At 39.4% G+C, this 71,080-nt stretch overlaps 1 protein-coding gene across 1 annotated transcript; it reads right to left on the reverse strand.

The window, feature by feature from the left end:
• Nucleotides 1-21,140: 21,140 nt before the first annotated feature.
• On the reverse strand, nucleotides 21,141-52,754 carry RAD21 (RAD21 cohesin complex component). Its single transcript, XM_004372964.2, has 14 exons — nucleotides 52,721-52,754; nucleotides 43,214-43,388; nucleotides 37,427-37,556; nucleotides 36,088-36,187; nucleotides 33,905-34,011; nucleotides 32,976-33,182; nucleotides 32,354-32,479; nucleotides 31,880-32,002; nucleotides 29,527-29,750; nucleotides 28,081-28,240; nucleotides 27,275-27,423; nucleotides 25,443-25,592; nucleotides 23,707-23,790; nucleotides 21,141-22,482 (listed from the first exon to the last, which is right to left on the reverse strand). The coding sequence occupies exons 2-14, from the start codon at nucleotides 43,355-43,357 to the stop codon at nucleotides 22,291-22,293; spliced, it is 1,896 nt and encodes a 631-aa protein (XP_004373021.1). The 5' UTR covers nucleotides 43,358-43,388; nucleotides 52,721-52,754; the 3' UTR covers nucleotides 21,141-22,290.
• Between the last annotated feature and the right edge of the window lie 18,326 nt (nucleotides 52,755-71,080).

Below are 71,080 nucleotides of genomic sequence, written 5' to 3' on the forward strand. Positions count from 1 at the left end.
ATCCCTAAGAGGTCTACAAACTTGAATGGCAAAAAGATTACATCTTTACCAACTTCTAATTGAAATTTAGCATTTCCTGCTATTATGAATGTAGGCAACAAACCACAGGAGTATTAGTAATACCTGTGACTTTTGTCACCAATAGAAACCACAGATGTTTTCATATCACATTATGGTTACTCCAGATATTTCAGAATGCTATTTATGTTCATAACTACTCATCACTACCTCAAAATTATGGTAGTTTTTAGACTTCTTGCTTGTTGTTGTTAAGTGCTGTCGAGTAGGTTCCAACTTATAGCAACCCTGTGTGCAACAGAATGAAACACTGCCCGGTCCTGAACCATCCTCATAATCATTGCTACTCTTGAGCCCATTGTAGTGGCCACTATGTCAGTCCATCTCATTGAGGGTCTTCCTCTTTTTCACTGACCATCTACTTTACTGAGCATGATGTCTTTCTCCAGGGACTGGTCCTTCCTGATAACATGTCCAAAGTATATCAGATGAAGTCTCGCCATCCTTACTTTTAAGCAGCATTCTGGCTGTACTTCTTCCAAGAAAATTTGTTCATTCTTCTGGCAGTCCATAGTATATTCATTATCTTTTGCCAACACCATAATTCAAAGGCATCAGTTCTTCAGTCTTCCTTATTCATTGTCCAACTTTTGTATTCATATGAGGCAATTGAAAACACCTCATTATTTAATGTTTTAATAAAGAGGCACTATAATTACTTTATCAAAATATGTTTTTAACATTTTGATAGTTACATTGCAATATAATTTGTTTTCTTTATATCTTACGTATTTTATTTTGGACATTTATAAACGTTATTCTGAGAAAGGTACATAGGCTTCACCAGATAGTTAACAACGTTGATGGCACAAAGTAAGTTAGGAGCCCCTGTTGTAGTTACGCTTTGTAGAATTCCTGGCTAGACTTACCTCAGGAAGAGAAGATATAGCTATAAGGCAGTGTCTTAGTCAGCTGGGGCTACTCTAACCTGTACATAGACCAAGAGGCAGTCATTCGAACAGAACAAGGGGATACTGCGTGGTTTAAAATCAGGAAAGGTGTGCATCAGGGTTGTATACTTTCACCATACCTATTCAATCTGTGGAAACCCTGGTGGCATAGTGGTTAAGAGTTACGGCTGCTAACCGAAAGGTCGTGGATTTGAATCCACCAGGCACTCCTTGGAAACTCTATGGGGCAGTTCTGCTCTGTCCTGTAGGATTGCTATGAGTCGGAATTGATTTGACAGCAACGGATTATTCAATCTGTATGCTGAGCAAATAATCTGGGAAGCGGGACTATATGAAGAAGAATGCTGCATTAGGATTGGAGGAAGACTCATTAACAACCTGCGATATGCAGATAACACAGCCTTGCTTGCTGAAAGTGAAGAGGACTTGAAGCACTTACTAATGAAGACCAAAGACTACAGCCTTCAGTATGGATTATACCTCAACATAAAGAAAACAAAAATCCTCACAACTGGACCAATAAGCAACATCATGATAAATGGAGAAAAGATTGAAGTTCTCAATGATTTCATTTTACTTGGATCCATAGTCATCTCCCAGGAAGTGGCAGTCAAGAAATCAAGCAATGTATTGCATTGGCAAATCTGCTGCAAAAGACCTTTTTAAAGTGTTAAAAAGCAAAGATGTCACTTTGAGGACTAAGGTGCACCTGACTCAAGCTATGGTATTTTCAATTGCCTCATATGCGTGCGAAAGGTGGACAATGAATAAAGAAGACCAAAGAAGAATTGATGCCTTTGAGTTATGGTGTTGATGAAGAATATTGAATATATTATGGACTGCCAGAGGAATGAACAAATGTCTTGGAAGAAATACAGGCAGAATGCTCATTAGAAGCAAGGATGGCAAGACTACGTCTCACCTGCTTTGGATATGTTATTAGGTGGAACCAGTTCCTGGAGTAGGACATGATGCTTGCTAAAGTAGAGGATCAGGGAAAAAGAGGAAGACCCTCAATGAAATGGATTGACACAGTGGCTGCAACAATGGGCTCAAACATACAACGATAGTGAGGATGGCGGAGGACTGGGCAGTGTTTCTTTCTGTTGTACATAGGGTTGCTATGAGTTGGAACTGACTTGATGGCACCTAACAACAACAATATTCCAACAGAAATACCTCAAGTATGTGCCTTAAAAGACAGAAATTTATTTTCTCACAGTTCATGAGGCTAGAAGTCCAAATTCAGGACCCCAGCTCTAGGGGAAGGCTCTCTCTCTGTCGGCTCTGGGGGAAAATCGTTGTCTCAGCTTCTCTAGCTGTGACATTCCTTGTTTCCTTGGTGATCTTCATATAGCATCTATCTTCCCCTATTTGTGCTTACTTCTGTGTCTAATCTACTCTTTTATCACACAGAAGTAAGTGATTAGGTTTAAGACTTGCTCTATACTGATAAGGCTGCATGAACATAACATAGAAAAACCTATTTCTAGATGGGATTACATCCACAGGTATGTTGTTGTTGTGTGCCATGGGGTTGAGTCCAACTCACAGTGACCCTACAGTACAGAGTAGAAGTGCCCCATAGGGTTTCCAAGGCTGTAAACTTTATGGGGGGCACTGGCGGCGTAGTGGTAAAGAATTCAGCTGCTAACGAAAAGGTCACCGGTTTGAATCCAGCAGTGCTCCTTGGAAGCCTTATGGGACAGTTCCACTCTGTCCTGTAGGGTTGCTATGAGTCAGAATTGTAGGGTTGCTATGAGTCAGAATTGACTTGACAGCAATGGTTTGGGTTTTTTTTTTTTTTTTGGTAATCTTTATGGGAGCAGATTGCCACATCATTCTCTTGAAGAGTGGCTGGTGGGTTCAAACCACCAACCTTTCAGTTAGCAGCCAAGTGCTTAACAACTGAGCCACCAGGGCTCCTTATCCACAGGGTATAGGGGTTAGGATTCCAATTCATATTTTGGAGGGGATACAATTCAATCCATAAGAGGCAGCTCTTAGCATTTCGCCTCCTGCTCCTCCCCAGTGTAAGTCGTGAGCATGTAACAACTCTGGGAGCACCTGACCTTCTGCACTCATTTCAGACGCAACTGCTGGAAGCCCAGCAGTTTATCCATCTGACTTGATTGCTTCCACCAGGAGCAGGCCTCACTAGAAGTTGGGGTCTGAGGCTTCTCTGCAAGGCTTAGCTGATGACAGATTTCCCTCTCTTCTTACCTTGTGAGCTAGCGCCAAGATGACTTTCCACATCAGTGAAATAGCTTTAAACCCGACATTCTGGGCTTGGGACCTCTTCTCATTTAATCAGCACCAATTCTGTTCTCTGTCTTTGAATCTCTTACGTCCAGGGCACAGGGCCGGTATCAATTCACTCTCCTGTAACTGTGCCTCTTGCCTTCCCAATATTCCTTCTTCTCTGTTTGCACTCTTCCCAGCTGTGGCAGGTGAGGATGCCAGGAGACTGGAGACTTCCAGCATCCAACCCTGGCAGGCCCCTGCCGAGACAAGCTATCAGCTTTCACCCTTTGACAGAAGGAGAATGGAAATCAAACCAAGCCAACAGCAAAGGCATGCTGAGTGGAAGTCTCTGATCTTGTCGTTCTTTGACCGCAAAACTGTCTGGCCCAGAACTCTCTTTTCCTAAGAATACCCTGAAGACAAAACTTTTCAGTCTCTGAGAACATTTTACGGTGTGAACCTGCACTTTCTGGCTTGACTGAAATAAGAATAAGAACTAACGTTTTACAGTTTATGAAGTGCTTTCTTTGTTATGATTTCATTTAGTCTTCAGAGCAATCCTGTACATCAAGCTTTGTTGCTTCTATTTGATGAAGGAGATATCTGAGCTCAGAAAGGTTCAAGACTAGCCTTATGAAAGTGCCAGAACAGGGAGCTAATCTAATATTTGTGACTCCAGAGACAATGCCATTTCCACTGCCCAGCACTTCCTGTAGGAGCCCTAGTGGCACAGTGGTTAAGGGCTCCGCTGTTAACTGAAAGGTTGGCAGTTTGAACTCTCCAGCCGTTCCACAGGAGAAAGATGTGGCAGTCTGCTTCCATAAAGATTATAGCCTTGGAAACATTATGGGGCAGTTCTACCCTGTCCAATAGGGTCACTGTGAGTTAGAATTGACTCAAAGGTAGTGGGTTTGGTTTTTTTGGTTTTTGCACTTTCTGCCATGAGGAGAGGTAAGTGTGTCAATACAGATGACACATCTCAAACTGGTGGCTGTGAGCTCTTTTGGTCTGCACATGGGTTTTGTTTCTCTCAAACAATGTTTTGAAACATTTTACTATGAGTTCCCAACATTTAAATACTGGAAAATTTCACATCAAAATCTAGATTTCATGGCTTTTTCTTTTTTCCTTTGGATGAATTATAAGGCGTGGGTAGTGCAAACAGTTAATGCGCTCCGTGCAAACCAAAGGGTTAGAGGTTTGAGTGCACCCAGAGGTGCCTCTGAAGAAAGTCCTGGTGATTTACTTCTGAAAAATCAGCTTGAAAATCCTATGGAGCACAGTTCTACTCTGACACGCATAGGGTCACTATGAGTTGGAATCAACTTGATGACCACTGTTTTTGTTTTTAAATATATAGGACATATATTACCATAAGGCAACAATAAGATTAGGGCTGAGTGGTGATGCACCTTTATATGGGGCATAAATTTTCCAGATTGCTGCAGTCCCCACTACTCCCTGTTGCTTTCCGACATTAAGCCTGAGCATCAGTTATCATTTATTATTATGTTTGTGCTGTTGTTTTTCTTATAGCAGAGTCCAAAGAGGAAAGAAAAAGCAATTCTTGAACTCACTTCTCTCTCAAAAGTTGGAAAAATGAAATATGGACCTAGAAAACCTTATGTTTATTATTAGTTTGACTTCCCTGGGTCCTGTAGGAATTTGAATTTGTGATCCCTGAAAGACAGTTGTCCCCAGATCTGGCTGCCCATTGGAATCATTTTGGAAGCTTTTTAAAAAACATGGGTTTCTGGACTGCACCAGACCAACTGAGTCAGAATGCTCAGGAGTAGGCTCCAGCAATATGTATTTTTAAAAATATCCATATTATTCTGATCACTATTATTCACTCAGTATTTTTTTCTGCTTTTATATATATATATAGTGCTTTAAGTAAAATTTACAACACAAGTTAGTTGCTCACTCAAAAATTTATACACAAATTTTGTGACATTAGTTGCAGTCCCTGCATTATGTCAGCACTCTTCCCCATTCCCTTTCCACCCCAAGATTCCCTGTGTCCATTTGCCCAGTTTTCCTGTCCCTTCCTGCTGTCTCATCTTTGCTTTGGGCAGGTGTTGCCCATTTGGTCTCGTTTACTTGACTGAACTAAGAAACATGTTCCTTACATGTGTTATTGTTTGTTTTATAAGCCTGTCTACTCCCATAGGGTCTCTATGAGTCAAAATCAACTCGACGGCAATGGGGGTTGTATCTTTGGCTGAAAGGTGGCTTCAGGAGTGGCTTCAGTTCTGAGTTAGCAGTGTCTGGAGGCCATAGTCTCAGGGGTTCCTCCAGTCTCTGTCAGACCAGTAAGTCTGGTCTTTTTTTTTGTGTGTGTGTGGTAAATTTGAATTTTGTTCTGCATTTTTCCTCCCATACTGTCTGGGACCCTCTACTGTGATCCCTGTCAGAGTCATCAGTCATGGTGGTGTGGCCCCATCTAGTTTTTCTGGACTCAGGCTGGTGGAAGTTGTGGTTCATGTGGTCCATTAGACCTCTGGACTGATATTTTCCTTGTGTCTTTGGTTTTCTTCATTCTCCTTTGCTCTGGATGGGATGGGTCCAATAGATGTATCTTAGATGACTGCTCGCAAGATGGCCCTAGACGCTACTCACCAAAGTTGAATGTAGAACATTTTCTTCATGAACTATGTTTTGCCAATTGACCTAGATGCCCTCCGAGACCATGGTCCCCAGCCCTCAGCCCCAGTAACTTGGTCCCTCAAGGTGTTTGGATGTGTCTAGGAAGCTTTTATGACTTTGCCTTGGTAAATTGTGCTGACTTCCCCTATATTTTGTATTGTCTTACCCTTCACCAAAGTTAACACTTGTCTACTATCTAGTTAGTGATTTCCCCTCTCCATCCCTCCCCTCCACTGTAACCATCAAAGATTTTTTTTTTTTTCTGTGTGTAAACCTTTTCTTGGGTTTTACAATAGTGGTCTCATAAATTATTTGTACTTTCGTGATTGACTTATTTCACTCAGCATAGTGCCTTCCAAATTCATCCATGTTGTGAAATGTTTCATGGATTCATCATTGTTCTTTATCCTTGCATAGTATTCCATTGTGTGTATGTACCATAATTTGTTTATCCATCCAAGTGATAGGCACTTAGGTTGTTTACATCTTTTTGCTGTTGTGAACATGGGTGTGCATATGTCCATTTATGTGACGACTCTTATTTCTTTAGGATATATTCCTAGTGGTAGGATTGCTGGATTCTATGGTATTTCTATTTCTGCCTTTTTAAGGAGTGCCATATGGTTTCCTGCATTTTTGAGAAATCCCTTTTGTTCCCTGCCTCAATCTTCTTCATCTGAAAAATAAAAGTAATTTATAGGAAGAGGTAACCTGTTGCCATTGAGTCAATTCCAACTCAAGGTGATTGTCATGGATTTAGTTGTGTCCCTCAAAAATATGTGTCAACTTGGTGAGGGCCGTGATTCCCAGTACTGTGTGGTTGTCCTCCATTTTGTGATTGATGTAATTTTCGTATGTGTTGTAAATCCTAATCTCTGCCTGTGGTTAATGAGGCAAGATTAGATTTTGTTAAAGAGGATTAGGGTGGGTTGTAGCACCCTTACTCAGGTCACATCCCTGATCCAAATGCAAAGGGAGTCTCCCTGGGATGTGGCCTGCATCACCTTTTACCTTACAAGAGATAAAATGAAAGGGAAACGAGCAGAGAGTTGGGGACCTCATACCACCAAGAAAGCAGCACCCACTGGGAGCAGAGTGCATCCTTTGGACCCGAGGTTCCTGTACAGAGAAGCTCCTAGTCCAGGGGAAGATTGATGGCAAGGACCTTCCCCCAGAGCTGACAGAGAGAGAAAGCTTGCCTTGGAGCTGGCACCCTGAATTCGGACTTCTAGCCTCCTAGACTATGAGAGAATAAACTTCTCTTTGTTAAAGCCATCCACTTCTGGTATTTCTGTTATAGCAGCACTAGATGACTAAGACAGTGACCTCGTGTTAAAGAGTAGAACTGCTCCATACGGTTTTCTTAGCTGTAATCTTTATGGAAGCAGATTGCCAGAACTTTCTTCTGTGGTGCCTCTGGGTGGGTTTGAACCACCAACCTTTAGATTAGTACTCAAACAAAAACTATTTGCACCACTCAGGCAAAATTGGGGCTTGAACACAAATTTCCTGAGTTCTAGACATTGTTCTTTTACTATGGACTCAATTTCATAGAAATGGCTTTTTTTTTTTCCTGAGAAATTTTTCTTTTTAAAATGAGATCATGATGGCCTAGGTTGGGTTAATTTTTTTTTTTGGTCCCAAGGCAAAAATAAAAAATTGGGACTTTCTTATGCTTTACTTGCTACCAAAGATGAATTGGTTATAGTATCAAATATCCTGTTCTCTGAGCCAGCTGTTGAAGGGAATCAGGAATATACTTTCTTTCAGGATTTACAGGTTAGTAATACTAGTAATGGTAGTATTGAACATTGATCCTGTGTCAGGCATGCTCTCATTCACTTTCTATATATTATCTCATTTAATCTTTACAGCAACCCTCTGTAGTAGGTATTTACTTCTATATTTTACATATGATGAATTGAAGCTCCTAAAGGTTGAGAAACATTGTGTATTCATCCAACTACTATTTATTGGGCAGCTATCATGTGCCAGTTCATAGAGTACATAAGTGATAGAGCTGGGATTCGAATCTGATTTTCTGATTCTCAAACCCATGCTTTTCACCAACTCTGTGGGACCTTTCTGTTTTCCAGAGCTTCCTCTCATCACCCCTTTGGGTCCCAAGTTGGCCCTCATTTCAGCTTTGGTTCACATAACATTTCTTAATACGAATCTCTTTATTTTATTCAATAAATATCTTGTCCAGTGCAGGCTTCCTGAGGCTTGAGCCAGTGCAGGGGTGGGGCAGAAGGGGAGAGTAGGGCTCCAGGGCACCTATTGCTCTGAATGCTGAGAGCACCTGCCAGAAACAGCCACATGGAGGCTGATGGGCTAGGACAGGTGTGCTGGACATATTTCTATGATGTCAAGGTTTACTTTCTGAGAACAGGTAAGTGGGACCATCATGCAATAAATATAGTAGTCATAAATCATGAAATACTTCCACATAACTTGGAAACAAACTCTACTGAGTGAACAAATAAAGGGAGAAAGTACTAAATATAATGAATAATTATGACTCATTCCATTTTTGGAGTTACTTTTCCAAGCATTTTCACATGAATGATTTTATTTCGTGCCCAAATGAATCCAGTGGCATAAGCAGAGATTCTGTACTTATAGAGGGTCAGGGATTGTAGATGACTACCACAAGTCATGCTCCCCTTAGGCTCTCAGGAGCCCCTTCTTCCCCAATTAAAACATTGTAAACAAACCACACAGATAATAGGAATAGTACAACTACTGGAAACAATTTGAGTACTTACATTATATGCAAGTCATAGAGGAAATGGCTTCTGGGTAGGAAAAAGGTGTTGTGTTTGAAAATAAAAATTTGGTCTGGCTCTGGTTGCTGGATGCATATGAGGATATTTCAATTATGGGAAACATGGTCAAACAAATGTAAAAGTTGGAGTGAAAAATGCAAGGCAGTGTGAGAAAACAAGACAGGCAGCTTGAGAAGGAATTTAGTTATATGCCAAAGGGAACAGAACGTTGGAACATAATTGCCCTAGATTATACTTTACAATATGTTCTTTTGGGAAAGCTGCATATAATATAGCTTCTGTGTGTGAGGATAAACCAGTATCATTTTAATGGATTTTTGATAGAAGACCAAAATTTAAAAGTAACAGGGCTGTGCTTCTAGCAAGAAGTAATTCTCCTCACAACCCATTTTTCATTTCATTGTGCCTTCTGGTACCTTGCTTATCACTCTTTCTCTTCTTTTTCTTTCCCAAGATCATTCTAAGTATATTTTTCCAAATAACAACCACTGACAACCCCAAAGCCATTGTCCTGCATTCTTACTCCTGTGAGTGTTGCAGGCAGTACCGTTCTCAGAATTCTGTGTTGTCTTTCTTATCCTTTCATTTACTTTCTTGCCTGCTGAATATTTCTCATTTTTTTTTTTGTCTCCTTTCTCTTCTGTCAGACCTTTCTGAGTGGTAATTTTTCCTCCTGTCTGTTTTCTTATCCCAGTGGCCCGTCCATTCTCTTCAGGCTCCTTTTCCTTCGTCCTCCAGGATCCCTTCATGACAGCCCTTTCCCTAGTGAACTTTTGAAGCATTCAGAAATCAACAGTTGAAGATGGTGATTGGGCTAGGGTGAGAAGATGAGTTGATTTAATAGATATTAAAAAAATCAAAACCCGTCACCATCGAGTTGATTTTGACTCATAGCAACCCTATACAGTCAAGCTCTTGGTTGCAAATGATGGAAACTCAACTCGAATTAGCTTAAGGAAAAGAGAATGTATTTGGTCACTTATCAGAGAATGATATTGGGTAAAGCAGAATGAGAGAAATCACTATAGAAACCAGGACACCACAAACTAAAAACAGAATTCAATGCCACTGGGATACTCTGCCACCCCTTTCTCTACTTTTCTTTCTAATGAGTTTCATTTTGCAGACAGATTTTTATCTATGTTCTTGGAAATACAGTTACTAACATTCAGTTCCAGATTCATGTTCCCCCAGCAGAGAGAAGGCTCCCGCTGGTGAACATAGCACTCCCAAGGAAGGCTTCTGATTGGTTCTTCTTGATCATTTGTCCCCTTCTTGGACCAGCCTCTGAGTGTTAGCCAGACCTGAGTCATGAGGGTGGGGTGGAAGGGATTAGGATGTGGCACTATGATTGACAGCTCCACCAAAACCATGGAACAGGAGAAGAGTATTTTGCCAAAAAAAAAAAAGAAAAGAAAGGATGCTAGGGAGACAAAAACAATGTATCAACCTTGCGGAAGAAAAAATACATATATTTTACATAATTTTTCCTGCAAAAGTTCACAGGTAAGAAGTTCCTTCCTCTGATGTTGCCTTGAATTATAATTTAAAAAATGATTTTGAAGAGAATTATATAGAGGGTTCCCAATTATTTTTTCTTAACCACACTGTTATATTATTTTTAAATGCCCACAATAATCCCCATCCCAGAATCCACACTGCTTAAGCAGTCCCCTTCTACACTGACTCTGGGCATGGTGATTTGTCTTGCTTAGGCCAATGAGATAATAACAAACATAATGCAAAGCAGAGTCTTGAAACATGCTTGTGTTACATTGGGGCTTGCACTCACTTGCTCATGAGAACTCTGTTAAGTTTGGGTTAGCCTACTAGATTATGAGTGACACATGGCCTAGTTACATCCATTGTCCCCGCCAACAGCCAACCAAATACCAGACATATGAGTGAGGCCATTGACCAACTGACCACATACATGAGTGAGCACAGATGATACCACACGGAGCAGAGACGAGCCATTCCAGCTGGGTCAAGTCCACATTTCTGGTTGCTGTTTTATACCACTAGGTTTTGTGATGATTTGTTATATGGCAAAAGCTAGCTAATGCAAGTACTATGTGCTCTGTTCCTAGATCTAACCTGATTTGAGAGTTTCTTTTAGATCTTCAATAGTGGCCATTCCAGATTCTTCTTTGGGTGTCTTCTTATTAGTTTCCCTTCTACCTGAGCAAGGGAGTTGCCACATTATTCCTGACATCCCCATTAGCTCTGTGGGAGAAAGACTTGGCAATCTGCTCCCACAAAGATTTACATTTACTGTAATGTAAAGATTGTTTACATTATACTGTATTCCATCAATTTCTGGAGCCTTGTTTTTCACTAATTTCTTCAGGGCAGCTTAGCCTTCCTTCACCACCATCGGTTCTTGATCGTATGCTACCTCCTGAAATGGTTGAACATCGACCAACTCTTTTTGATAGAGGGATAGGAGGGAAGAATCAGACTGTTGGATGACCTGCTGATTGAAATTTGTACAAACATGTATTTGACCTGAAGGATGACATGATGCTATGCAAGGTGCCAGCTTACCTCCGTAAACACTCATTACCATCTTTGCCAGACAGCATGATAAGGAAGAGCTTAGTTGAGCTTAATAGAACCTAGGTAAAAGGCTTGAGCATGACCTTGTCTTGCTTCACTGTTGTTAGTCGTGTCAAATCGATTCCAACTCATGACAACCCCATGTATTCAGAGTAGAACTGTTCCATAGGGTTTTCAAGGTTATGACCTTTTGGAAGCAGATTGCCAGGCCTTACTTCTGAGGCACCCTTGATTGGGTTTGAACCACCAACCTTTCAGGTAGTAGTCCAGCACTTAACCGTCTACACCACCCAGGGACTCCAAAGGGCATCAAAAGCAGTGCTGTCAAGAACTTGGAAACAGGGAATTTCAAAAGGAGTTGTTCTTTGAGAATAAAATTATGCAATTATGACCTAATCATTGGAGGTCAGGGGAGGGGAGTGGAGGGGAGAAGAAGTGCATGTGGTCTTCTCATGCCTCGATTCATAACTCACATTTGTCTGCAAATAACGCGTACCTTCTACATTTGTTTTCCAACCACTCCCTTCTCCCACGAGGTATTTTCTTAAGTGTACTATGCTAATTGTTTTTTTTTAACAGCAACATGTTAAAAAAAATTGGCATAGCAACACTTATGAAAATACCTCGCATGGGGAGGGAGCTGTTGGTAAACAAACATAGATGGCATGTGTTATTTGCGTAAAAATAGGGTATGCTTCACTTCCGCTCAGAGTCCATTGGCCAGAACTAGTCATATGGCCTCACTTAACTACAGCTGTGAAATGTAGAAGAACAAATGGGATCTTTAATGACTATTATTGTCTAAGTCATACTCAGTTTCCACATTTGTTGATGAAGATAATAATTATAATAGAATTCGCCTCACAGAGATATTGGGAGGATTAAATGAGATAATGCATATGACATGCTTAGCACAGTGTCTGGCCCACAGAAAGTGCTCCAAAAATTTTAGCCATAATAAATATATTATTATTATTCTTAAGTGAGCAATAAATTATAGTGTTCTTATTACCATTTTGTGATTCTTCTAAGAGCAGAAGTGACCATGCCTAAGCTCTTAACCATTTGTCACTTTTGGGACATCCCATTATTCTGCTGCAGGATCAAGGAAAGGGTCATTGACAAAAGATGCCAGGAAAACTAATTGCGGCTGGGGGTGTGGGGGCAGGGGTTGCTTTTTATTCTCTTCCGTTGCCCATACCTTTTGCCAATACTCCTGGCCAGGAATGCTTCTGTCAGCAACCCAGGGAAAAGTCTGAGGGCATAAGATGCTCTAGCTCTTTCTTCTCCTAAATGATTTTCCAGGGACCAGCATGTTCCTACACTCCTAGGCTGCCAGACAGTGAGACATGGCTGTGGCCATGGGAGGCATGATGGGGCAGCCCAGGATGCCTGGCAGTAAGGCACATATGCAAAGAGAACTGGAGCCAGAAGGACTTATAAAAATGATCCTATTTAACAGGCAGACTCTGGTCTGGAAACGCTTTTCAGCTTTCTAGTCTCTCTTTGGTTTGCTAGGGTTGAAGATTCCACATGACCTGATTAAAAACAGAAAACAAAAAAGACTGTTGAAGGAGAGGCAGTATTTGTTGGTCAGTATCAGAACGTAGAGAAGACTATTCTGAAGGAAGGAGAAACGATACCTGGTCTTTGAGTCTGGTATCTGGTAGATAGTGCAGCAAGCTTGCAGATAGCCTGAGAGTTAAGGCTGTCTTCTGACTTGACCTTGACTTTGCTTCCTTATATCTGGGCTTCCAAGTAACCCTGCTCCTTTTTACCTCCATGCCTTTGTTAATGCTAGTCTTTCTTCCTGGAACACCCTTCTCTCCTACCCTCTGTAATCCATCTGTTGAATAAAATCATACCCATTCTTCAAGGTCTAGCTCAAATGTCACTCACTGCTGCATTGAAACCTCTGAAGCTGTAATTTCAAAGATTATGTCCTTATATACTCTTACCAAAACCAAAACAACCAAATCCATTGCTGTCGAGTTGAGTCTGACTCATAGTGACCCTTTGGGACAGAGTAGAACCACCCCATAAGGTTTCCAAGGAACAGCTAGTGGACTTGAACTGCCAACCTTCTGGTTAGCAGCCATAGCTCTTAACTACTGTGCCACCAGAGCTCCTATATGCTGTTAGCACCTAGCATAGTGTCAGATGTTCAATAAATGTTTGTCATGTTGGAAATCCCCTTCGTCATTAATTTTATCCTTTAGGATATGTTTATGGAAGTCATCAGCTGTGACATAATTCCAAGAAGTGTGTGAAAGTCCCTTCTGTCTCAGAATCTCATCAAGAAAATCCTTAAGTGCTGAAATTCTCTGGAACTTTTAAGTTAGTAAAAATGGCAATGGTTCCCTCAAGAAATCAACCTTGACTGCGTGTATTCTTTTACCTTGCTGAGAATGGCTTTCAAATTAAGCCCGAATGTTATCTTCTTTTAATACAGTGACTCTTCTCCCCAGGAAAGCCAGGTTATTATTATTATTTTAACTATATTTGTGGAGCTTTCCAGATTGCAAAATATGTGCACATACATTACCTCATTTAGTGCTCATCATGATCATGGGGTTTAGTAATGCAAGGGATAATATTTTGTATGTAACTTACATAGACAAGCAAATCTAGTAGTCTCTTATTTCAGCAGAGTCAATAGCAGAGTCGGTCTAAACAAATTCAGGGTGGCGTGGGAAAAAAACTCAGGTTTTACCAACTGCTATGCCCTCCAAACAGCATTAAGAAAATGACACTGTCGTTTCCTAGAAAGCAAGGTTTCTTATCAAACATTATTACGGGGCTTTGGAATCCCAAATCAAATATTCTTCTGTGTTTTCCACCTATTTAAACACTGAGGGGCTCTATTCCAAACTGGTCAATGTATCACCTGAATCTGGGGCTCTTGTCCGTTTGTTCTGCCCCATCAACCTCTGGGGCAATCGATGCTAGGTGAGCTCTGAACAAACTTGTGTTAGTCATCTAGTGCTGCTATAACAGAAATACCACAAGTGGGTGGCTTTAACAAACAGAAGTTTATTTTCTCACAGTTAAGAGGCTAAAAATCCAAAATCAGGGTGCTAGCTCTCGGGGAAGGCTTTCTCTCTGTTGACTCTGGGGGAAGGAAGGTCCTTGTCTCTTCAGCTTCCGTTCCTTGGCTCCTTGGTGATCTTCATGTGGCATGGCATCTTCCCCCAACTCTGCTTACTTGCTTAATTTCTTTTATATCTCAAAAGAAATTGATTTAAGACATACCCTACATTAATACGGTCTTATTAACATAACAAAGCAAAGCAGTTCCCAAATGGGATTGTAACCACTGTGGGGGTTAGGATTTACAACACATATTTTTGGGGGACACAATTCAATCCATAACAGAACTTTTCAAGGAAAACACCTACAGGAAACTCTTGTGTCCCACCTTGGGTTTCCTTGTGGGTAGTAACACAGAGGTCTGTCTACTTGGTGGCCCAGGAATGACTGGGTAGTTAATGTCTCGTGTGGCAAACCTTTGACCACTGGGAGATAGAAGCTGGCAGATAAAGTATTTTCCCATCCTTGTTAGTTTTTCTCCTTTCCTTGTTTTTTAAGGCAGGATAATGAGCCTTTAAAAACCACAGGAATTTGTGCTCCACTCTTAAGACCACTATCCACAGACGTTGGCTCCGTAGAAGTTATTTTATTTGCATCTTCCACCATTAGTGATGTTGAATCTAATAAAATGTATGAAGCCCCAACTCAGAGTCATGCACTGGTCTATGGTTCTGGGATTACAGATGAGTCCTCAAGTAGGGGAGAAGAATCAATAATAAGTTATAGTATGTTGTGATCAGTTTCATAAAAGAGGTATGAATAAAATATTGTGGACACAGAAGATGGGGGAAATAATTATTCCCTGGGGGAAATGAAAGAGAGTATACTTCTTTGGAGAAGCTGTCTCAATTCTCTTGAATTTAGAGTTTACTGGAGTCTCTGGATAGTGCAAACGGTTGGCACTCTCAGCTGCTAACCAAAATGTTGGAGGTTCTAGTTCACCCAGAGGCACCTCAGAAGAAAGACCTGGTGATCTACTTCCGAAGAAGCAATGGTTGAAAATGCTACGGAGCACAGTTCTACTCTGACATTCCTGTAGTTGCCATGAGTTGGAATCATAAGCTCTATGAGGACAAGGACCATGTCTGTTTTGTTCATTTCAGTATACCTGGGAGCTAGAATCATGCCTTGGTCAGAGTAAAGCACTCAATAAATAAAACTAATGGAGATGGAGCAGCTAGAATGCGTCAGGCACTATTGCTAAGAGCTTTTCTTGAGTTATTGCATTATGTTATAGGCATAATAGGCTTTATAGGCTCTGCAGGAGAGAACCAAGAGTTAGAGAAGTTAAGAAATTAGCCATGATTCCTCGGCAGAGGCAAAGCTGATGCTGAACCCAGCTCTCTATGATTCCAATTCCATGCTCTCAACCAGTAGGCCAAACTCACTCAGTGAAGAGAAGCTGTGTTGCTGCATTGATGACTGCTGTTGATACGATCATTATCCATCTGTGGGCTCCCTTACTCGTTTTCATAAGCACATTGGAGACTGTCAACAGCTGGGATAATTAGAACGGGATATGAGAGCATCTTTGGCCAGATGCCCTTTGGAAATAACACTGTACCAGTCTGTACAATGTGGAGAGCTTCATTCCATCCTTGAATTGTGTAAGAATTTCCCTGATGAACTGCTGTTGACCAATTGAGAACTGATTAGTCCTGGGGCATATAATGGCTGATCACACAGGGACTTTCTTTCCACCAGTTGGGGCTCCAGGTGCTGGCCCACTATTTGAAATGGCAACTTATTAGGAGAAGGCTAAATTCTGGTACTTGAAATGGTCATCTGGGAATTGCCTGCTTCAGAATCGTAGATGTACCTACTGAAAAATGCACATTCCTGGGCCAAACTTCAGGCCTACAGATTCATAATCTCCCAGATGATTCTTGTGCTCACTGACCTCTGAAAATAACTGCATTGTTCAGCTTTGGGAGATTAGAGGGGATGAGACTTCTGTTTCTAGGTTTAAATTTTTCTATTCCTACTTCTCAGAAGAGGTTTCTGATAGGTTGTTGCTGTTGGGTGCCGATGAGTCAATTTCGACTATAGCAACCCAGTGTGACAGAGTACAACTGCCCCATAGGAGTTTCTTGAGTGTAATCTTTATGGAAGCAGATCTCCAGTTCTTTCTCCCGTGGAGCCACTGGGTGGGTTTGAACCCTCAACCTTTTGGTTAGCTTTTTGGTTAGCTAAGCGCTTAACTGTTTGCACCAGCAGCATAAAAATTGACAGCATAAAAATCCCATGGCACCTTTCCAATAGGTGGTTGTTGCTGTGTGCCGTCGAGTTGATTCCAACTCATGGTGACCCTATATGACAGAGAAGAACTTCCCCATAGGGTTTCCTAGGCTGAAATGTTTACAGAAGCAGATCGCCAATTCTTTTCTCCCATAGAGCAGCTGGTGGGTTTGAACAGCCAACCTTTGAGTTAGCAGTGAGCGCTTAACCATTAAACCACTGGGGCTCCTTTCCAATAGATTAGCAATGCTTAATGAATAGTTGTCACACAAGGTTACACACAGGGCTTAACCTGAAGCATAAAGTCAGGTAAGAATTCTCCCTATGGGTTTGGAGAATCAAATAAAAGCCTTGAAAAAATTAAGACAATGTACTTTAAAGAGGGTAAGCTAGCCTGTGACTTTCGAAGAGGTGACTGAGGAAAAGCCCAGGAAGTCTTGCTTCAGCGGCACAGAGTTGCTTTCCTTGTAGTCTCCACACTTGGCTCAATAGAAGCCACACACCGAGGCTTATGGACTGGAACTGTCTGCAGATGTATCGCCTGCATGATGTTGAAAACAATTCTGAATCATATCTCATTTAAAAATTGGAAGTGTTCACGTAAGACTGGATTTCTGGCCTCTCTTGATAAACCCCCAAATGTAGCAGCGGGTACGTCTTCTTTTCTGAATCAGCAGTTGGTGAGATTTTAGTAGATGCTGTCTGTTGTGTCCCCTACGCCCGTCAAATTCATATTCCGATAACTCCATTTTTCTGACATTAATCCCTTGCTTTAAAATTTTTTACAACAGTCACCATTTACTGAGTATCCACTGTTTTAGGCACTTTTACATCATTCTTTATTTCATGCAATCTTCACAAGATTCTACAAGTTAGGCACCAATGGCCCAGCTTCGTATTTGAGTAAGCTGAGACCCAAGGCCACACTGATGGTGAGAGACAGAGTGAAGCTTCAAATCCTCATCCATTTAACTTCAAATACCAGTGTTTTCCCACTTGACCTGCCTTTCTCAAAATCAGGTACTGGTGGTCCTTGGGTTTACTCCAAACCACGGACGGAGTAAATAAGACACATCCTTCAGGAGTATCAGCGTTTCTCAGTTTGTGGCAGGAGATGCATTCTTTTTAGAAATTCCTTCCATCCATGCATCCATTCAGCTACTGTGTGCTCAGTGGATAATGAGTAGCTAGAGAGGGATGTTCTGCACAGAGTGGGGCCCGACATCAGCAGCGGTTGAAACTCCCAGGGTGATTCCAATGGGCAGCAAGGTTGAGAACCCCTGCTGTACATGAGCAGCCCATTATGCATCTGACCTTATTTCCTATTACTCCCCCTGCCCCACACTCACTTTGTTCTAGGTATACTGGCCTTGCTTCATCATGTCAGGCATACTTATGCTGCCGAGTCTTTACTCTAACCAGTCCCTTTCTGAAACTCTTCCTCTATACAGCCCCTTGTCTAACTCCTACTCTTTCCACTTTACTTTTCAATGAGGTCTATCCTGACCACCCTACTAGTACTGCATACAAGATTTTTGATCTAAGTTTATTTGTTCATTATTTGTCTCCATGCTAGAATGTAACCTCTATGAAGGCAGAAAACTTTGTGTATTCATGGACTCTAAGCACCTTGCATATGTTTAGAATTATCCAAAACTTAAGACTGTGTGACATTTTATTGTCATGCTGGAAATGTTGCTGAGGTGGTAGCCACTAGTTATATGTACTACTGAACACTTGAAATATAGCTGGACTGAACTGAGATAAGCTATAAAATACCTGCTAGATTTTCAGGGTTTAGTACAAAAAAAAAGTCTAAAATACCTCAAAATTTAAAAATACTAACATTTTGAAATATTTTGGATATATGGGATTAAATAAATTTATTTTTTTTGTGGGTACTAGAAAATTTAAAGCTACATATGTACTTGTATATTTCTATTGGACAGCACTAAAGGTATAAATTTAACATGGTATTCACTATTAATTAGGGCCCAGATGTCTTACAATCTATTAGTTTTCTTACCATGCCAACATCAACCGGTTTTGTATTAAACCAGTGATCTTCAGTATCCCTCTTTTAATTGAAAGCACAAAAATCCCATTTCTTGTATTATTGAATTTTGTCATCTTGTTGGTTCCCTTATTAATGAGTTAAATAGAACTTTTTGATGTGTGCTGTTTGGTGTGAGCATTACGTTATTAACATTTTGAGAATTATGTTAGCACTCAAATATCTGTTTAATGAATGGGGGCTGTTGCAGTAATCTTTGGGAGAGTCTTAGTTGAGGTACATACGGTCCCTCCAAGTGGAGACAGCCCTAACATGAGGTGCCCTACGATCAGAAAGGTTAAGAACCTTGCTCAAGGTGCATGCCACCAAGTGGCTTGAGTCAAGGCCAATGTTAACCCCATTAAAATTTAGCTGTTACTTTTAAAGTGCTTTTAATTAGCTCATAAGGATTTTCATAACTCTTGTAAACAGGTAGGACTTGATTTTCATTTTATCATACAAGTGGGCCCAGATAGATTGAAGCTTCTTTGAGTTTTAGGCTCCATAATAAAATTAAGATCAGAGCTTGAGTTTCCAGACCCCAGGTGATTTGGGGATATGCAGATGACACAAACTTGTTTGCTGAAAGTGAAGAGGACTTGAAGCACTTACTGACGAAGATCAAAGACCACAGCCTTCAGTATGGATTACACTTCAACGTAAAGAAAACAAAAATCCTCACAACTGGACCAATAAACAACATCATGATAAACGGAGAAAAGATTGAAGTTGTCAAGGATTTCGTTTTACTTGGATCCACAATCAATGCCCATAGAAGCAGCAGTCAAGAAATCAAACGTATTACATTGAGCAAATCTGCTTCAAAAGATCTCTTTAAAGTCTTAAAAAGCAAAAATGTCACTTTAAGGACTAAGGTGTGCCAGATCCAAGCCATGGTGTTTTCAATCGCCTCATATACATGTGAAAGCTGGGCAATGAATAAGGAAGACCAAAGAATTGATGCCTTTGAATTATGGTGTTGGTGTGCAGAATATTGAATAGACCATGGAATATCAGAACAAATCTGTCTTGGAATGAGTACAGTTACTATGCTCCTAGAAACAAGGCTGGCGAGACTTCATCTCACATACTTTGGACATGTTATCAGGAGGGACCAGTTCATTCTGTGGAGAAGGACATCATGCTTGGTAGAGGGTCCTTAAGTGAGATGGATACAGTGGCTGCAACAATGGGCTCAAGCATAGCAATGATTGTGAGGATAGCACAGGACTGGGCAGTGTTTCGTTCTGTTGTACATAGGGTTGCCGTGAGTAGGAACCAACTTGACACCACCTAACAGCAACATTCTAGGCTCCAATTTCACAGAGGCAGTCAGCCCCATACCTTTGGGTCTGAGGATGTTGTGCGCTGTCAATTCTGACTCATAGCAACCCCACCGGACAGAGTATAACTGCCCCGCAGGGTCTTCTAGGCTGTAATCTTTAGGGGAACAGATTGCCAGGTCTTTCCTCCCAAAGAACACCTTGTGGGTTTGGATTGCCGACCTTTTGATTAGCAACCGAGTAACCACTGTGCTACCAGAGCTCCTCTGAGGATATCCTCTGAGGATAGCTGGTGCTTAACAAACATTAGTATTCCTACTACAATCAGCATCAAACTATGCTTAAGATTTGGCAAGGCTTAAACCATAAAATCTTCGTGCCTCAAAGCCCACACAGCTGGGGGGCAGGACAAGTCAGAGGCTTGGATGCAAAAGTGGTATATTCCAAGTTCCTGAATGTCTTAGCTTTCAGTAGGCTCCTCAGACAGACCTAGGCATCTCCAGCAGCTGCCCTCGCCTAGCTTTAGACACAAGGACATAAGCCAACAGGCATGTCACAGTCTGTGTATACGTAACAGTCCAGGGATATATCTATGCCCCAAAGCTTTCTTAATAGCATTAGCCATTTGTTGGTTTCATTTTTTATCTTAAAATATTCTGACACACATTACAGAGATTAGGTATTTATCACAATTTGAGATCACATGCTTTTCGGTTAACGAAGAAAATGTTAGGAAGATACACTATTCTGGTCTTCCATTTTTTAGTCAAAGATCTCTTGAAAAATTCACTATTTGTACAAAAAATTACTCTAGGTAAGAAAAGCAAAAAGGTGAAGGTTTGGCTACGTTAACTTCTTCACCACCAACTGAATAACCATCACTCCAAAATTTACAGCTTGTAATACAACTTTTATTAGAAAAGTTATACATAACACAGCCATCAACTATTTCCAAGAACAATATTAAACCCGATAAAACAATAAAAACAAGACTAACAAAATGTGTAACGAGAAACTAATGACTTTTCTATAATCATTCAATTATCTACAATGTCTTTTTACAAACGGGGAAAATCCATGGTTTACAGGTACATCATACTGAAAATAAAGTTGCAATAGCAATTTTATACAATTATCATTCTCAAGAAACTGAATCATTAAAACAGTAATTACGAGTTTATAAATTTAAAACATTTCACATAATTTTACATTATTGGGTATACACTTAGGTCTGAGTTTCAAGTGATTTTTTTTTCCCACAAAAGTGCCAACACTTAAGCTAGAACTTTCAGTGTGATTTTGCTCTAAAAAGTTACGACGTTTTGATAACCATAATAGTCGCATAATTTCTGATGCTATCTGGTCTTTTAATAAAAAAATCTTTATTTGGATGTGTGTTTCTTCACTTAAATTACAGGAAACCGGGTATAGGATTTCTGTTGCAAAGCTATTAAAATAAAGTTCCAAACACAGGAGTGTGCAGCATTGGAAAAAGAGATCAGTACTAAAACTTATAACAATAAATATCAGAGAAGCCATTAGTTTTTACAGCATCATCTGCTTAAAGCCTAAGTCAACCAAGTGTATGATTTCCCATCAATCTGTATTTTTAGAAGAGGCACGGCAATTTCTATTTTCATGATCTGAATATTGAGACAAATATATCAAAACATCTTTTAAAAACTTTGATTTATAGCTCCTGGAAAGTTACAAAAATTTTTTTTAATCATTCTACTTAAAAAAAAAAAAGTGTTTCTGTTCATTTTGGAGCCTCATTAAACAAGATTTCAGGATAGTAAGATTCATGAGGGCTCAAATGGAATGATGTACAAAATCTAACATTTTAAACCCCGTAATTCCTATCCTTTTGTAGCTGAAAGGAATCAGTTACAACACAATTTCACATCCATCCTTGCTCATTTACAGAATTATATTTAGCACAGTGGTTAACAGAAAGACTGCCCGTGTACTGATGGAAAAAATTTGTTTTGTCAGAGACTTGCACCATAGTTTTTAATTAAATTGTCCAGCATTTTCCCAGACAATTTTATCTTTTCAATGCACTAATGGAGAACAAAGATAAAAATCATGACTTTCGACTGCTACTCAACATGCACCAATATTGCACACATCTGTTACGAACTGTTAAAATAATCTTCTGGGTCCTTGGGCTGCTCGTTTTCACCATCAGAACACAGAACAACCCATTTAAGTAGTTTCCTTTAAAGATGAAATTAAGAAATTTAAAATACTGGGGAAAAAAACGAAGAAAGAAAAAGGTAGAGACTTTGTACAGACAAAAATCTAAATTTTTCAAAGGGTTTTGTGTGCCCTGCACATGGGGGCAATTTGTACACACTAGTGAAATGAACACTAGCTATAATGCTTCTAGCTGCTCAAATGATGTGGAATCTTGGTCCAGGTGTGGCAATGATGTCACTGTATGGTTCTTCCTGTGTCAGCTCAATAGCTTGCTGCTTTTTAAGAACCAAGAAGCTGTAGAACTTTGCTGCAGCTTGCTTTCTGTTCGTGTTTCGACATAACTCAAGCAAACTGATAGATTCAGCTCCAGTTTTAGCGAGAGCTCGCTGAAATAAAACAAAAAGGGTGAATGAAATGAAAGTAACTTACACAGTAACATACTTTTAAAAGGATGCCCATTTTGGTTACTGGAAAATGTGTATCGTATATTCTGTTAAGAGGCTGGAATTGGACTTTTAAAACTGGAAGAGTCTTTTACATCAGTTCTTGATTAAACATTAGAATAAATGGTAGAGTAAGGTTGGTATGTGTCAGAATCGACTTGACAACAACGGGTGTAAGATTTATAAAATAGAAACATACTAAATTTTACACTTTCACAGAATCATTCAAAGTCTACATTCTCTTATACCATCTTACTGTTAGAAAATAAAACAATTGTTTTTATTCTGAAGCTCAGGCAGTTTGCTTTGCTAGTGGACTGAATAGTAAGTGATTTTCACATTAATCAGGAAAGTAAAGGGCTAAACCATATTATGATATGTCTAAGATCAAAGGAGAGTTTCTGGGTGGTACAAATGGTTAACGTGCTTGGCTGCTAACTGAAAGGTTGGAGATCAAGTCTATACAGAGGTGCCTCAAAAGAAAGGCCTGGAGATTCAAAATCAGCCACTGAAAACCCTATAGAGCACAGTTCTACTTGGACACACAAGGGATTGTCAAGAGTTGAAACTGACTTGACAGCAACTGGTTCTTGGTTTAAGATCAAAGGAAGAAAGCCCGAGAAATAAAGCTGTTCCAACACACACTGTTAAAATGAGCCATTTCTCTGTGCATCAAATGTCTTACAATAGTAAAATCTGGGACTTAATTCTTAAAATTTCCATTAAAAAAAAAAAAGAACTGTCCTTTGAATCCATTTTAGGAAGCCTTGAGCAACTTGCCTGGTATTTCACAGATGCTCAAGACAGCTCCTCTGTACCTGATGTATTAAGGCCTAGGGATAAGTGACATGAGGCTACACAATGATTCAACAAATGTAATGATTCAGCACATTAAAACTGCTCATCCTAAAGTAAGAAGATACGGACATACAAAGGAATTCCATAAAACATCACCACAGTTTTGCTTTTTAGGATAATTATGGGAAAGAAAGTATTTACTTGTGGCCTAACAGTTTGTTTAAAATATTTTAAAAATAATGTAGTTTTAGAAAAAGACAGCTTTCACAAAGGTATGCATTCTGATTGTAGTACATAACTTTGTTTTCATTTGAGGAAGCAATGCAAGTCTTTCATTAAGTATTTTTCTCTAAGACTACACTGGCATACCTGAAGACCATGAAGCATCTGCTGAGTTCTTTTGTTCCATCTTCTTTCTTCTTGATCCTGATCACCCCCTGAAGCATCTTCATCCTGAGTGAAAAAGACAAAAAAAAAAAAAAAAAAACCCAAAAAAATAGCTGATAAAAGACTACTCTGCTGCAAAATGAAACACTTCTATATGTCCTGAATGTTCTTAAATTTTATATTTTTGCTTATAGAAAATTATATCTAATAATCAGCCATCTAGTATGAACTTTGAAGTCTGTTTTTCTTAAACTGTGAAAGAAAGTCCTCTGTACCTTCAAGCAAACATTTGGCTGACTATATGATTCTATATTGCTCTGTAAGGATGTGGCCCACAGCCTGTTACTGGTTGGTGACCTATGGGTTACTGGCCTCTATTAAGATAAGGAATTTGTGTCAGAATATAAATAAACTATGACACTAAGCACACTATTTACTTCAACTGACTTGATTTTTTCTGGTAGCATGATTTTCTGAATGATTTATATTCCAGCAAAAGCTCCCAATCTCATTGTAGACCAAAGAACCCACAGAGAAGCAATGTTAAGTGAGTAGTACTGGTCAACATGTCTTTTTAAAAAATGGGCTTTAGCCCATAACTATTATTTTACTTGAGCCATCCAGCCATAGACCTGCCACCTACAGACATGATTGCTAAATGACATTCTGAATGCTGGAGCTAGCGAAGAGCAGCAGTTAAAATGTTCCCAGGTAATGGGGGAACAATAACTAGATTCCAAAGATCCAGGATTCAGCAGCATCACATGTAACAGGAGGCACATCAACTCTTAAATAATGTTTCAACACTATGTCTGATACAATGGTATACCCTAATACATCTAGTGGCTTTGGGGCTAAATTTTGATTTTAAAACAATCTAGTATTCATACTGAAGACAAGCACTAGGTAGTTATAAAATCTATATGGTTTACATAATGATAAATTTGAAGTAAGAATAGATGTTAGTGAAAATGTATCCTATCTATAACGTTTAGTTTTGGAAGAAATTTTAAAAGTTCAACGCTACCTGGAAGATACTTTATTTTAAATTTAAAAGCTTAAATAAAACATATGATACAGTCTCAAATTGAAAAGTCAGTAAGTTTTACTCTAAGTCTTATATAATAACCTCAATGATCCAGAAATAAGGCGAAAAACACCTTCAAGAGCCAAAACATGGCCTAGGAAAAAGAAATCAATTCCTAAAGCACCTTTTAACTTTTTAAAAAATCAAAGTCATTGAAGCCTTCACTCGGTCTATTTTCACTGAGTCATGCCCCACCCCGATCTAATTAAAACAAAAACAAAATCCACACAAACAGAAAATGTTTGGTTATCTGATTTCCAGGTCACAGACAGAGAAGAGGTTACACAGAGGCAGAGGCTAATAGCAATAAAGAACTGACCACAAGACAATAAAAAATAGCTATAAGCAATTTTAAAAGTGAACCAGGAAATCAGCAAAGGGGCAGTCCCATGTCCTCCAAAAGCCCACATGGGAGCCAATGAGTTATAGCACAGCATAAAATCTGATGTTCTTAATGACCTATGCCACTAGGAGTTTAAATCTGTTTGCATTCACACATTCTTCTCCTCTAATGATTAACATCAATTAATTTAGCTTCGATATGAAAAAGTAAACGAGCTGGTTGAAGACTTTTGCTAAATCTGGAATGGGAATTTATTCCTCAGGTATCTCTTTTATCAAGTTTCCCTACCTCCTCCTCTTCATCATCTTCTTTCTCCTTCTCCTTCTCTTTCTCCTTCTCTGGCAGAAGTTCTAGCTCTGGGATTAGCTGGCAGATATTTGGAGGCTCTTCTGGGGGCAGCTCAACAGGAGGTATTTCCATCTGCTCTACCTGCTGCGGCTTAAAGCAACACAAATAGAGCAAATTCAGACATTTTAAGGTTAGCTTCTTTTAAATATAGTTACTGTTTTCAAGATGGAAAGAAGTACTGGGATTATATTTCCATACTTTTCCTCACAATCAAAAATTCATTATAGTATGCACTTAACTGTTTTTCTTTTATTGTAAAGTTACATTAGTTTACAAAATTATCTATCATTATCCTGAAATAAAAGTATTCATTTTAATACTTATTTTGTAGAAGGCCAATATTTAAAGCCCATGTGAGATGTTTGCAAGAAAAACTATAAACAGTAACAACAAACAAAACCTCAACTTTCTGAAGCAGCATTTTAGAAAAAAACAAAACCCATAGACTCTATGGTAATAAGGTCGTTGGTGGTTTAGTGGTAGAATTCTTGCCTCGCACGTGGGAGACATGGGTTCAATTCCTGGCCAATGTACCTCATGTGCAGCCACCACCCCTCTGTCATCTGAACAGGTTTCAGTGGAGCTTTCAGATTAAGACAGACGAGGAAGAAAGGTCTGGTAATCTACTTGCAAAAATCAGCCAATTAATAGTTTGACCTGCAACTGATCGTGGAGATGGCGAAGTACCTGGCAGCGTTTTCTCCCTTTGTAGATGGGATCGCCATGAGTCAGAGGCCTACTCGATGACAACAACTATGACAATACCAAATATCTGAAAATAATTAGCCCAGTGTTGTCAGCCATTACTGCAAAAAATTGTCTTAAAGCTATTATAGAGTAACTTAAAATCATAAGCTGGCTTCTCAATAAAAGCGTTGGAACTCTTATGGCAGCAAATAATAGAAATAAGGAGACTCCATTTTTCTGGATCCACCTCATATATATCCTTCATCTCAGGTTTTTAAGATAAAAAGTTGAGAATACGTAAAAATAAAAAAAGTCTTTAACAAACTAGAAAAGTGATGGGGAACAACTCCCAGAAGGAAGGTAGTATTAGTCATCCACACACTACCTGTTCTCATTTCCATTCCTGAGATCACACAGAAAAATACTATTACTGACAACTCTTTACCACCAGAGGGCACAGAACACTAGTTCTTAAAACTGGGAAACAGCATTCTCCTGCCAGTAGCCTCTTAATGAAGGCTGAACCAGGAGCCTGAGGTTACCAAAATACCTCCCTTTGCTCAAATTTATTCTATAAACTTAAGGTTGGGAAGCCCTAAACAAGATCTCACTTCCTTTATACTTAAATTGAGTTTTCTTATCCTAAGTAAACTTAATGATGGCCAAAGACTGAACGAAGTAGCCAGATGTTGCTTTACTTTTTTTTCTATCTGACAAGCATATTCTCAATACTTAATATGACAGCCTAAAACCGCTTAGTAGTGGAAAAACTCAGAAATGTTTACTCAAGAATAAACCAGAGATAAGTTCAGAATCAGGTACCCTACATTAGCCAAGGACGCTTACTTTGGGACACACTGAAGCAAGAGTCTATTCAAAATACAGCGGTCTCCCAGAACATCTCCCGTTTAGAGCAGACTGTGTTCATATCCTCAACTGCCATTCTTCTTCTCTGAACCCATTCCCTGATGTGCCATTTTCTGCCTAAGACCAAGGTACTTCAAAAGGACTCCCTTGCTACTACCAGAAATGTAAAATGATTCTCTGAATACTCCCAAATACACAGATAAGACAGATTTGCTTACAGGCATCACAGGCTCTGGGTCAACTTGTCCGGCCTTTCGCTTAATTCCCTGAGGTGGTGGTGGGGGCATGGCTGACTCATCCAAGTTCGTTCTGCTAGTTTCCACTATTGACTCCTGGAGGCGGCTTGGCTCTTCCAAAATGGGCTCATCTGCAGTTGGTCATACGGAGAGGACATTAAGGTCGTAAATCTTAAATAACATTTTAGAACCATTTACTTTTGATGTACTAGCATAGTAAGACACAGGTATTTTTTCTAATGAGGAAGGTCAGATAAAATTTCACCTAAACAAAGATTACTCAATTTAAACAATATACTTAAAAGCGGGACCAAAAAACAAAAAAACCAAGCCCGCTGGAGTTGAGCCAATTCTGACTCATAGTGACCCTGCAGGACTGAGCTCATAGAGTTTCCAAGATTGTAAATCTTTACAGAATCAGACTGCCACATCTTTCTCCTATGGAGCGACTGGTGGGTTTGAACAGCCAACCTCTTGGTTAGCAGCCAGGTGCTGATCCACTGTGCCACCCGGGCTCTTTAAAGATGGAAAGGGGCCTTAAAAGGACAAATCCCATTTCTAGTCCAATGCAGGACAATCCTTTAGCAGACCGTGACCCAGCCAGTCCTGAACCTTCTGGAAACAGAAAGCTTTATATCTAGCAAGCCAATCAGATGCACTGCGTTTCCCTGTCCAAAAATCTGAGTACACTCCCTTATTCCTGATTTCTTTTAATTTGGCAATATACAAGGTAAATTTTAAGACAGATACTCATTTAAGCTGCAGGCAACTATTCCAACAGAACAGACCAATAATATCACGCTGCTGATGTTGCTGTTGCTGGTCTTCTCTGGGAACCTCTGGATTTTCAAATTCTTTGAGGAATTCATCCAAATTATCAGCCTCCCCTCCTTTCCTCCTTTTTCTAAGGTCTTCTGGTACAAGTGGTGTAAGACAGCGTGTAAAGAGCTATAGAAAAAATAAAATTAAAAAAAAAAAAAAAAAAAATCACACTAACTGGAAACATACCTTTTATTTTCCCTAAGTATATTTTTATAAACAAAGCTATAACCAGTGCAAACACCATTTACCATGCTTCTTTACTTAATGGTATAGTCACACCTCATTCCATCTTAAAGTAATTTTAAATATGGTTTAATATTAACTACAGCAATTTTAGAAAGTTGAAAAGAAATGAAAATTTTCTTATTCAATGTCTCATAACTCAGAAATAACACTAAGATTTTTAATTTATTTACCGGCAGTTTATTTTCATATCCACACAATTAAAACTCGACCCAACTAGAATCATATAAAACAGCTTTACATCATGCTTTTTTCACTTATAATTGTATGATAACCTTAATTATCATTTTATACTGGTTGTATAACATTCCAGAGTGGGTATATAACACACTGAACAATTCCTCTATTTTTCATTTTACTTCGCGTTTTTTCCCCCCACTGTAAACAATTTTGTAATGAACACCTTCAAAGAAATGGCTTTTTCCCTATTTTAAATTACTTTCTTAGGAAAAATTCCTTCAAAATGAGACTATTCCGTAAAAGAATACAAATATTTTAAGGACCTTCCAAATGATTACAAAACACGGCACTTCCAATAAAGAGCAGTTTCACCAAGAGGTGCTGCTTTGGAATATATTACATTTGGAATACAGTGAAATATTGCTTCTGTGTACACTTCCAGTTTAGACAAAGTAACAGCCTAACAGCACTGCTTCACTCATCAGACTCTCCTAAACCTTATTTTGGAACAGCCTGGAATCCAGAGATCAGAAAAGTGCCTGGAAGTGAAAAATTACTCTCATAAAGTCAGTGTTCTTTACTGTGGGAATAAACAGAATCCCTATTTTACTCAGAAAACAACACATATAGGACTGCAGATCTGATGCACGGTACACAGTACCAAAGCAACAGAACTAACCGTTTATTGTAAGAGGTTGAGGAGAACTATTATTAAGAATTTACGTGGTTTTTTAGTATAAGGAAAATGAATTCTGTTTTTTAGAATGTAGGTATCAAATATCACTATATTTCTACACAGTATGACAATGGATATTTCTGACGAGAATACAGTAGCCATTAAAAGATGTAACGCTCAATATACCGTGATTTAAGGAAGGAAGAAAAAAGTATTTGCCATAGAGTTGAAAAATATTTAACAAGGAACGATTCAAGCAAAGGTTTTAGAACTTTATTTCATGAAATGGTAAAAATTCTGCAAACTGTATTACCTTCAGTAGTCTATTATTCCATAAAGGCTGAGCAGGTAAAGAGAAAAGTTTTTCCACTCCTCCTGTCTCTTTCCACATCATCAATTTCTTGGTGGGCGGTGCCAGATCCAAAGTAGTAACAATATCAGAATAATCACTAAGCTGGGCTCTAATGGTCTTGCTATCCAACTCTTTCACACTGTCAACAATTAGCTTCCTCTTCCTCTTGGCTTTTGTTTCTTTGACTGGAAAGACAAAAGAAAAAATAAGGTCACTTTCTGAGAGGCCAGATGAAATATACACCTACTGTACTTGGTTCTGAGGAGCCCTGGTGGCACAGTAGTTAAGCACTCAGCTGCTAACTGAAAGGTCAGTGGTTTGAACCCACCAGCTGCTCCACATGAGAAAGATGTTGTAGTTTGCTTCCGCAAAGATTACAGCCGTGGAAACCCTACAGGGAAGTTCAACTATGTCCTATAGGGTCACTATGAGTTGGAATCAACTCAAAAGCAATGGGTTTGGGTTTTTTTTAAATACCTGGTTCTGACTGTATCTCCTGCTTTTCTATATGCAGACCTAACAGAACACTTAGGAATCATAAGGGTAGGGATCTGTTTTATAAACTGATGTTTCCCAAGGACCTACAATAGGGGTTGGTACACAGTAAGTATGCAATAACAAGGTGCTGAATGAATATTTATAGACTCTTCACATAAAATTAAGTAAAATAATGCCAATACATTTTGCCCATGTAGCTTTATACTGCAAACGCTATATATATCATACTTGATTCAGATGTGGGCTCAAGTCCTAGGTTCTGCCATTTACTAGCTATGTGAACATGAAGCAAAGTTAACTTCACCTTGCTTAAGTCTCCATTTTCTCGTTTGAATTAGGGCCAACCACCCATAGGAGCTGTAAAATACGTAGTATAGTGTCTAGTATCAGTTAAGTACTATAAATAACTGCAATCATTATTTCTACTGGAGAAGTTACAATTCATATATGGCAGTTGTACAAGCAGCCTGACGAAGTGAAACAAGTCCACGCCCAGTGAGATGGACCCAGAAGTCCCTCCTAGACACCTGTATATTCATTTCTAATTCTTACTATAACCTTGCAAAATAGGTAGCCTTATCTCCATTTCTTAAAATGAAGAAAAACACATGGGACTAAATAAAACCCTCAAGATTTCACTTTATCAGACATATTATACTCTATAGATTTTTATATATAAAACTTTCATGTGATTCAAAATTTGAAAGATACAAAAAGATGTTGCATAGTGATGCCCCTCTTTCCAACTCCTGTCCTCCAGCTACTGAGTTCCAATCCCTGAAAGTGAAAGGCCAAGTTCTTACACTGGCCGACAAGGTCTATCTTATCCCATTCAGGGATGCTGGGAGATACATGCCCCTGTTACATTTTCCGCCCCTGGAGGTTTACTGGCATGCATTTGAGCCACTTTAGTTATGTTCTAGTGTCGTGGCGGATACCGGTGCAACTGCCTAAAGAACAAGGAAGCTTGTCTGCACTATATGTGGAGTGTTATTTTTTGGGTGAAAATAACGTGGGGTGCACTTCCTGGGCCACAGTACCACGATGTACTGCATTTGTGATATACTTCATGGAACATGGTACTGATATGGCCTGCCTGCAATTGGTACCTCATTTTTTCAAATAATATAAAACTACCAACAAACAACAATTCAGCATCCATTCCATTAGTGAAAAAACAGGGCATCACACACACATACACAAACAAAAATAATTTATCCATGAAAGGATTATTTTAAACACTGCACTACACCTTATCCTCTTATTTTTATAGTTCTCTATAGTATTTGTTACTATCTAATATAACATATATTTTAATTACTTCTCACATTCCTCTAATTAGTAGTTAACTTCCACAAAGTTAGGAATTCGTTCATTATTAACACTGACTTTAGAATCTTTGATAGTGCCAGTTTAAAAAACAAAAAAAGCATTTTTAGGTTTTCCCAGATCGGAGCCCAACTGTACAGATCCTAGAGCTTTGGAAGACAACTGATTAGTCGATCTTATTCTTTATTGTACAACACCCCACAATATTTGCTAACTGTTACACACAAGGGAGCTAACATTCTGAGGACCACAAAAGACTAGCTATAAAATAGCAAAAAAACTGTTCTATACTTTTATATTTCACATCAACTTGTATAGATATTCCACAGGCTACTCAAATTATAACAGAATAAGGACTTTATGACACATGACTGTGACAAAGCAGAAAGAAGCTTAGTTTTCTAAAATGATAGCAGCAGATTAGTAGACAGCCAGAACTAGGATCTTATGTTCTAAGCTCTATAAATCAAAAGGTTTGTTTGCTCACCAGTGATATCAATAGGTTCCAAAGCAAATGCTTCTTCCTCATTCGGAACAAGTGTTGTCTGATCAGTCATAGTTGGCAATGGTTCAATAGGATCCACTGAATCAGGACTATCAGGCCCACCCACTATAAAAACAGAAATATGGTCACAAAATGCTTGGTAAAGTATGTCCTATAACGGCGGGGGAGGGGGAGGGAGATCTGTGAAATTGAAAGAAACCTCACTGGTACCAAGAAAGAACACTTTCTAGTTATGAAGAAGTCCCTCCAATGTCAAAACCAATTGGCTAAAAAAAAAGGGGGGGGGGACGACAACCACAGGGTTCAACACATAAGAGAATAAAAACTAGTAATCATAAGCACAGTTTTTAAGAGTATTACAGTTCATTAAAAATTAGAGCTTCTAGTCTTCTATATTAAATATCTTTTTGAATGCCATACAGTCATCCCACGTCTCACTGAACATTAAATGCTTACTTGATACGTTATCATCCTCATCCACATCATCATGTGCAGGCTGCTCTGGCAACATCACCCCCGTCTCAGAGAGAGTAGGGGGATCGTCAAAGATACCGCCATCATTATTACTAATAAGTTTGTCGTCTGAAATAGGGAAAGTAATTTAGTTGTAATTTGAAAAACAAATGCTAAAAAGAATAATAGCCCATCACTGGAAAAATAAAATTATGTTAAATGGATTCAATTTAAATCTTTATTCAGTTTGCATCAATTTCTCTGCAAGGTAGTTTATAAAAGTACAAAACACATATGAAAATAACTTCTCATTCATCATTTATATTTTCTAGTTAATAATCAATTTCAAAAATGTATTTACTTGGCATAGATAGCAAACACAAGTAGAGCTACTTTAAGAACTAATAATAGTTAAAACTCTGAGACAAGCACCTTTAAACAAAATGAGGTACTGTTACAACGTTTTAGGCTATAGTTTTACAGAAAACTTTTGACTGAACCAATTAGTCATGATCCAGGTATATGTACTAAGATATCAGCTCAAGACCCAGAATTAGCAACTACTTCAGAACATTAGAACTGAATAAAGAAATTATGTTAGAATGACCACCCTGTTGTTACCTACCTAATATGCCACCATCATTTCCTTCTCCAAAATTGTCATCCTTATATTGGTCTTCATATTCTAAATGGTTGATTTTCTCATTCAGGTTGCTGGTGCTTTGCTCGGGCTCGAGAAAGAGGTTAGAAGTACTAGTGCTTACTAACATGTCGTCATCCTCAAAAGCACTGCCTTCTCTCATTATCTCACGATCATCCATTCCAAAGTCGCCTGAACAAATTTTAGTAATTAGTTGAAAAAGGTTAGAGACATCATGGTTACAAAAGAAAACAGCTTATTTTGTATTACAATTATGATGTCACATTTCTTTACTGAAGTCTTACTTATCTCCTTGACTGTAAAAACAGTTAAATTTCATAAACTTAATTGATTCTTAATTACAAACAGCTGTAACTCTGGGGCAGGACTAACAAATTCAAACTTACATCCAAATTTTGGTTTTCCTAAATATGTTAGGTAAACCTAAATATTTATGTATGATAGATTCTATTAATATTCACAGAGTTAAACTCCCTTGTTATAAAGTGTTTTCATCAAGAAAAGAATTTGGCTTGCTGCCAGTTTTGAAAACCTAAGTTTTTGAAGAGTAAGAACAGAATGCAACCGTTCCAAAATGATTAGTTTAAAAGTAAGCATTATGTCAATGTTGGGACTTAAAACACCCATCAATATATATGCTCTATAACTATGTACAGAAAGCAGGAGTAGGCAAAGAATGAACTACAAATTTGGTGTGTAAATGGAAATGATGTTTAATATACCGGCAGCACAGCAAATCTTTTCCTTGATGGAAATGCATTAGATGAAATGTTAAATCTTTCTGCCAACATGAATGGAATATATCTGGTTTTCTTTTTGAATTTGCTAGTTGGCAGTGCCACAACGTAATTGTAACATTACAGCCAATGGCTAGTAATTGATTTCTCTATTACCAAAATCATTTTCTTGTAGAATACTGATGTTCCCAACTTCTTCTCTCATGGTTATCTCTTCCACTCTACTCTGGTTCAGGCTGAATTGCTGGGCCACATCAATGTCACTTTAAAAAAAGTTTAAAATACATTTTAAATGTAAGTCTCAAGTCGCACTGTAACGTATGTGTAAGGAAAAAAACACTCCGATTCTTTTTATAAGAAAACAAAACAAATACACACAACCCACCAAGGTTTAGGAGCTTTCAGATATTTAATACTAAATAAATTTCAATACACTCCAAGAATGTAAATAGCAACTTGAAAGTTAATTTAATTTGTACTTTAGTATACCTAATACGAGCCCCAGTGGCACAGTGGTTAAAGTGCTCAGCTGCTAACCAAAAAGGTCATCAGTTTGAATGCACCAGCTGCTCCGTGGGAGAAAGAAGTGGCAGTCTACTTCTGTAAAGATTCACAGCCTTGGAAACCCCATGGGGCAGTTCTACTCTGTCCTATAGTCGCTATGAGTCAGAACTGACTGGCTGGCAGTGAGCTTTTTTTTTAATACACAATATACCACCAATGACCACCAATTAAAATATGCTGAAATTACCACATAAAGCAACATGGTGCATAGAAGAAAAACTCAGAAATGCATGTACTAGGTAATAATAATACATGGGTTTTCATCAGAACCCTGCAACTTACAGGCTGTGTGAATTCTACAAAGTTACCTAGCTTTTCTGAGACTCTATTTCGTCCTCTGACAAATAAAACCAACTTTTCATCAAAAAACAAAACCAAACTCGTTGCCATTGAATAAATTCTGATATTGTTTAAAAATACTGAATAAAAAACAAAAATCACATAATGTTAAACATCAACTTGGAATGTCACTGGCCAAATCTAGAACTTAATACTTCAAAACAATCGATCAGCTTTGTTCAGCAAATAAATGGCAATGAAAATAAAAGAGGGAGGGAGGGCTATTATTATGAATTCTTAAGAGAGACTTACTAGACATATCAACCAAATGCAGCCTATGGACTTCGTGTAGACCCTGATTCAAACAAACTATGTGTCAACTGGGTACTTTTAAACACTTACTGGATATTGTATCAAGGGACTACTGTTCTTTTAAGATACGATATTATGGCTACATTTAAAAAACTTCTTCTATTTATAGGTGAAATAAAATATGTTATTTGCTTTAAAATAATCCAGTGGGAGTGGGGTGAACTGGGTGAACACAGATGAAATAACAGGGCCTCATATTGATAATTACAGAAGCCAGATGATGGTTTTACGGGGTTTATTAGCCCTTCTACTTTTTAGGTATGTTTAAAAATTTCCATGATAAAAGCTCATTAAAACAAAACAAAACAAAAGTGTGTAGATAGTGCCTAGCATTAACACACAGAAAATCAAAACAGGTCATAAATTTACTCTGCTAATTAGGAGTTAAGAGATTATTTCAAAAAGCAGAGAAATATGACATAAAATGGAGCATGGCATGAATGAGATAATAGGCTGATGTAGAGTGTTTCTTGATTATTAATTGTGATACCCAGTTACTTAGAAAGCTACAGTCACGTTCCCCATCACGGTGTTTAATAGCTGGGTTTTAAGGAATTACAAGGGAAACAACACACCATAGCACTACTCTCACTATAATGGCTATCTCTGTTCAACTTTCTTGTCTTTAATGTGTTACAGCAATGACCCTTTCTTGCTCCTCACACAAAGTTATCTCGTGCTTATTTACAAAAAGAACAAAAATTGTGGCTCTGATTATATCTTGGCCAAGATCACCAGACTTTAACATACCAAGTATATAGCATAGTACTGCATATGTACACTTGTAAAAAAAAAATCATGAAACAGTTCAAGCTTACTGATATCATTATGTAAAGGACATACCTGGACAACTATTCAGTTTACACAAGCTTTGGTCTAAATAACTCAGAATTCTCATATCTTAGTTGTGTTAAAGCTGACTTCTTCTACATGATTTTCTTAGACAAGAAACACTTTCTAGGTTATGCATTTCATATTTATAAACTAACCTAAATAAAAGCTTATACATTTAAGATACATGTTAACTCAATGTCAAAACATTCTAGGAAAACTATACATTTGGAAGCCAATAATATGTTCTCTGTAGACCAAGCCAACAATTAAAAAGAAAGAGAGAGACATACTCTAAGTCAGGCAGTGGCTGATCAAAGTCATGAAATTCTTCAGGTAAGGTTATGGCATTATAAGCTGCTTCCCGGTTTTCCTCAGGCAGGTCAACAACACCTGGAAAAGAAATGCTAAGCTTGAAGGTCAAGCTATACCACAGATTATTTAGGGCAAAGTCAGTAAAGTTTCCTAAGACTGTATTCTGAAAGAGTTGATAACATGTGTAAAGTACCTTGAAGCACAAGCACTTCTGTGTTCTATAATAAGCTGTACTACTTGCTTTACCAGAAAAAGTCAAAGCACTAATAATTATGTGTTAAGCTGATAAATCTTTAAAAGGTCCATGCCAACAAATATATAGTAAGTTTTCTAAATAAGCATGACATTTATAAGGGGAGAAGGAATGACAGCAAAGGAGTAACTTCAAACGTTCAAGCATTGACTTTAGAGGCTGGAATTATTTTAATTTTTCTTTATATTTTTCAAACTGTCTATAATACATATTGCTTTTAAAAGATAAAAGCAAACAAAAAACAAGTTTCTTACAATGTACCTAGTGGCCACAGATGTTAGAAATCCTTCAAGTCCCTTAGCATAACTGCAGCCTTTGCCGCAACATTTTGCTTTTAGATCTCCAAAATTTGGCTGTTCGTATGTTAAAATAAATTGAAGTACTAGACTGTAACCTAAGTAGAAACCATTGTACAGGACATCTCTTCTATACATTCAGATTATCTGAATTAGAATAAAATTTCACCACTGCTTTAAAAAAATTATAGAATGATATAAGAATTCAGGTAAACACCCTAGTAATTATCTACTCAAATGGAAGTGTGGCTGTCAGAATCCAATTCTGGAATCAATCATCACCTAAAACAAAGCAACAAAAACCTCAGAGAACAATTAATGAAAAGTCTCTAATTCAGGTTAAAAGTAAATCTGATTATAAGAGTACACTAAAATTATCCAGGAAAAAATCTAAAACCTTAAGATTTTCTTTTCTCAGCTATAAAAAAAAAAAAACATGTAACAATTAGTTTTCAACATTTCAACTTCCAGTAACTCAGTTCTATGTAAGTTGCTGAAAAAAGGGTTACAAGAAAAAGCCAACTGCACAGGAAGAACAAAAAAGGGGTGATGTTCCATAACCCCACAAACAGAACGAACCAGAATAAAGTGGGTTTGTTCCCTTGATCCACTGCCTCTCCAAGCCTTGTCCTATCTTTCATGGGTTCCTTGTATTGCAATCAAAACAAAAACATGCTGTTTTAGAGCATGTGTTTAGCAGTTTTCCACACCAAACATGAGAAATGCCAGAGTTGGAAGGAAAAAAAAAAAAAAAAAGCCCAACAATACCTGGCCGAAAAGCCATCTTTATTTTAATAAATGCCTCATTACAATCTGCAAGGAGATATTTGGCTTTCCTGTGATAGATTCGAACTACTCCCAGTAAGAGATGTCCTGATGTTCGAAGCGCCATCTTCACCTGTAAATAAAACACTAATATTAATCTAATTTATAAAATTAATTTTATAGGTTTAGAGATAACTGTACTTCAAAGCCTACATTTTGTGCAATTTATATGCTGTTTTTCCGTTATCTCTTTATGCCCTTTATGATTTATTTTGAAACAAAATCATCTATATTTTATTTTCCACTGTCTTTAACTGAAAATTCCCTTAATATTTCCAAACGATAGACTGGCAGTAACCCGTGAATTAACACAAACGTGAAATAGCTATGAAGCAGGTACAAAAGTATCCCACTGACTGTCATTAGCACACTATGGATATGGCCTACTTGAAGCCATAATCTCCTCCTTGTTGGCTAAATAAACTCTGATTTGGTTTGGGAAATGGGTATCTCCACACTTGAAAGATGCTTCTCTCATTCTTCTCTGCTAATGCTTGCTCTTGAGTAACCAAGTTCAGCCGAGTAGTAAGTGTAAAGTCTGCCAAGAGTTCCTGAGAAGGACTTTCCCAATAAAAGAATGTTTCCCTTTCCTGCTTTGTTGAGTAGGTAGAGCTTGGTCACCAGGTAACCCTGAGGCCAAAAGCCTGAGGACAAGAAGCCAATAAACTAAGAAAGGTGAATCCCTGGATATCATCACTGACATGCTGAACCAATCATAAACCTATTTTCAAACTTCTAGTTAAGTAAGACTGTTATATACCTTATTGTTTATGCCACTTTTCAGAGAATTTTTTTTAAACTGTGCTTTATATGAAAGTTTATAGAGCAAAATTAGTTTCTCATTAAACAATTAATATATATATTGTTTCACGACACTGGCTGCCAACCCTGCGATGTGTCAACCCTTTCCCCTTCTCAACCTTGGGTTCCCCATTACCAGCTTTTCTGTCCCCTCCTGCCTTCTCATCCTTGTCCCTGGGCTGGTGTGCCCATTCAGTCTCGTTTTATGGGCCCGCCTAATCTTTGGCTGAAGAGTTTACCTAGGAAGTGACTTAAGTACTGAGTTAAAAAGGTGTCTGAGGGTTTCTCCAGTCTCTGTCAAACCAGTTAAGTCTAGTATTTTTTTGAGTCAAAATTTTGTTCTACATCTTTCTTGTTCCGTCCAGGACCCTCTATTGTGATCCCCACTCTTTAGTGACTTCCTATTACTTGACTGAAAAGCATACTAACTGATAAAGGATAATGGTACCCATCTTTTTTCACCTGGAAATACACTCCTCGGCCTATTTTTTTCCAAGGCAGAACTTAGATCTTGATCAATGCTTATTGCAATCAAGTGTGTGGGGTGAAAAGCAGTAGTTGGGAAAAGAATGAGACAAGTAAGCACTTGACCTAAATAAAATGATCAAAATTTCTCTGGCTATAATATGAAAATTATTGAGGGAGTGAGACAACATAAAGTCAAACTTCCCTAGATAGTTTTCCAAATCATACCATTAAACTTACCCAGTTCTAAAGTAGCAAAAATGATTAATATAAGTTTAAATTATGATTAATATATGTTACTTATAAAATAAAATGTTACATTTTTAAGCTATAGGTATATGCTGTAGAACTCCAGGACCCTATTTATAATGACGAGCTGGTTCTACCATTTATGGCCATTTCACACGACTTATAGCATACTTTATGATGTTTACTGCTAAAAGTTCTTAGATACCTGAAATTGTAACAAATACGTGTTTATCTGATGATAAATCCCTCACGCAAAAAGTAATTTGCAATTAAAACACTGTTCCTATAGAAAAACAATCTATTTTTACGATGTGGTTTCAGGAGAGAAATTTAAAATTAATATTGACTGCACTTTCATCTAAGAAAGGAGGAAAAAAAATCTCTGCTCATCATTATCCTGTCAGGAATTAGCAACTTTCAAAAAGTGGTGTTTGTGCAAAGGCCTTCTTTCCGGATTAGTTTGGTGCAGAGTTTAGGCTGGGACTAGGTAAAATGTATGAAACTTTTGCTGTTAAGCTAACTCATATTAAGAGTCTAGGTATGATAAAGAGGAAAGGTTATATATTCATGGAAAGTTCTGCACAGGGTGTCACTGGCTGTTCCAACCAGGAGAAAAGAGAGGGAAGTAGAGGGAAAGGGAGAGGGAAAAAAGGGGGAAGAGAGAGGGGCAGAAGCAGCGTGGAGAGAAAGGGTGGGCATTTACAACTGAGCCACATGTCTGGTACTTGTTCTAGAACAACTAAACAAATCAACATTTCCCCACATGAACTGTACACCAAAAGCAAATATTAAAAATCAAACAAAAACTACTCGGCAACAGTTTTTAAAAATTTAATTCTTACACACACACATACACACAAACACACACTATAGTCTTTTACTTTATTCCTGAACCATATGCCTTGTTTAGTGCACACCTTCACACATTCCTAAACATAGGTCTCGTAAGATCAGGCTGTCTCTTATTTTGCAGTGCCCCTAACAAAGTACTCTGCACATATTTGAAAAAATTTGTAATCCTTTTCAGCTAAAGCACCCTCCGTATTTGTTTATGGATGTTAAACTTTAGCCACATGTATCAATTTCAAGAAAAGAGCTCAACTTCTCCCCTTTCCATTCATTTATCTCAGTAAGCATACCTATAAAAAGGAAAAAAAAACACCATGTTCTCTTCGCAGCAGTACAAACTGGTATAAGCTCTCCAGAGAGCAAATTGTTAACACATATGAGAAATCTTAAAAACAGGCATATCCCTTTGCCCAGCAATATTCCTGAGCATCAATCTTAACATTTAAGGATGTACACAGAGTTAGCAAGAAATGTTTACTAAATAATTCTTCTTAATAAAGAAGTTAGAAATAATATAAGCTATGCAAAAGAGAAGAAACAGGTTTAAAAAAAAAAGAACAAAAAACCATGCACAACACAACAAAAACAATGAATTACAGGTCCACAATTCCTTATTTGAAATCCTAGTGTCCAAATGTGTTTCCGAATTCAGAGTTTCTAAAATGTTATAAAGGGAATGCAGTGTGTATATATACCATATATCTACATATTAGTATTTCTATAGTGAATTTATGAATACCTCAGTTACCTTATCTCAGTTTGGGTCAAGTCTGTTTCAGAGATTTTTTTGTATTTAAATTCTGTGGATAAGAGATTATGACCCTGTACAATGCAACCATTAAAAATTATGACAGAACTGCAAACAGCTTTCTCTGAATGCAGTGTTGTTAAAATATATATATATACACAAACACACACACACACACACAATGCAGTTTTTGTGTACACACAAAAAAGAAAATTATGTGCCTACTACATGCATATATAAAAAGGGCACATCAAAACATAAGTAAAGGTTTCTCTAGGTGGTAGGATTACAGGTCATTTTTATTTTTTCTCCTTTGGTTTGTGAAGTTTTTGTTTCGGTAAAGTTTTCAAATTAGTACTGTCTTCAAAAGCATGTGGTACAAATGTCTTTAATACCAACAAATTCCATCAGTTATCACTCTAAAACTAGCAAAATTCCACACACAAATGGAAATTTTATAATTCACTCTAATTTCGAGCACAAACTTTCATTTCTACTTCAAACATACACTTCTCCACATACCTTTTCTGAACATTTCTCTGCTACGTCTCCAGCTTAATTCCTCTAAGATCCCCTCACTCTTCATACTTCTCATTTTTTAAAAAAAACACATTATGCAAAAAAAAAACAAAAACGACAAACCAAATCCATTGCCATCGAGTTGATTCCAACTCATAGTGACCTTACAGGACACAGCAGAACTGCTCTGTAAGAGTTTCCAAGGAGCTGAGCGCCTGCTGGATTCGAACTGCCGACCTTTTGGTTAGCAGCCATAGCACTTAACCACTATACCACCAGGGTTTCTGCACTACCCCAACTGACAATCTGCAGAAGTGTGGTTCCCAATGCTATGAACACAGTCGTGCTCTGGAAGGTTTTAACAATAGAACAATTTGTGTGTGTGTACGTATGTATGGCTATATATGCAAGGTCCAAGAAAGGACCTTTAAAACAGATGTAATTTTACACAAACACATATATAAATTATATTTAAGGATTTTTCTTTTATTTTGACATTAGTCCTTCATACTTTTTTGAAGTCAAAATGTCTGTTTTTCAATGAAATGGTAATTAGGTCTGTGTGTTTTAAAGGTCTTTTCTTGGTAAAACAAAAACTCCGTATTACTTTAAGTTACACTATTTGTGAAATCCAAGTCTGGAAACCACTGCTTCAGGACAGTTTCAGAGGATGTCAATAAAAGCTCCTCTGGGAACAGAGCAGTAAACAAAGCAATAAGGTTAAGGACATTCATGCGGCTTCCATTCCAGTGGGAGAGACAGAAATTAAGTCAGCGAGCTAATATCTAGGGGAAGAGTGTTCTTTAGAAAGGGCACCAAACCCAGTGCTGTGGAGTTGACTTTGACTCACAGTGACCCTACAAGTATAAGCAGAACCGTCCCATACGGTTTCCAAGGCTGTCAATCTTTAGGGAAGCAGACCGCCACATCTTTTTCCCGTGGAACAGCTAGTGGGTTTGAACCGCTCATCTTTTGGTAAGCAGCCAAGTACTTTAACCACTGTGCCAGCAGGGCTCCCTACAAAGGGCACAGCCAAGGGCAGAAGTTCTGATAGGGAAAAAGCTTGGTATCTTCAAGAAACAGCAAGTAGGCCTGAGAGGTAGAAGTAAAGTGAGCGGTATAGATAGTATCTGCCAGGTAGGTAAGATAATTAATCTGGCCCCTTGACCTCTTCATTAATGGGTCCTGCTGAGGTGTGGAAACCCCCTTGCAGTAAACAATTTGGCCTGTGGACCTGGTTTCTGAAAGCCTCACCACACCACCTGAGGCCAAGGAATTAGGGCTGACCAGACCAAGAGCGACCGCTTGGGGGCCCGATGCTGACTAAGCCTCAGGAGGCATGATGTAACTTATCATGGCTACATGGCGAAGCCAATAAAAGGCCGTGGAAGAGAAAAGGCTCACTGGAGCTTCCTGGGTGGCGAGAGCTAACACCGGCTCTTAAGCAGGTACCCTGGGAGCATGGAAGCTCTCTGCAGAGACCCCTCCCAGACCTCATCCTGTGTGTTTATATCCCTTCTCTTCTGAAGACAGCCCTTTCCTGGCACGTTGTGAGTCATTTCAAGAAATTACTGGACCTAAGAAACAGGAGGGGCTGTAGAGCAGCTGGGGTCTGGACTGATGAGGGTAGCAGGCTGAGATTTCTGTTGGATGCAGCTGGTGTGTGGATTGGGATTTGCTATCCACTACACAATCTGGCATCAGAAGTAGCTGATCTTAATCTCCCTGGACTGGTTTGACACTAATTTATAATGCCTTATTTTGAATAGTTTATAAATTCCTAAATCAAGAACACACACACACACACGTATAAAAACACCTAGAGAAGTCAAATAAAAAATATGTGGGTACTGCCCCATGTCATATACTTATCTGCCATTGAAATAGGTAAATGAAATTATCTATGCAGTCACAGAATTTTTAGAGAAAAAACAACATCAAACTGTCATCATATCAAATCATATCTACACTTAACCACCACAAGTATGGTTGCAATAAACACAGGTGCCTACCTAAAAGGTTGTTTTACAGAGAGAGTTCTATTTCGCATATCAATAAACAATTGGCAAAGTGAATAAAAATATCTGCATCAAACATACCTTGGGTGAGATGATACTCTCCACGCTGCTCTCTAAATTACACTCGAACACATGGGCTTTGGTTAGCTTCTTATCCCAATGGGCCGCTAGCCAAATTTTGGCCAGAGGCCCTCTTTTACTGAGGACAAAATGCGCGTAGAACATTGTTCCGGTTGACTATAAGACAGCAGGAAACCTGAAGGGGGAAGAGTTAATGTAAGAACCATATGAAAATCTAAACATTTATTGAGACATATAAGAAATGTATAAAAGTATAATATGCATTTAAAAAAACAATCTATGGCTTTAATTTTGAGGATAAGATAATGTCTCCAAAATATTAAGAGCTGAAGAGAAAAGGGACAGGAAGTGTCAAATCACATTCATGTCCTGCTGTCATCTGACTCAAAATAAAAGCTCAAAGTTTTTTTTTTTTTTAAAATAAAAATTGCCATCAGAAAACTCTTACTCTTCTTGAAGTTTCATCCAGTGTTTAATTCCATTCCTATCCTAATTACTGACTGGATAAAAGTTAGAGAATATGTCTTTTACTTTAAGAAAAAAATGTCCAAGAAGAAAAACTATTCAGGCACAGATATTAACCAATCTGGAAATTTCCATTTTTAGAACCTCATTTAAAATTGAGATTCTTAGTTAAAAGCTTTGTACAATAACTGCTACCATGTGACAAGCACTGTGCTAAGCATTTCATATTCAACTAAGCAAAGGTAAGAATACGGGTTAGATCCATTTTATAGGTAGGTAATTTAGAAAAACTGAGGCTGTAAAAGGTGAAGTATTATATGCACTTGTCTACTTATAATTTAAATACTAAACCCATGACAATGATAAAAACTCGTTGACACTGAGTCAATTCCAACTCATAACGACCCTACAGGACAGAGTAGAACTGCCTCATAGGGTTTCCAAGACTGTAACATTTATGGGAGCAGACTGCCACATCTTTCTCCCGGCAAAGCAGCTGGTGGGTTCAAACTACCGACCCTCGGACAGCAGCCGAGTGCTTAATCACTGCACCACCAGGGCTCCTACATGACAATGATACATTATAAAACTTACCTTATGACTAAAATAATCTTAGCAGAAATATAAGCGTATTATTTACATTCTATTTTTCTTTCAGCAAGTCAATGTATTAATACATAACAAAAAAAGGCAGCTTGAAAAGTCCGGTTTGGAGGAAGCACATTAACTGCGGAAATTGACATTTAATATTATTTAATTTCCCTCTTTCATAGATTAAAACAAATCTATTTTGCCAACTGAGTATCTTTTCCTAAAATTTCCATATTAGAGCAAGACATACAAAGTATGCTTAAACCATAATATGTAAAAAGAACTTAATTTTTAAAAAACCCTTTTCCTTTTGAAATAATTACAGTCACAGGAAATCGCAAAAATAGTAGAGGTCTCATTTACCCTTCGCCCAGGTTCCCCTAAAGTTGCAATCTTACATAATTACAGTAAAATATTAAACCAGAAAACTGACATTGGTACAATGTATGTATGTAGTTCTCTGCTAGTTTATCACCTGTGTGGATTTGTATAACCACTACTGCAGTCAAAATACAGAACTATTCTCCATCGCCACAAGGATTGCTCTCTCCCGTACCCCTTCATAGTCACATCCACCCCTTGCTCCTTACCACCCATAAGCCCTGGCAACCATCTCTCTGTTCTTTGTATTTAATTTTGTCATTTCAAGAATGTTAAATAAATGGAATTATACAATATGTGACTTCTGGAACGGCTCTTTGCACTCAGCATAACACTCCTGAAATCCATCCAAATTGATCCGTTTATAAACACAGGCAGTCCTTGGATTACCAACACATTCTGTTCCTAAATCTGTCTTTAAGTCAAATTTGTACGTGTAAGTCGGAACAGTTAGGTATGGTTCATATATAACGTCAGTCAAATGTTTGTCTTAGTATATAGTGTACCTTTCTATGCATAAAAACGTTACAGAAACATACACTCAAACATCTTTAACATAATACAGTAATAACAATGTTTTTATGCGCATCTCTAAGTAGCACCCATTTGTTATTATGAACCATTGTATGTACCTTGAATTTATAATATAATAGGCTTTATGGGGGTTAGTTTGTAGCTGCAGGTTGTATATACGTGGGATGCTTGTAACCCGGGACCGCCTGTAGTTTGTTCCTTTTTATTGTTGAATAGTGTTCCACAGTATGGATATACCACAATATGTTCAGTCGTTCACCCACTGAAGAACATTTGGTTGTCTCATTTTGGCTTATTTCAAATAAAGCTACTATGAATATCATCCACAGACTTCTGGTGAATATACATTTTCATTTCTCGGGGATAAATGCCCAGATGTCTGACTGCTAGGTAGTATAATAAGTGTTTATTTAGTTTTTAAAGAAAATTTAACCCAAGTCCTATCAAAATTCTAGTGATTTTCTTTTATAGATATGGTGAAGGTTATCCTAAAATTTATATGGAAAGGCAAAAAACTAGAATGGCTAAAACTTGTTTTGATGAAGAATAATGTGAGAGAATTTAGTCTACCCATATGTGCAAATAATTTTTGACAAAGGTACAAAAGCAATTCAAAGGAGCAAGGATCGTCTTTTCAACAAGTGGTACTAGAGCAAACAGATACCCACAGACCAAAAAAGAACCTCAACCTAAATCTCACACCTTACACTGTAACTACCTCAAAACAGACTATTGATGTAAGTGTAAAATGTAAAACTATAAAACTTCGGGGGGGGGGGGATTTTGTGAAAAATCTTCAGGACCTAAAGCTTGGTAAAGACTTCTTAGACATGACACACCAAAAACAGGATCCATAAAAGAAAAAAACCAAATAAACTAGCCTTCATCAAACTAAAAACTTTTGCTCTGCTAAAGATCCTGCTGAGAAAATGAAATGACAAGCTACAGACTGGGAATCTATGACACGACATACCTGACAAGGACTTCATTTAAAATATATAAAGCTCTCAAAACTCAAGAGTTAAAAAAAAATCCAATTAGAAAACTGGCAAAAGATATTTTAAAAACATGTCACAAGGGCGAATAAGACCATGAAGAGATGTTCAACATCATTAGCCATTAGTGAAATGCAAATTAAGACCAGAATATCACCACAGACCTATTAATACCAAATACCAAACCCTTTGCCACTGATTGCAACTCGTAACGACCCTATAGGACAGAGAAGAACTGCCTTACAGGGTTTCCAAGGCTGTAATCTTTACAGAAGCAGACTGACACATCTTTCTCCCATGGAGAGGCTGGTGCATTTGAACTGCTGACCTTCTGGTTAGCAGCCATGCCTTAACTACTTTGCCACCAGGGCTCCCCAACCCAAAGACAAACCTCACTGCTGTAGAGTCTATTCTGACTCCTATCTTTAACAGTAGCATTCATTACCAAATGCTGGTAAGGATACAGAGAAACTAGGTATCTCATATACCGCTGGTGGGAACGTAAAATTTCTTTTGCAAGCTTTAAATTTTATAAAGTCAGGGGAAGTAAGTTAACATTAACTTTCATGTTTTCATAGAGACTGTAAACTTTTCTAAAACAAGAACATTGTTTACTGTACTTTCAATTAAAAACTGTGCCCATTCTTTCCCACGGTGTACAGAAAAAATGTATTAGTTAAACATATCACAGGCAAGAGATTTCATGCCTGTCAAAAGCATCTGGGAGAATGAGAGGCAGTATTTCAAGTGTAATGCAATCAAGTTGTCTCATCTCCATTTTCCATCACTTAATGGCAGAATCCTGAAATTCTCATTTTCTGAACAAATGCTCCCAAACAAAAAACAAAACAAAAACCCGGGTGCTGTTGAGTCAACCCTGACTCATGGCGACCCATGTTTATCAGAATAAAACTGTACTCCACAGGGTTTTCAATGGCTATGATCTTTCAGAAGTAGAATGCCAGGCCTTTTTTCGGACAAGCCTCTGGGTGGATTTGAACCACCACCCTTTTGGTCAGCACTCGAGCTTAACCATTTGGGCCACCCAGGGAATCTTCACTCCCAGGGGGTCACTAATTCACACTAGGACCATTTTCTCAAAAGAAAAACAGGAGTCAGCAATTGCCTAATGTGAATTCTTTTCCTCAAATCTGGAATTAAGAGAAAAACTAAGGAATACTCTACTAGGATAAGAATTTACTCTAGGGTAGAGGTATTAAATAATATCTTAAAACCAAAAAACCCATTACTGTCAAGTTGATTCCAACTCACAGCCACCCTACAGGGCAGAGTAGAACTGCCTGATAGGATTTCCAAGAAGTGGCTGGCGGATTTGAACTGCCGACCTTTTGGTTAGCAGCCAAATGCTTAACCACTATACCACCACGGCTCCAAAAACTCCCTTATATGCCACTTGGCAGAGTTTTACTTCAAAATATGCTTTCCATAATCAAAGTGAACCTCCTATGTCGCAAACCAGTGTTTCTACTTCAAGCCTTAAAAATCTGTTAGCACAAAACTTAAACTGCCCTAGTAGTTGTTAGTTGCCCTGGAGTCGATTCCGAACACACGGCGACACCACATGTTTCAGTCTAGAACTGTTCCATAGGGTTTTCAAGCCTGTGATCTTTTAGAAGCATATCACCAGGCCGGTTTTCCAAGGCACCACTAGGTGTGTTTCAATCGTCAATCTTTCAGCTAGTATTCAAGCACTTAATACTATGAATAAATACTACAAGATTTTATAGACATCCAATGTGGCAGTGTGTTCTTAGACATCTAGTTGCAATATCATACATGACAAGCTCCAAGTTTCCTGTATGAAAGCAGACAGTTGTGCTCCAAATAAACATACTAAAAAAACTCCTTCATATTTAGCTCCTAGAATACTGCCAGTCACATGACAATTATTAAATATGTGCTTCATGAGTTAAGTAAATGTGATACACCAAGTGATTTCACAATTGACATATGTAAAAAATTCTGGAGATTTCAGACATTAAAACTACTGGCACTTCTCAACAGGTGTCAGTAGTTCAAGGCCAGCACTTCAGCTGCTGGTCAGAGCACCATGACTAAAATATCCCAGCTATGCAGAGGCAAAAGATTCCTAAACGGATGCCTTCTTGGCACGGGGGTGGGGGATAATTAAAGCAGAGTGGTGCTAAAATCAATCTGGGAAACGATTAGCAAGAGGAAATTACCCTAATAACTAGAGGAATGCAGAGGAACAGTGGTGGATCAACTATTGGCTTATATGTAAAGGCAAAAAGTACAATCACTGTTATCTTCTAAAACAAATGTTGCTTAATAACACCAAATTTTATTCAATCTTAAGAAAATAAAGGATGATTAATCTCTGGAGGTTCTGAAGACCCTAAATTCTGCTAATCCTCACAAAAGATCTTAGCAGAAACCCTGCATTTGGACCAGAGCATAGCTAAGCAATTTCCTGATTACAGAATCAATTTTTCTAAAGCAGCAGACAAGTTTTTTTTCCAACTGAGCCTAAGAAAATAATTTAAGTCTGATGTGAAATGGCAGAAAAACCAATAATTTAGAACATATCCAGGAATGCAAAAAAAAGATAATTTCTTTAAGATTATTCCAGAGTACCAAAGTCAAATTAAAGCTTGTGTTTCTACAATGAAGTCAGTCATTACTAATACTTCACTCAATCCTCCAGCTGCTCCTTGGAAACCCTATGGGACATTTCTACCCTGTCCTATAGGATCCTTATGAGTCAGAATAGACTAGACAGCAACAGGTTTAGTTTTTTTGTTAGGAAAGTGTCTTAGCTTCTTAGTGCTGCTAAAACAGAAATACCACAAATCGGTGGCTTTAACAAACAAACTTATTTTCTCAGTTTGTTGTTGTTGTTAGGTGCTGTTGAGGTGGTTCCGACTCCTAGCAACCCTATGTCTAACAGAACAAAACGCTGCCCAGTCCTGCGCCATCCTTAACAATCGTTGCTATGTTTGAGCCCACTGTTGCAGCCACTGTGTCAATGTATCTTGTTAAGGATCTTCCTCTTTTTCTGTGACCCTCTACTTTAACCGAGCATGATGCCCTTCTCCAGGGACTGGTCCCTCCTGATAGCATGTCCAAAGTATGTGCGACGAAGTCTGATCACCCTCAATTCTAGAGAGCACTCTAGCTGTACTTATTTCAAGACAGATTTCTTCGTTCTTCTGGCAGTAAGTTAGATAGTCTTCGCCAACACTATAATTCAAATGCGTCAATTCTTCTTCAGTCTTCCTTATCCACTGTCCAGCTTTCCCACTGCATACGAGGTGACTGAAAATACCATGGCTTGGGTCAAGCACATCTTAGTCCTCAAAGTAACATCTCATAATTTAAGAAGCTTAGAAGTCCAGACACAGGGCACTGGCTCCAGGGGGAGGCTCTCTCTGTCCATTGAGGGAAAATCTGCCTTTTCAGCTTCTGTGCCTTGGTTCCTTGGTGATCTCCACGTGGCATCTATCTTTCCCCAATCTGTGCTTTTCTCTGTGCCTAATCTGTTCTTTTTATATCTCAAAGGTTTAAGACACACCCTACACTGATATGGTTGCATTAACATAACAAAGAAAATCCTATTCCCAGATGGAATTACATCCACAGGTATAGGGGTTAGGATTCCTACACATATTTTGGAGGGACACACAACTGGATCCATAACACAAAACATGGCAAGATAGCGGTTGTAGAAATTGGTATGACCTTTTTGAAGGGCAATTTAGCAACACCATATGAAAATTTCAAACACTCATATTTCCAGCAATCAATACCGAAGATATACTTGGAAATGTATAATATTAGTAACAAAGAAGACAGCATTAGGCACTGAGCATTTTATGTTAATCCTCCACAGTCTCGTAAGGTGAATACTGTCCAATTTTGCAAATGAGGAAACTGAGGAAAAGAGTGGATAAGTAACTTGCCAAAGATTACTAGTATTTAATAGAAGTGGCACTTAAACTTCAGAGACCGCATTTCTAACTACAGCACCGTGTTGCCTTTCCAGCATGGCTTTTAACAGTAAAAGATTAGGAATAACCTACTTGGCCATAAAGAGGTGACTTTCTAAAAATTGTTACATCCACACAACAAAACACAATGCAGCTTTTAAACAATGACATAAAGCTTGTACTAATATGGAAACTCTCCAAGGTAAGTGCAGAACAACTGGAGTTATTTAAAAACAAAGAGGACTCTCTATATACATATATATTTACAAGCAGTTGCATCACATAAAATATCTGTGGAGTACACACGAAAGTGGTGACATTTGCTACCTCTGAAAAGTGGGTCTGCAGGGAAGGGGAGGCCTACTCTTTTGTACTGTTTGATTTTTTATATGTGAGGTATACATTAGCTATTCAAAGTAAAATCTACTACACTGGAAGTCAAGACACAATTCTGTTTTCCCATCAACTAGCAGGTTAAGCTATTTAAGCTATGAAGTTCAGTTTCCCTGACTATAAAAACCTGGAAGGTTGAAATTTGGTGATTTGCTAACTTTGGAAAACACCAATACCTAACTCAGATAAGACTGGAGCTATCTCTGTGAGGGGTGAAGGGGGGACTCTGGTAAAGAGGTACTTCCAACCTTACATGCTAGAGCCCCCCTCCCGTTTGGTTCTAACATTCTTTGATCAAGGGTTTTACAATCAGACAGTCCCACGTTCAAATCCAGCTACCTCCTTACTTGTTTCGTAATGGTGAATTAAGTTATTTAACATCTGAGTTAGCTTTCTCAACTATAAAATGAGGATGATATTCTCAAAATAAAGTTATGAGATTCAGAAAGAAAAGCATACCTAACACAGTGCCTGGCACACTGGAGATGAAAATAGAACTTCAAGAAAATCTCACAGCAGCACATACACCCGTAAGCATGAGCACGCCTAACAATTCTAACACAGCAATATTTAGACAAAAACAATTTTATTTTTCAAGAATCAAAACATTCCCCCTCTGAATCAAACTATAAAAAATGAAACTTCTCAGAACTTACATATTCTGTAAAACAGGAATTCATTAGGAAAAAAAAATTCTCAACTTTAAGAATACTTTAAGCGTATGCCGCTCTAAGTGGAAAGTTTTACTAACGTGTTGTTTTTATAAACACAAAAAGAAAATAAAGGTTATTCTACCAATGAAAAACGCTACGTCTATTAGTTATGAACTGTTGTCAGTCACGTCAACAATCTACAAACTGTTAAGGGATTTAATCATTGGATATGGCACATGTCCTCATCAGTGTCCTTTCTAAATTAGTTATTAGTTACCCCCAGCATTAAACAAAAATATTTAATAACTCTACAACTTAATGGAAAGCTTCTCCAGCCTGTCTCTAAAATTCTGCATACCTGCACAGCGCACTAGCATTTACACTCCTTTTAAGAAAATAGGATTTTTTTTCCTGAAAGCCAATTATTTTTAACAGTATGAGAGAAAATACTAACTTTCGCTTGCAAAGAGAAGTCGATAATAAACACAAAAGCCTTTACCAAAAAACCTTAAAAAAACGCCAAGCCCGTGTTTTTGAACTCTGGAGACAGTCTAAAAAATTATAAGGTGATTAAACAAACCCTCTAGCGTTTCCTTCTTTCAAACTTAAACAAGGCCGCTAAGTCTGGCAGCACAACCCGACAGTGTCACCCCACACTATCACAGTAGATCATTCGCAAGAAAAGGACACCAAGCATTTGTCACAAACACTCCTCTCCAAAGTGTTCTCTTGAACACCCAGTACCCTTAACCATTACAAAAAAGATTAGAAAAGTTAAGGGGAAAACCAATTATGTTAACTTCCTAAGAATCAGAAGTTCCCTTCATCGCGTATTCTATTGGTCTGTTCAATATTTAATGTTCCCAACGTAAAAATTTCCCTTAAGAAAAAAAAAAAAAAGGCGGCCGGGGGTGTGGGGGGCGCCAGCAGTCACTGGCGAGGGGCCTGGCGAGGAGAACCGCAGGGCCTGCATCTTCCAGACCCTACACCAAGCTCGGCGGCCGGTTGCTGCTCTTCGAGCCTGGCATCGCGGGCGCGGGGCACGCCGCCGCCTGCTCCCGCCCGGAATCCCGCGTCTTCCCAGACAGCCATTTTTACCGAGGAGTAGGCGGCCCGGTCACCAGAGCGGGCTCGTTCAAACCTCCTCCTCTCTCTCCCGGCCCGCGTTTCCTCCGCCTCCTCGGAGAGATCGGGGACCAGCTGCCCGAGTAACTAACTGGCAGAATGACTGCTTTTGTCGGTTTTGGAATGGACCAAAACCATTTGTTCTCGAACAAGCGATGATGCCGGCCTGGCCTGCGCGGGTCCCGGCCGCGGGCGGGTTCGGGGCAAAGGGGCCTGGGAGAGCGGCGCCACTGCTCCCGGCGTCCGAGGGTGGCGGCGAGGGCCCCGCCCGGGGGCACAGCGGGTGCTGCCTTCTCTCTCGCCCTCCGGCCCCCCAGAATCCAGCTCCCCGACGGCAGGACGGCGGGGAAGCGGTGGGGGAAGGGAGCCGAAGGAAAATAAGCGGTCGGCTGAGTTTCTTACCTTGCTCTCCACCGGGAGTAGGGCCAGACTGGGTGGCCCGGGGAGGGGAAAAGGGTTGGGGGAGGGGGCGGGGAAAGGGGGGAGCCCTTGTGTGGTGTAGCTTCGGAGCAGCTCCTGCCGCCGCCACAGCCGCCGCCTCCTTTCCGATTCACTCAAACAAACAAGATGGCTGCCGTTACGCCGCGGCTCTTCCTGCCGCCCAAAAGCTCGGTTCAAATCGGCAGGATGTTTACGGTCAAAATGGTACCTGTGCGCCTGCGCAGCCAGCCTAAGCACTGGAAGGCGCGGCGCAGGCGCAGTGACCACTTCCTTTTCTTTGGACCCTGCCCACTGCCTGTGGGGCCCGGAACTGAGCAAGCACAAAGGTGATTCTCTTGCCCAAGGGTCTTCTTGTGTTGCAGAGGGAGCAGTTTGCGCACGCGCAGTGCCTGCCTGTGAAGTGAATCGTTGGGTTTCGCTTTATTTTTGTGTTTGTTTTAAGGGAGAGAAATTTCGTTGTACAGTTTTGTGTGCACGTGAGACAAAAATTCATTTTAATGGTTCTACAGCAACGAAGCTAACATGAAAACTTAAAACTAACTTCACATAGGTAGTGCTTCATTCATTCAGTCAGCCTGGATCTATAGAAGGTCTTCGGTGTGCCACACAATGTGCTCGCTAGGCTCTAGGATACAACGATGAATACAATAGAAATAGTACCTGCCCTCATGAAGCTTGCAGATGATAGGGAAGCATCTTAACATTTTTGCAAGTACTTAACTTGTGCCAAATATAGAGGGAGATCTGATAGTGGAGAAGGAGGGGGAACGGGAGAGAAAGTGGAGGAAGTCTTCCCTCAGGAACTGATGGTGGAGCAGGGATGTAAAGGCTGACATGTTACAATGACAAGAGAGCTGGATGGGTGTTGAAAAGAGTTTCAGGGAAAGGGCACAACATGTACAAACGTCCTGTGGCAGACAGCAAGATGGGGATGTTGTTGTTAGTATCTGTCTAGTTGGCTCCAACTCATGGCGACCCTGTGTGCAGAGTAGAACTGCACTCCATAGGGTTTTCAAGGCTGTCCCCTTTCAGAAGCAGAATACCAGTCCTTTCTTCCAAGGCACTTCTGGGTTGATTTGAACGCCGACCTTTGGCTAGTAGGTCCAGCACTTAACGGTTTGTGACACCCAAGGACTCCTAAGATGGGGATAGAGGAAAGGAAGGAACGCCTGGATGGTTGGGCACAAAAGGAGGCTTCTGTGTTTTGGAAAGATCACCCTAGCATATTGCCACGGGTACAGTGAATGTTCAGATGCAATTGTTGTTCAGTTGAGGGATATATATATATGTGTGGAAATAAAATCAATATATATATGTAGATATGTATGAGGAAATAAAATCAATAGGAATTGGTGACCGATTCATTATGGAGGTGTGGGAAACGGAATTGTATGGATATTTCCTGGGTCTAGGGCCTGCAGAATTGGATGGACTGGACTGTAGTACCATCCACTGAAGCAAGGCATATGGATGAGGTCATGTGAAGTTTTATGTTTGTTTTTGTTGCTGTTGTTTTGCTTTTTTTGTTACCCATCTCAATGTCAAACTTCCATTTGCTCTTTCATTGGCCTCCTTACTGGTCTCCCAACTCCACTCTCCCATTAACAATAAAATTCCTTACAATAGGAAATTCAGTGTCTGCCACTTTAAAATAATCTGTTTAAGTGTTGTTCAACTGCTAAATGACCTCCTAAAACTAATCAGTTGAAAAAAGTCTCTTGTCAGGTTAAGGATACATTGCATGGTGAATCCTTCTTTGTTAATTTAACATTTCAGTTTAAATCTGTCTCAGGTTAAAACTGTGGTGGGATGGATATGCATTACCACTTCCTGTCTTTCTTATCTTAAATTAGCTTTTAGAGTTTTTTGTCTGTGGGATCATGTATATTTCCTCTGAATTTGAATAAGAACAATTCTGTTCTCCTAATTTCTAGTGACAAGTCTGATTATAACACTTACATCAACAGGCTTACTTTTTCTATAAGACATTTATTTCTCTACTCTTAGAGGATGGTTATGAACATGAGCTTTGGGTTCAAATTCTAGTTTTCTACTTCCCAGGTGTCCTACCATGTGCAATTTACCTAACTTCTCTGGGCTTCAATTTCTTTATCTATAAAAATGGGATAATACCTGCTTTTCAACATTATTGTAAAAATTAAATGAGGTCAGGTATACAAAGGGCTTAGCATAATGCTTGGAACTGAGAAATTATCCATTCAATGAATGGTGGATATTACTCTAACTCCTTCTAGCTTCTGAGTAATGAAATAGCTAGCAAGGTATGGCAAATATTTATCAAATGTTCAGCTTTTAAGAACATCAGTAAATATCCAGATACTCTCAATGCCCCATCCTGACAATATCTTACTCTATGCCTATTCTGCTGCAATCCTTTTTAGAAACAATTACTCTGTCTCACTCTCATCAGTAGTCAGTATGGAACTCCCATGGTACTATCACTTCTTTTCTCTTGAACCATTTGTTTCAACCCAATAGCTCTCTTCTCCTAGCCCATCTTTCCATTTTACGGGTTTTCACATAGTTTTTTTACGTACAACCCTAGCCCAAGCTGCACTGAAGACATTGGCGAAAAATAAGTCTCTAGGAATTGATGAAATACCAATTGAGATGTTTCAACAAATGGATGCAATGCTAGAAGCACTCACTTGTCTATGCCAAGAAATTTGGAAGACACCTACCTGGCCAACCACATTTGTGCCCAGTCCAAAGAGAGGTGATCCAACAGAATGTGGAAATTATCTAACAATATCATTAATATCATATGTGAGTAAAATTTTGTTGAAGATCATTCAAAAATGGTTACAGCAGTACATTGAATGGGAATTGCCAGAAATTTAAGCTCGATTCAGAAGAGGATATGGAACAGGGGATATCATTGCTGATGTCAGATGGATCTTGACTGAAAGTAGAGAATACCAGAAAGATATTTACCTGTGTTTTATTGACTATGCAAAGGCATTCGACTGTGCAGATCCTAACAAATTATGGATAATGTTGAGAAGAATGGTGTCATGGATTGAATTATGTCCCAAAAAATGTGTGTGTCAATTTGTCTGGGCCATGATTCCTGGTATTGTGTGATTTTCTTCTATGTTGTAAATCCTGCCTCTATGATGTTAATGAGGGAGGATGGGTGGCAGTTGTGTTAGGAAGGCAGGACTCAGTCTACAAGATTGGATTGTGTCCTGAGGCAATCTCTTGAGATATAAAAGAGAGAAGTGAGCAGAGAGATGGGGAGACCTCATACCACCAACAAAGCAGTGCTGGGAGCAGAGCATGTCCTTTGGACCCGGGATTCCCGTGCGGAGAAGCTCCTAGTCTGGGGGAACATTGATGAGAAGGCTGACAGAGAGAGAAAGCCTTCCCCTGGAGATGACGGCCTGAATTTGAACTTTTAGCCTACTTTACTGTGAAGAAATAAATTTCTCTTTGTTAAAGTCATCTACTTGTAGTATTTCTGTTGTAGCAGCACTGGATGACTAAGACAGAATTTGGTACTGATAGAGTGGGGTGCTGCTCTAACAGATACCTAAAATGTGGAAGCGGTTTTGAAACTGTGAATGGATAGAGGAGCATCAGTGGCAGAGGACCAGCAACAGCAGAGAACCTGCAGCGGCAGAGAAACAGCAGTGGCAGAGAGGCAGCAGCAGTAGAACAAGGAGACCACTGCGAGAGGGCGCTGGAGCTGACCCACGGAGAGAGCTGAGTGCCTGTGCGCACAAGGCTTCCTGGCAGAGTGGGGTGCCTCTGGGCACTTAGCAGTGGAGCTACAGAGCTTTGGAAAGCTTGCCCCAGCATGGCAGACGCGGGCGGACCTGAGGCTGGAGGAGCTGCGAGGCTAAAAAACCAGGAAGCAAGCTGAAGGGATAAGAAACACAAGAAGCTGAGTTGCCTCAGTCTCAAAAGATATGGCCAGGCCATGACCTCAGAGGTTTCAAAGGGTGGAGCCATGGCCTCTGGTGTTTCTAAGGGTGGAGTCGCCACTCAGATGGACTGGGAGAATGGTGTGCCTAAAGCCGAGGGAGCAGAGTTGCCTTCCCAGTGGGCCTGGAAGGTGGAGCTGAAGCTCAGGGCCGAGGGACTTCTACTCAGAATCCGGAGACTGTGGCCAATACCTAGAGTCTGGAGGGCAGGGCCATTGTTTAAATTGTCTCAGAGAACAGAGATTATTTTCAAAGCCTGGAGGGCTGATGTAATATGTTCTGCTGACTTGCTTGGTGCCTGTTATCCAGTTTCTTGCATTCACAATGGAAATGTCTAGCTTGTGCCTGTTCCGCCATTGTACCTTTGGAAGCAGATAACTTGTATTCTAGATTTCACAGATGAAGAGGAATTTCTGGATTTTGGACTTGAATTTCAGACTTTTGCTATGTTATGATGGGGTGAATATGTTTTCCATGTTGCAAGGATGTGATTTTTGGGGGGCCAAAGGGTGGAATGTCATGGATTGAATTATGTCCCCCCAAAAATGTGTGTGTCGATTTGGCTGGGCCACGATTCCTGGTATTGTGTGATTTTCTTATATATTGTAAATCCTGCCTCTATGATGTTAATGAGGGAGGATGGGTGGCAGTTGTGTTAGGAAGGCAGGACTCAATCTACAAGATTGGATTGTGTCCTGAGGCAACCTCTTAAAATATAAAAGAGAGAGGTGAGTAGAGAGATGGGGGAACTCATACCACCAAGAAAGCAGTGCCAGGAACAGAGCGTGTCCTTTGGACCTGGAGTGTCCATGCGGAGAAGCTCTTAGTCCAGGGGAACATTGATGAGAAGGCCAATGGAGAGAGAAAGCCTACCCCTGGAGCTGATGGCCTGAATTTGGACTTTTAGCCTACTTTACTGTGAAGAAATAAGTTTCTCTTTGTTAAAGCCATCCACTTGTGGTATTTCTGTTGTCGCAGCACTAGATGACTAAGACAAATGGGAATTCCAGAACACTTAATTGTGCTCGTGAGTAACCTGTGCATAAATCAAGAGCAGTCATTCGAACAGAACTAAAGGATACGGCATGGTTTAAAATCAGGAAAGGCGTGTGTCAGGGTTGTATCCTTTCACCAGACTTACTCAATCTGTATGCTGAGAAAATAATCCGAGAAGCTGGACTATACCAGGAAGAACGCAGCATCAGGATTGAAGGAAGACTCATTAACAACTGGCCTTATGCAGATGACACAACCTTGCTTGCTGAAAGTGAAGAGGAGTTAAAGCACTTAGTGATGAAAATCAAACAGTACAGCCTTCAGCATGGATTACACTTGGACCAATAAGCAACATCATGAAAAATGGAGAAAAGATAGAAGTTGTCAAGGATTTCATTATACTTGGGTTGACAATCAACACCCACAGAAGCAGCAGTCAAGAAATCAAACAACGTTTTGCACTGGGCAAATCTGCTGCAAAAGACCTCTTTAAAGTGTTCAAAAGCAAAGATGTCACTTTAAGGATTAAGGTGCACTTGACTCAAGCCATGGTATTTTCAATCACCTTATATACATGTGAAAGCTGGACAATGAATAAGGAAGACTGAAGAAGAATTTACACCTTTGAATTTTGGTGTCGGTGAAGAATATTGAACATACCATGAATTGCCAGAAGAACAAACGCAATATGTCTTGGAAGAAGTACAACCAGAATGCTTAGAAGGGAAGATGGCAAGACTTCATCTATGTACTTTGGACATGTTATCAGGACAGATCAGTCCTGGAGAAAGACATCATGCTTGGTAAAGTAGAGGTCAGTGAAAAAGAGGCAGACCCTCAAGAAGATGAATTGACACGGTGGTTGCAACTGTGGGCTCAAACATAGCAACGATTGTGAGGACGGCACAGGGCCAGGCAATGTTTCATTCTGTTTGCTAAGAGTCGGAAGCAACTAGAAGGCACCGAACAGCAACAATTCATTCTTTCTAGACTTTTCTTTGATCAACTTCAGAAGTGTCATGCAACAAATATTTTATACTTTGATTTTTCTTTAGTTAATTATTTTTTTTTTTAAATTCTGATGCAGCTTACTTGATACCTACCACATTAAAAAACAAAAAAGCCAAACCCATTGCCAACAGTTTGATTCCTATTTGTCATGGATTGAATTATGTCCCCCTAAAAATGTGCGTATCAATTTGGCTGGGCCCTGATTCCCAGTATTGTGTGGTTGTCCTCCATTCTGTGATTTTCCTACGTGTTATAAATCGTAATCTCTGCCTGTGGTTAAAGAGGATTAGGGTGGGATGTAACACCCTCACTCAGGTCATATCCCTGATCCAGTGTAAAGGGAGTTTCCCTGGGGTATGGCCTGCACCACCTTTTGTCTTGTAAGAGATAAAAGGAAAGGGAAGCAAGCAGAGATTTGGGGACCTCATACCACCAAGAAAGCAGTGCTGGGAGCAAAGCGTGTCCTTTGGAATGAGGTTCCTGCGCTGAGATGCTCCCAGACCAAGGGAAGACTGATGGACCACAAGAACCTTCCTCCAGAGCTGACAGAGAGACAAAGCCTTCCCCTGGAGCCGGTGCCCTGAATTTGAGCTTCTAGCCTACTGGACTGTGAGAGAATAAACTTCTCTTTGTTAAAGCCATGCACTTGTGGTATTTCTGTAATAGCAGCACTAAATGACTAAGACGTTAGTCATGGCAACACTATGAATTACTAATATTGAAATGAATATTCCTGAAACTCTATCTGCTTGCCTTATTTCTCTCCTACTCTAACTTCTCCTACTTATAATGTTTTCTTATGTTATAGAGAATCCTGTTTTAAAAGTTTAGTAGTTCGGAAAAACAAGTCTCCAAAATTGTGTGCAAATCTTAAAGAACTTTGCCACTATATGTTGGTTATCTGTTTCTCTGACAGTTTTTTTTCCCACTAAAAAAAAGTTTTGTATGTGTGTGTCATCATAAATAATATGATCTAAGAAGACCACAGCTAGTTTCCCTGTTGATGAGTGTCCCAAATCATACACATCGTCAACTATCTAGTCAGAAAGCAAAAGCAGACCATTTTCAACTGACGGAAGATTAAATCTGTAGTTTAAATCTCTCCAGCCATGGTTTTAGTGAAACAAAATCACAATCACTAAAAATTGCAAGACCAACGACTTCTTCGTTGCAAATACCTTTTTCCACCAACATAAATGGCAACTATACACATGGACCTTGCCGGATGGAATACAACTAGTTCCTTAAACTTGGTACATTTGATTCTTTTGAACAAAGAATATGTTCTGTTCCAGCTTGGAGTCCCATCCTATTATCATACCCATTCATCTCCTTGTACTAAATAAAATGTCAAGATAAATTGTCTTGTTGCAGAAGTTAGCTGTAGTGTAGTGTAAAGAAAATGCCTTTTAAAATCAGAAGCTGTGGATTTGAGTCTTTGCTTTGCCATTTAACTGCAGTTGCACCTTGGGAAACCATCTCACTTTGCTCTGTGATAGGCTGATAACACTAGCTCTGCTATCTGGAAATACTTATTTGATGAATGTGCATTGGAGAGTAATGTTTTGATCAAAAGGGGAATGCATTTTAAGGACGTAGTTCATAGTCAAAACACCATAACTAGACAGCAATTGTATAAGAAGCAGAAGGATTGAGGACAAAACATCATTATTTGATATATCAATTCTTAATACATTAGATATTAAGTAATTAAGTGATGACGGTGTGTGAGAGAGGACTTTGTAAGCCTTAGAATGGTAGATCATCTATATTCATATGTTCAGCTTCAGACAGAAGTTGTGGCATTTGAGTTATGGCTGTGCTCTGGAGGGCCTGCAAATATCACCTTCAAGGTTGGTCCAAGGGTCTGCTCAGGCAGATAAGTGTCAACAAGAACAGTCACCAGAACTCAGGAGTTGGCCCCAGGGGTGCTGGAAGGAGAGCGTCTCTGGGTCAGATGGGAAAGTGAATTTGTCAAGGACTAAGGTTGAGATGAAGGAGGCGTGGTGGCACAATGGTTAAGCGCTGGGCTGCCCACCTACCGAGGAGATCTGCAGGAGCAAGATCAGGTGATCTGCTTCTGAAAGATTACAGCCAAGAAACCCCTATGGGGCAGTTCTATTCTGTCACATGGTGTTACCAGGAGTCAGAATCAACTGGACAGCCTCCAGCAACAAGGTTGAGATGAGCAAGCCACAGAGGCAGAAGCTGGATCAGGGTCTGTGTTAATCACCTGGACTTTTCTTAGAAAGTTTCATTATGCTAACAACTGCCCGGTGAGCAGTAAGCCCATTAGAGTCAGAGAAGCATCACTCTATGCACTCCTGCCATGATAATAAAACCCCTGGTGGCCCACTGGTTAAGAGCTTGGCTGCTAACCAAAAAGTCAGTCATTTGAATCTACCAGCTGCTCCTTGGAAACCCTATGGGGCGGTTCTACTCTGTCCTATAGGGTTGCTATGAGTTGGAATCGACTTGATGGCAACGAGTTTGTTTTTTTGTTGTTGTTAGTTTACTTTTAGGAAAAGAATTTCAGTCTGTTCTGTCACAGTGTGAGTTTCTGTAATAATGCTAATAACTCACATATGATCATCGACAGGAGAATGATTTCCGAACGACATTGGAAGTCAAGGGCATTTTTAATTCTTTAGCTGGGAGTTTTTGTCAGTGACTATTTCAGTGTGTACCCTCTATCAAGCCCATCATCTCTTCTGTAAGCAGTACTGTGCCCTTGAGAATCATGGATGCTTATCCAAAAACAGATGATAGTGTTTCCTCTGAAGCCCTCTAGCAATTTAGAATGCAGGTATTTTTGTTGTTATAACATGATGTGCATTGCTCCCTTCATTCTGCAAAATTGCCTACTAAACATAACAGGACTAACGGGGAAAACAGGATTGGGGAAGATCATTTAAAACCTATGCAACTAACAAAACCAGTAACAATTCTAATAAAAATCTCAGCACAATTTAAAAAGCATGTGAAATTACCACTGAACAAGGAAATAATATATAGCAAATACAGTACTTTATAAAGAAGGTGAAGGTACCTGATGGAAGGGGATGTAAGGAACTGTAGAAGTTGCTGAGATATGAGACAAGGGCACGATGCACAGAGATCAGGGAAACCCATGCAGTAAGCACTTCCAAGACACAGCACTGGGCTAAACTGAGCCAAGAACATGTGGAGTAAATGGGCATCATGTACAGTACAACACTGGTAGTGTAGTGGTTAAGAGCTATGGCTGCTAATCAAAACCTTGGCAGTTCAAATCCACCCGGTGTTCCTTGGAAACCCCGTGGGGCAGTTCTACTCTGTCCTATAGGGTTGCTATGAGTTGGGATCCACTTGACGGCAATGGGTTTGGTTTTGGGTTTGGTACAATACTATGACCTCCGTGGCTCACTGCTCAGCTGTATTAATAAGCTCTGCAGTAACTTGGTGGGAGCAAAAAATTAATGTGCTGGGGGACAAAAAATCACACCTGAACCAACGTAACTTCCACGTCATTCAGGAATCATTCTCCTTTGTGAGAATCATATGTGTTCAGAGAGCATTACTACAGAAACTCACAATGAAACAGAAGAAACTGAGAATCTTTTTCTAAGACTAAAGTTGGAATTTTATCATCAATGGCATCCTGATCTATTCATGGCAGGGTGGCATAGAGTGATGCTTTTCTGCTTTAATGGGCTTACGACTCACCTGGAGAACTTGTTAATATGCAGGCTTACATTTAGTAGTTTGGGATGGGGCCTGAGATTGTGCTTTTAAAACAAACTTTCAGGTAACTCTGAGGCTGCTGGTATGTAAACCATATTGAGGAGCAAGGGTTTTTTAGAGAATAGATTTTGGAATGAAATGGACCTCGGTTTACATCATGATCCTTCCACTTAGTAGCTGTGTGACCTTCAGTAAGTTGCTTAACCTCTCTGAGGTTTTCTTATCTGTAAAATCAGGCTAATTTTATCTATCCCTTTAGGGCTGTGGAGTTCATTCCATGAGATACATATCTATAAAGCATTTAACATAGTGCTTGGTATACTGTTTGAGCTTAATAAATAAGTTATTATTTTAATATTATTGTGGTTACTGTTATTGGTCTTTGAATATCTAATGGTGTAATTATTTTCTTCAACATATTTACTATTCTTTTCTCCTGAGATCTACTAATCCTCTCCTTCGCTATTGATCTTAATTCGGTATTTAGTTCTGTGACAAGGACTGAGAATTGCCTGCCAATAGCTTCCTCTTCTTCTTTAGCTGGCACACAAACCAAAATCCAAACGTGTTGCCCTTGAGTCAATTCTGATTCATAGCACTTTATAGGGCAGGGTAGAACTGACCCATAGGGTTTCCAAGCCTGCAGTCTTTACAGAAGCAGAGTGCCACATCTTTCTCCTGCCAAGCAGTTGGTGGGTTCGAACCACTGACCTTTTGGTTAGCAGCCAAGCAGTAACCACTGTGCTACCAGAGTTCCTCATGGAACCCAGCTATAAGATTATGTTTCTCCCTGGTACGTCTAAGTGTGGCCAGATGAATATGTTCTTCTCTATGATATGTACTTGAAAATGTTATGTGGGTATTCTTAGAAGATTTATTCAAAGTAAGGGGCTCGCTCTTTTTATTCCTCCAGCCTTCTGTTTAGAACATAGATGTGATGGGTGGTGCTCTAGCAGCCATCTTGGAGCATGAGGACAGGGATCTGATTTAGAAAATAATATTGGAATCATTTATTCCCTCTCCTTGAGCATGGAGAATGTGACCCAGCTAGGGCTGGGCTCACAAGGACTCACAAGGACACATCAACTGGGCCCTGAGGTATAAAGACAATAGATAGGATAATCTTGGAAAATACCTTTCAGGGAATCTTTCACATAAGCCAATCAACCATAACACAAAAGACTTTCCACTCTTATCTTTTTCTATTAGCATTTAGTGAATAGAAAATTTGTTGGACCAATGAGGACCCTCCTGACTGTCATTACTGAAACCTGTACCAATGATTGTTAAGAAAGACAATTCAAAATGTAGGGTCGCGATTTCTAGCCAATCTGTGAAAAGGTAAAGCTTTCAATGGTTTTGCCCATTTGTAAGTGTTAGTATATACTGATGGCTCTGTGATATTTCCTTGGACTCGGGCAGACATGGCTCTGGCAGCATGGTTGTCCATTTCCCACTTTTGCCTTTTTGAATATATGTCGTATAAGACTTTCTTTTTGCTTTACTAAACGTTGTGATGTTTTCCCCCTACAACAGATTATACTAAGGCTAGTGGAGCAGTGAGATAGAAGAGACTAGGTCCTTAATAACTTTGTAGAGCTGTCATGTAAGCCTTCAACTGCTTATCTCCAGATTTCTTTTAAGTACGTGAGAAATAAAGTTCTGTTCTGTATATAGATATGTGTATATATGTATAAACCACAACAAAAACCGTGGCCGTTGAGTCAATTCTGACTCATAATGACCCTATAGGACAGAGTAGAACTGTCCCATAGGGTTTCCAAGGAACAGCTGGTGGATTTGAACTGCCCACCTTTAGGTTAGCAGCCAAGCAGTTAACCACTGCACCACCTGGGCTATATATATATATATGACTTGACGGCAACAGGTTTGGTTTTTTCTTTATTTTTTGATATGCATATATATATGTATATGGAGCCCTGGTGGCACAGTGGTTAAGAGCTCAGCTGCTAACCAAAAAGTCAGCAGTTCGAATCCACCAGCCAGCCGTTCCTTGGAAACCCTATAGGGCAGTTCTACTCTGACTTATAGGGTTGCTATGAGTCGGAATCGACTTGATGGCAACAGGTTTTGTTATGTTTTTATATATGTATATATAAATAAAAATTTTTCTGTCAAATGCTACTTTACTGAATCCTCACTGATAAATGCAATTACTTGGTTCAAGCACTTTCAAGATACAGGGGATACAAAAATGAATGTCTGTTCTCTAAGTAGCTCAGTCTTCTACGTCATTGTTGTAAGGTGCTATCTAGTCAATTTTGACTCATAGTGACACCATATGACAGAGCAGAACTGCTCATAGGGTTTTCTAGGCTGTAATCTTTACAAGAGCAGATCACCATTTCTTTCTCTTTGGAAGCTGCTGGGTGGGTTCAAACCACCAACCTTTTGGTTAACAGCTGAGCACTTAACGGGTGTGCTGCCAAGACTCCTTTTCTATGTCATACCATGTTGTAGGGGAAAAACATCAGCAAGTTTAGTAAAGCAAAAAGAAAGTTTTATTTGGCATATATTCAAAAAGGCAAAAGTGGGGAATGAACAACTATGCTGCCAGAGCCATGTCTGCCCGAGTCCAAGGAACATTACAGAGCCATCAGTATATATTAACATTACAAATGGGCAAAACCATTGAGAGCTTTATCTTTTCACAGATTGGCTAGAAATTGCGACCCTACATTTTGAATTTTCTTGCTTAACAATCATTGGCACAGGTTTCAGTCATGACAGTCAGGAGGGTCCTCATTGGTCCAACAAATTTTCTATTCACTAAATGCTAATAGAAAAAGATAAGAGTGGAAAGTCTTTTGTGTTATGGTTGATTGGCTTATGTGAAAGATTCCCTGAAAGGTATTTTCCGAGATTATCCTATCTATTGTCTTTATACCTCAGGGCCCAGTTGATGTGTCCTTGTGAGTCCTTGTGAGCCCAGCTCTAGCTGGGTCACATTCTCCATGCTCAAGGAGAGGAAATCAATGATTCCAAGATTATTTTCTAAATCAACCAGTTGTTTTAAGAATATTGTTTTATAATTTCATTGGGGAATTTTCTCTCCTATAGACTTCACTTTCAAACACCTTCTCTTTTTTTTTTTTTTAGATCATGCTGTTAAGTCTCCCACCAAATGTGTTCTTCCAAGTCTTTGTCATACATTCCATTCTTCTCTAAAAACACAACATTTTTAACCATAGAGGGAAAAAAGTTGAGACCTGTAAATCAATATCCATATAGCCAGATTCTCCAAAATCTTTCTTTTTTCTTTCAGAGTCACTACTTCACTATGAGGGATTGAATTCCCATCTCTATTACCAAGACTTGCAGACATATAGAAGCCCTGGTCAAGCACTCAACCCTATAGGGTTGCTATGAATTGGGATTGACTTGATGGCAACAGAGTTTATTCCAGACATGAGGCTCACTGGTGATACTTTATAGGCTTTCTTTGAAGGCAATATTTCACCGTTATTTGTCTGAAATGGTTAGCAATTGGTGGATTGAGTGAGTCCTGTAAAGCTCTATTATAGCTCTACTCCAAATGCTGCCTCCAAAATCAAACATCATGTCTCTTCAGTCATGTTATGTCTGTATAGCGAAGTCTGTGCACACCTCAGTGGAATTATTGGGGTACAGAATGCATGGATTACTCCTGGAGCAGAGTTTTCGAGTTAGTACCTTCTTCCTCCTTAGGATTCTATTGAATATCGGTAACCATGGCTGCTTCTTCGGATGTTCCAGAATCTATCACCCTTCATTGACAAAGTCCCATCTGCTATAAAACTCTTATGCACTGTGTACTTCTTGTGTGGAATTAATTGAATTTAATGAATGCTAAAGTGTTACTTCAACCACTGATAGGAATTTAAGCTGCAGAATAAAAGTTTTTAAACTGACCACACTCTTTATCCACTAACCAAACCAAACCTCTTACCGTTGAGTCAATTTCAACTCATAGTGACCCTAGAGGACTGAGTAGAACATTCTGGGCTGTAATCCTTATGGAAGCTGACTGCCAACTCTTTTTCCCATGGAGCGGCTAGTGGGTTCAAACCGCCAACCTTTTGGGTAGCAGCTAAGCACTTAACCACTGTGCCACCAGGGCTTATGGAAAGTCCAGTTCAAAAGGATAATATTAAGGAATTATTATTAATTATTTTAAGTGTGAATGGTATTGTGGTTATGTTTTTGGAAAACATCTTTACTCTTTAGGGAAATCCTGGTGGCGTAGTGTTTAAAAGCTATGGTTGCTAACCAAAAGTTCAGCAGTTCAAATCCACAGGTGCTCCTTGGAAACCCTATGTGGCAGTTCTACCCTGTCCTATAGGGTGGATATGAGTCGGACTCAATGGCAGTGGGTTTTTTTGTTTGTTTTTTTTATCCTTTAGGAATAGATACCAAAATATTTACAGGTAAAATGATATGATGTGTTGGATTTACTGCCAAATAATCCCCAAGAAGAAGGAAGAGTGGGTGAGGGTATAAATCAGACAAAATTGGCTATGAGTTGATAGTTTTTGAAACTGGGTAATTATTTTAATTTTTTCTCTACCTTTGTGTACATTTGAAATTCTCCATAATAAAAAGTTTTAAAAAGTAAAATTACTGAGATCAAGAAATGAAGACTAATTGTAACTTTAAGTGGATTTCTAAAGATTCACAGAATGTTTTTTAACCAGCGTTTACTATAAATCATTTGGAATTTGGTATATTTATAGGTAACCATCTGTTGTGGATCGAACTGTGTCCCCTCAGAATAGAAATATGTGTTGGAGTCCTGACCCCTATACCTGTGGATGTAATCCCAGTTGGGAAAAGGGTTTTCTTTGTTGTGCTAATGAGGCTATATCAGTGTAGGGTGTATCTTAAATCTACTCACTTTTGAGATATAAATGGAGCAGATTACCATATTTTATGCAAATAACGAGCATGTTATATGTTTTTTTCACCAACCATGCAACCCCTTGTGCATTATTTTCTTAGGCACACTATGCGTGTTATACATGGGCACGTTATTTATGTGGGTGCGTTATTTGTGAAAAATACAGTAGGCACAGAAGCAAGCAAGCACAGATGGGGAAAGACAGATGCCACAAATCATTGAGTTGTGGGCAATAGCAGGGTCCATTTCTCACACCTGAACACTTCCCTAAACATTGAAGTATTTAGATGTGCAATTTAGTCCTTAGACTGGGTATTCAAAATCTTGTCTTGGAACCACGATTAAAATAAATGTTAAAGGGTTTAAGGTAGGTCGCCACAACTGAAATCCAATGTCGGAGTCTTTCCTGATTCCTTGAACTTTCCAAAATAATACGTATTTATCAAATTTAATATAGTGGAATACCAGGCTTGGGAATTTGGCCTCACATCCCTGACAGTACAACAGATAGGTTACTTTATTTTGGAATCTGGTAAACTCCTGACATTTGTGAAAAACAAAAGTACTCCATGCATAATTATTGTGAACAACCTAGGAATGATGTGTCAGTCAGGGTCTAACCAGGAGACAGAAACCACTCAGCAATTTGAAGGGAAACTTTTAATATAAAGAACTATTAACTAATAACAGAGGGTTAACTACTAAGGGATAAAGAAAACTCTATAAGAATACAATGCTAACAGATATAGGAAACAGTCACTAGCTCTACAAACCCAAACCAAACCAAACCCGTTTGCTGTCCAGTTGATTCTGACTGATAGCGACACTATCTCTACAGCTGCAGCTAAAGTACCCAAGGAAGGAAAAAGCTGGTAACGAGGCCCTTCAACCCCAACCCTGAGATGCAGAGGCCATTGGAGATGGCGTGATTATGGATCAGTGAATGGCCGAGAAATTTGCTCAAGTACCACAGACCAGGGCTGGCTGAAACTGCGGGTGGGGCACCAATGAAACTAGCTGGGGATCAGCCCTCTGGGATGCCAGTGAAACTCACTGAGAGGCGACCTTCTGAGGTGCCCGTTAGACTTTGCAGTTGTGCTAGCAAGACTTGTGAGGGTGAGTGCCCCTGGGTGTCTTACACTCTTAGCTTATGGTCAAGTCCTGCAAGAGAAAGAAGGAAAAAGTACCGGGGAACCAGGAAGAGAGGCCCCTTCCTCCTGCAATGTCCCTCCAGTGCCCTCTACTGATAAAACGTAACATTGCGACAGCTAACAGCAGGAAAACGTTTACATATTCCAGCTCCTGTATTTGCAAAGCAAGACAAAGAAAGTTGGATTTGGAGCTGAGAGGCAATAAATCAATAACTGGCACAGATGGTGATTTGTGACTATTTGAGGAAAAAATCTGAGAAAAAGGAGGGTTCATGAGGAAAAATTTCAGAGGTAGTTATTTCTGCAATGGAAGATAGCAGTGTGATTACTTTGACGACAAGAGCTTAGTAATGTCTGAACCAAAAAACATGTAAGAATTAAAGAGTAGATACTTTAGGTGGGGCTAAGATGGCGGAGTAATCAGTTGCTTCTGGTGGACCCTCTTACAACAAAGACCTGAAAAAACAAGTGAATCGATTATATATGACTTAGTGACTTACGTATATATTGCCTGAACATCTAAGGCAAAGTTGAGGAACTGGACTGAGTGGCAAGGAGAGGGAAAGACGGTTCAGGAGCAGCGAGGAGTTGCCAGACCTGACCTGGCGAGAGCCTGAGCCCTTCAGGCCTCATCAGCTCATGCGTGAGCGATGAGACAAGCAAGCAGCGGAGCTCGGGAGGTGCATTTTCCGCACCGGGAGAGACCCAGCACCAGAGACTCTACTCGGCCACACAGAACCAGTGAGAAGCAGCCCTGGATTGGCGAAAGATAAAGACTTGCATACGGCCTACTGCTGGGATCAAAAACGCTCCCCTTAGGGAAAAACCTCTCTCCCATTTACCTCCCTGCTCCCTGCTCTGCACTGGGTCCCGGACTGGCTTAAGCAATTGCAGAGTCCCCTGGGCCAGAAGTAGGATCCATCGCAGGCCCTGAGCCATCCTCCCAGCCTTGGAGAGTGAACAAATTAACAAACAGGGAAAAAATAAACTGCTGGCTCCCCTAAGCCAGGAACCCAGGGTAGGCACAGCTCCTTTGCCTAGGCATAGGCATAAGGGATCCACGGACTTTGAGTGCCTTTCCCCCTGCATAGACATGTGTGGGCCCATTTCAACAGCGTAGGCCCTCATTACCACAGTGTAACAGGGTATATACCTGAGGTCTAACTTCAACTGTTTCAGCTGTGAAGTGGCAGGTTTGTAACATTTGACACTGCTCTGCCCATTAAGCAGGGTCTTCACCTACCCACATCAGGGGCCCAAGGATAGGTGGCTCCATTCACTCCACCTAGCTACCTGTGATAGGGGCCCAAGAAAAAGAGGTGTGTCCTAGTCCTTACAGCCAACAGCGTTGGGTGCTCATAGTCCAGCTACAAAACCTGCCCACCTACACTTAGGGAACAGGGACATGACTTCCTCCTGGACACTTGGGGGCAGCCATCAGCACCCTACCTTGCTCAGAGTGTGTCTCCCTGCTGCAGCCAGATGCCTGTGACTACACCAGTCACCCATGCCTATCTAGCACTGTAGGAGAGAGAGTAAACCACACACTTGGTGGCTATCTACCTGGGCACCTGAGCTGAATCCATACAGGAGGAGTGGGCAGACTCCTGAGCTCACATACCTAGTAACAGATCTAATCACCTGGTGACAGGACTAGAGCATCAAACGTGCCAATAATCAAACTAGCTCATATAAGCAGCCTGTTTGGCCATACCAAAGAAAACAAGAAGCTAGGACAGAGTAAGCAAACATAAAATAAATAAGTATAATAACTTATTGATGGCTCGGAGACAACAGTCAATATCAAATCACATAAAGAGGCAATCCATGATGGCTTCAGCAAGCTCCCAAAATAAAGAATCTACAAATTTTCTAGAGGAGGAAAATTTCTTGGAATTACCAGAGGCAGAATACAAAAGATTAGTATACAGAACTCTTCAAGAAATTAGGAAGGAAATTAATCAAAACATAGAACATGCAATAGAGATTAGAGAAGAGCATAATGACAAATTTAACAGGCTTCAAGAATCCATAGAGAGACAGCAACCAGAAATCCAGAAGATTAACAATAAAATTTCAGAATTAGACAACTCAGTAGAAAGTCATAGGAGCTGAACTGAGGCAATGGAAGTCAGAATTCGTGAGACTGAAGATAAAGCACTTGATACCAACTTATTTGAGGAAAATCAGATAAAAGGATTAAAAAAAAATAAAGAAACCCTGAGAATTATGTGGGACTCTATCAAGAGGAATAATCTACGAGTGATTGGAGTACCAGGATCGGGTCGGGGTGGGGGAGAGAATAACAGAAAATACAGAGAATTGTTGAAGATTTGTTGGCAGAAAACTTCCCTGATATCATGAAAGATGACAAGATATCTATCCAAGATGCTCGTCGAATCCCACATAAGGTAGATCCCAAAAGAAAGTCACCAAGACATATTATAATCAAACTTGCCAAAACCAAAGATAAAGAGAGAATTTTAAGAGCAGCTAGGGATAAATGAAAAGTCATCTACAAAGGAGAGTCAATAAGACTAAGCTCAGACTAGTCAGCAGAAACTATGCAGGCAAGAAGGCAATGGGATAACATATA

This window comes from Trichechus manatus, unplaced genomic scaffold, assembly GCF_000243295.1.
Source record: "Trichechus manatus latirostris isolate Lorelei unplaced genomic scaffold, TriManLat1.0 scaffold00022, whole genome shotgun sequence".
In the NCBI taxonomy this organism is placed as follows: domain Eukaryota; kingdom Metazoa; phylum Chordata; class Mammalia; order Sirenia; family Trichechidae; genus Trichechus; species Trichechus manatus.

Coding starts and splice junctions, on each gene's coding strand:
- RAD21 (XM_004372964.2), bottom strand. CDS start 43,357: ATGTTCTACGCGCATTTTGTCCTCAGTAAAAGAGGGCCTCTGGCCAAA. Junction 34,012..36,087: donor CAGCCACTGCCTGACTTAGA/GTATGTCTCTCT, acceptor CTTTTTTTAAAG/TGACATTGATGTGGCCCAGC. Junction 27,424..28,080: donor TCAGCAGCGTGATATTATTG/GTCTGTTCTGTT, acceptor GACCAACTGCAG/ATGAGCCCATTTTGGAAGAG.